At 42.4% G+C, this 55753-nt stretch overlaps 1 protein-coding gene and 1 long non-coding RNA gene across 12 annotated transcripts; both read right to left on the minus strand.

Moving 5' to 3' along the window:
* Positions 1-18694: 18694 nt before the first annotated feature.
* On the minus strand, positions 18695-23096 carry LOC134486354 (uncharacterized). Its single transcript, XR_010065162.1, has 2 exons — positions 22811-23096; positions 18695-18938 (listed from the first exon to the last, which is right to left on the minus strand). It is a non-coding gene; the product is annotated as an uncharacterized LOC134486354 (long non-coding RNA).
* Positions 23097-31431: 8335 nt separating this feature from the next.
* Positions 31432-50710, minus strand: C5l1 (complement C5 like 1). Of its 11 annotated transcripts, XM_017592129.3 has the most exons (10): positions 49675-49809; positions 47044-47239; positions 43569-43731; positions 38682-38752; positions 38246-38337; positions 35941-36023; positions 35592-35654; positions 35234-35296; positions 34688-34873; positions 31432-32002 (listed from the first exon to the last, which is right to left on the minus strand). In XM_017592129.3, exons 1-10 carry the CDS (start codon positions 49761-49763, stop codon positions 31989-31991), a joined length of 1020 nt encoding a protein of 339 aa, XP_017447618.2. In that variant the 5' UTR covers positions 49764-49809; the 3' UTR covers positions 31432-31988. The 11 variants fall into 11 exon arrangements, 9 of the variants coding, with proteins under 9 accessions (XP_017447618.2, XP_038962146.1, XP_017447616.1 ...); XM_039106218.2 differs by lacking the exons at positions 38682-38752; positions 43569-43731 and having other exon boundaries at positions 47044-47236; XM_017592127.3 differs by lacking the exons at positions 38682-38752; positions 43569-43731.
* Positions 50711-55753: the final 5043 nt, after the last annotated feature.

Raw genomic sequence — 55753 nt, forward strand, 5'->3', positions numbered from 1 at the left:
TTACCCAGAGTTTAGCACATAGCAAAGTAATGGAGAGAGGGTGCTGTATAGGCGAACTCTCCAAAGCAGACACCGTCTGGAAACTTTCACACACTTTCTTAAGAGATGGGCATAGGGATGTTCTTTGAGACATATTTGTAATTTCAAAAGTAAGGTTGCAACCCCAGAATAGGATGATGAGAAGTCACTAGAACATCCATGCAATGGGATGCAGTGTTGCATGGGCCATGTTTTGAAATGACACAAAAACCGTGATAACATTCATGTAAGCTTAAGAGCACACAAAGCCAACGCTGTTACCTGCCAGCATGTTGTTGGCAGTTATAAAGATACATGGTACAAATCCACTGCAAATGAGTTTATATTTCAGGGCCACATGGTAACTCAGGAATGATAAAGAAAACTACACGCTGGAGTCCAGACCCAGCGGGTCAAGGATCTGAGGAGGAAATGTGGACGTGTCAAGATGAAGATACCCGGACACCTTAGTGATGGAACAAGCTCTAATTCTCACATTTTATTGAAACTTTGTATCCCTTGCAAACTAGTCAAAACAAAAGTCTATGCAGAAAAAAAAATCACCTTATAGCCACAAGACACATATTTTCAATCACATGTGGGCTTCAGAGGAACTTTGTTAAAAATAAAAGGAGAGAATTAGAGCCTGCTAATTCCATAGGACATCTGTGGGTCTTCACGTCATGGACTGGACACTTCTTCCTCGGACTCCTTACCTGCTGGAGCAGCCAGACTCCTGCAACTGTTGTTTATGGTACTGGAAGTCACTGGAGTCATGGGTGAGGATGAAACATGGAACTGGGAAGAGATGGGAAATAATCCCCCGAGACAGAACCGAGTGTTAATGACAACAGTTGACATGGCCCTCATAAGAAACAAGGATCTCAACAGGTTAGAAGCTCTTAAAGAGGAAACACAAAAATCAACCACACAGGTGAAGGAATTGAACAAAACAATCCAGGATCTAAAAATAGAAATGGAAACAATAAAGAAAAAAAGAAACAATGTTCTCAAGTGGAAAGAGAAACAAAGGCACTGCCTACCCTCCCTCTGTCTCCCAGTGGCTTGCCAACTCCCCGGGTCTACTCTCAAAGTGCTGTTGACTTCCTAATGACTCGCCTCGCCCCCTAACCTCTTTGGTTGCATGGATGTATTCTTTGTCCTCACAGACTTACTTGTTGCTCCCTGTTAGTTTTTTTTGTTTTTCATTTTTTTTAATTAACTTAAGTATTTCTTATTTACATTTCGAGTGTTATTCCCTTTCTCGGTTTCTGGGCCTACATCCCTCTAACCCCTCCCCCACCCCTTCTTTATGGGTGTTCCCCTCCCCATCCTCCCCCCATTGCCGCCCTCCCCCCAACAATCACGTTCTCTGGGGGTTCAGTCTTAGCAGGACTCAGGGCTTCTCCTTCCACTGGTGCTCTTACTAGGATATTCAATGCTACCTATGAGGTCAGAGTCCAGGGTCAGTCCATAGTCTTTAGGTAGTGGCTTAGTCCCTGGAAGCTCAGGTTGCTTGGCATTGTTGTTCACAAGGGGCCTCGAGCCCCTTCAAGCTCTTCCAGTTCTTTCTCTGATTCCTTCAACGGGGTCCTGTTCTCAGTTCAGTGGTTTGCTGCTGGCATTCGCCTCTGTATTTGCTGTATTCTGGCTGTGTCTCTCAGGAGAGATCTACATCCGGCTCTTATCTGCCTGCACTTCTTTGCTTCAAACATCTTGTCTAATTGGGTGGCTGTATATGTATGGGCCACATGTGGGCCAGACTCTGAATGGGTGTTCCTTCTGTCTCTGTTTTAATCTTTGCCTCTCTATTCCCTGCCAAGGGTATTCTTGTTCCCCTTTTAAAGAAGGAGTGAAGCATTCACATTTTGATCATCTGTCTTGAGTTTCATGTGTTCTATGCATCTAGGGTAATTCAAGCATTTGGGCTAATAGCCACTTATCAATGAGTGCATACCATGTGTGTTTTTCTGTGATTGGGTTACCTCACTCAGGATGATATTTTCCAGTTCCAACCATTTGCCCTTGAATTTCATAAAGGCATTGTTTTTGATAGCTGAGTAATATTCCATTGTGTAGATGTACATTTTCTGTATCCATTCCTCTGTTGAAGGGCATCTGGGTTCTTTCCAGCTTCTGGCTATTATAAATAAGGCTGCTATGAACATAGTGGAGCACGTGTCTTTTTTATATTGAAGAGTTAAATTTCAAAAAGTTAGTCTCAAACAAAGTCCAGACATGCCTGAGAGAATTTGAGATAGGGCTCACTGGCCTGACTATCAGCTTCCAAGGACACTGGCCATCTGGAGCCACTCCCTCCCCTTCCTTCACTCCCTGAGGATGGGTCATCCCCCTGCTGCAGTGAGATGAGTTGCCCTGCCCACATTGCTGAGATGCTAGATTACACGTATGCTTTGTTGATGTAACTCCGTGCCAAAAGTAACTGTGCACCCTTTGTATTAGCCAATTATGTGAATCTACACGAAACCCCTGGTTTTCCCTATATAAGCTCCTGCCTAGAGAGGCTCGAGGCTTGACTCAATCTCCTGTGTGGGATATGTGTCAGCCTGAGATCTCGTAAATAAAACTGCCTCTTGCTGATTACATCAAGACCGGCTACTCGTGTTTCCTCGGGGTACCCCAACCCGTGACTGGAGCGAGAGTCTCCCCAAGTTTGGGGGTCTTTCATTGGGGGCTCGTCCGGGATAGGAGCATGACCCCCGGAGACTCGAGTGCCTCTTGGAGGTACGTTGGTGTGAGTGTTGAAAGCGGCCGCTGTGTATGTGTGTGTGTGTGTGTGTGTGTGTGTGTGTGTGTGTGTGTGTGTATGTTGTGTATTACGTACTGTATATTGTGCCATGGTCTAGGTTTAATTTGAGTGCACTCGGGTGGATGGGCTTCCCACCCCGAATTTGAGTGCACCCCGTTTTTGAGTGCACTCAGGCAGAAGGGCTTCCCGCCCCAGACAGATGCCTGTAAGTACACTTGGGTAGATGGGTTTCCTACCCTGTATTTAAGTGTGCTTGGGTGGAAGGGTTTCCCACCCTGGACAGACGCCCGTGAGTAGGTACTGGGTTCCTACTCCGAATAGCTGTTTTCTTTTTGTTCTCTTTTTTTAGATAGCGGAAGTGGGGACGCCCCAGCTCTGGGAGACGTCCCACGAGCCGACTTTTGTCAGGAGGACCCGGCAGGTGACAGTCAAAGAGATCAGACTGTGACTTGACTTCGGAGGTCGCGTTCGGCTGCCTATTTAAGTATAGGCACGGACAAGTGTGCTTAGATGTGTTAGTGTCTGTTGTCTGTATTCTGTTTCTGTGTTTGGTATCCCAGAAGCAGCTAAGGTTAAGCTGCAGTTTGGGCCAGGTACTGAAGGTACCAGGCATCTGTGGAAATTGGTTATAGGATGCTTTGTCTTGGTCTTGTTTGTCTGGTTTGTTTTCTGTGGTATTGTCCAATGTCTTTTTGGCTTTTGTTTCGTTTTTGGACTTGGCCTGACAACTGTGTTTGAAATCTTGGACTGACGACTGTGTTTGAAATCATGAAACTGTTTGCTTTGTTTGTCAAGGAGTTTTACTTGGTCCTCTTGGTGCTTAACTTAAAAGTTAAAAATAATTTGCTTGAGAGAAATTGTTTTCTGCCGGGGAGTTTTATCTTTCTCTCTTGAGCCTCCTCCCCAAGGAGAGCTGCCCCTCTCTTTACTCCCATTGTCCAGCCCAGCTGCTGTTAACCGTTGTGTATGAAGGACTCCAGGTTAGCGAGTGATCCGTCTGAAGCAGGCATTAACAAGAACCTGAAAGCTTTACCTTAGATCCTGAAGAAAAATTCTCCCTGTTGCTTAAACATTCACAGCTTCTAATGAAGGGACAGCACAGAGTAGGAAAATGTAGGGGCTAAGGGTGGCAAGCATGCAGGCCTGCTAGCAAGCTACAGGCTGCGCGTGGGCAGCAGCGCAGCTCTGGCCAAGTCAGCGTAAGAGGAGTTTCAAGGTAAGGAGGCCGGCTGGGGTTGACGCTTTGACAACAAAGATAGCGTAGAGTTAGTGGTTGTATTATGAGACTTTTGGCCCTGAAAAAAAAAATTCCAGTTGCTGCCTTCAGTGGCCAGACCTTCAACACTTGCTCACAGAAGGAGAGCGTTCATTAAGAGAAGTTCTTTAAGGGAGCCTGCCTTATCTGCTGGCCCTATTCCAAGAGAGGAGTTGATCTCCAACATTAAGTAACCTTCCCTGTTAGTCATCATTGACATGGAGAGTGCCTTTGATCCTATCCCCACAGCAGCCAGTTCCTGCCCCTGTGGTCAAAATGCCCCAGGTTGGGGGGCAGAGAAGCCCCTAAAATAGTTTCAAAGAATCTACAACAAACTGTGAAGAACTTTGTTTTGCCAGTCAAAATTTAGAATTCAGGCTTTGGCTGTGGACAAGGTCAGGATTAATGTTTTCTTTTCCATGGGCCTTTAACCCAGTGAGACAGCTTGGTGAAGGACTACTACTACAGTCCTGATAGCCCCAGGTGAACTGGTTACAATTCTTTTGTCAGCCACTTAGTATCTAACACCCAGGTTCTAACCCTCTCTCCATCCTTTTGTTATTAGTTCTTACTAGAAGCCTAGTGTCCTTCAGAGGCTGGGTTTATTGAGAGACAGAGCCACTGAGCTGGCACTGAAGGGAGGTACTTCTTAAGTAAAATCTAAGTCCAGAGAGATAGTCGATAACAGATCAGCTGCCTCTCTGCTTGCCTTTCTGTTTCACAGGAACAAAGCTTGTGCTTATTTCTACAACGGCCTTTTTGTCCAAGAAAGTCTCCTGGCTTAGCTGTGTGACTAAATGATGTTTGCCTTCTTCAGGAGACTTCTATTCTCAAGATTCTCTTGTTTTCTCACCATCCCATTTGAGATGCTTGTTAGTAACTGTTACAGGTCTTCTTGACCACCGAGGAAAGACAGAGTCCTGCTAGAGGCCAGAAAGAATGTTCCAGACATGGGCGGAAGGCCCTCACTTCTGCCTGTTGACTTGAACACCCCTGAAGGTAGGGAGTGCTCCGGGTCTGCTGCCAGGCTCCAAGGGTGGGTCTCCGAGGGGCTAGAAAACGCCCCACCAATTTGGCTAAAGTAAGAAAAAGATATAAAGAAAAAGTTACAGAAACTTGAAGGGTTAAGCTAAGAGAGAGTTGTTGTAAGTTGCAGAGAAAATAAGGTTGATATATGGTTCAGGGTCGGTGCACAAAAGTGGACAGCAACTAATAGCCGTAGAAGAAGATACAGACAGAGAGACTGAGGAAGAGAAAGAGGAAAGAAGGTAAAAAGAACAGGAAGCTAGGGAAGAAAAGAGACAAGAGAGCAACATATACTGGCCACAGTAGTTAGGGAACCTAGGAAGATAGTACCTGGCAACAGAAGAGAATTCCTGGCTAAAGATCAGTGTGCCTAATATGAAGAAAAAGGACACTGGGTCAGGGACTGCCCAAGAAAAAACAAGAGGGGCCACTGGAGAGCTTCTTGGTCCTAGAGTGCTGGCTATGTACAGAGATAGAAGGGAAGTGTGGATACAGGGACCCAATGCTCTGTGTTCCTATGCCCCCCCCCAGTGGGCCAATATCCAAAGACCTTGAGTGCAAGGGGCTACTGGCAACCAACAATACTTATGGACTGCCCGAAGAACAGTGGACCTTGGCATGGGCCGGGTTACCCACCCACTAGTTCATGGTCATCCCTGACTGCCCCTATCCCTTGCTCATGAGAAAATTGCTCTCCAAAATGGCTTGCGTGGGCTAAAATGGCTGGGTGAGGTCATGTGTATGCATATCTACAGACTGTGTATGTGGAGCTTAAGACCTGTCTCAGTGCACCAGTACCTGATGCTGGGAGATGTGTGTGTGGCTTAGTGCCGTTCTGCCTGGAACACATCATTCCTGCCAGCCGGGCTCTGACAATTATCACCCAATCCAGGACTTAAACTGTGATAGAGTGGCTGATGTTTTGCCTTTAAATGAAATGTCCCAGAGGATGGGATCACTGATCAGCTGACATGGACTAGATTCTCCACCTGTTGGGGGCAATCTGGTCACCTTGCTGCCCAATCCTGACCTGGAGCCACCACAGCACAAGTGTCAAGCACTGGCAGAAGCCCATGGGTGGAGGAAAGACCTCTGCGACTGGCTGATTGACCCCTGCTGAAAGCCAAGGACCTTGTCCACAGACGGGAACAGTTCTCTTCATGAAGGTCAGAGATAAGTGGGTGCTGCCATGGTGGACAACACAATGTCATCTGGGATGGCTGAACTTCTACCCCCCAGCACATCAGTGCTGCAGATGCCTTTACCATCTCTTGGATGCCCTGGTGAAGCCAACAACTGTGAGTACTATTCATTGCTCAGGATATCAGAAGGAAGAGATTCAGTGGCATGGGACAGTAACAAAGAAGATAAAGTGGCTCGGAAAATGGCTATACAGGAGCCTATCCTGGTTACAGGCCTACAAGAGACAGCCACTGGGAACTGGGATTGGACTAAGGGATGGCCTCACTTAAAATGTACAACAGAAGAAAAGGCCCAAATTGCTTAAACGAAAAAAAGAAAAAAAGAAAAAAAAAAGACAATGACACACTTGAGAGAAAACTATATTCCTCAGAGAAAGGTATGTCAGTAAGTAAATGCTTAGCAAGAAAACAGGACAAAGAGACCTAGAGAGTTTAGTAAAAAGTCGAAGTAAACTTCACTGAGAAAAAACCAGGAAAATATGATCACAAGTATCTCCTAGTGCTTGTAGATACCTTTTCAGGAATAGACAAAAACTTTCCTCACCAAACAAGAGACGGCCTCTACAATCATCAAGAAGATACTGGAAGAAATCTTTCCCCCGATTTGGAATGCCCAAGGTAATCTGGTCAGACAATGGCCCTACTTTCGTTGCCAAGGTAAGCCAGGGTGTGGCCAAGTATTTAGAAGTCGATTGGAAATTACATTCTATTTACAGACCTCAAAGTTCAGGACAGGTAGAGTAAATAAATAAAACTCTAAAAGAGACCCTGACCAAATTAAATTGACCATGGAGACTGGTGTAGACTGGATGGCCCTCCTTCCCTCTTGCTCTCTTCAGAGCAAGAAATACCCCTTCCAGATTCAGCTTTACCCCCTTTGAGATCTTATATGGGGCCTCAGATCCTCTGACTGTATTAGATGATGTTACTGAACCAACATGTCATAGTAATAATGATTTATGTGTCAGGCTAAAAGACCTACAGGTGATACAGAAAGAAATCTGCTCACAGCTGGCAGCAGCCTATGCCCCGGGGACCCCTGAGACATCTCACCAGTTCCAGGTTGGAGACAGTAGGTACATACAATGACACGGAGCCCAGATACTCGAGCCTCGCTAGAAAGGACCGTACCTGGTGCTGCTGACCACCCTGACAGCCGTCAATTCTCAGCCCTCACCAGCCATATACTAGCTGTTGGGGCTGAGAGCTGGGACCTAGAGGGACACTCAGATCTTCAAAAAGCTCCCTAGACTTACACATCAGATAAGTGACTGGGAGGTTGTTATAATGCTCACATGAGAAGTGTGCTTTAGAAACAAGAATTTCATGTTTGCCCTGGGTTCCATCGAGAAAAATATAGAGATAGGCTTGATTTCTATTACAAATGATGTAACATTACATATGTTAATACTCCTAACACTTCTTGGGACTGTGCCTCAGGGACCATAAGTTTAAAAGTTCTAAGATAGTAATGACCTTGGTGTATAGGTTTAGATAGTGTTCAGATTGGAATCCTAAAGACTTTTTAGCTGACCTCCAAGAATACCTAACCTCCCTCTCAGAGGTAGTCCTTCAAAATAGGAGATTAGACCTGATATTCCTTAAAGAAAGAGGGCTATGTGCTGCTTTGAGGGAAAAATGTTGTTTTTACCTCGATCACTCCGGGACCATTAAAGATTCTATGGCTAAACTTAGAGAGAGGTTGGACAAGAGACGACGAGAACGAGAAACCACTGATAATTGGTTTCAAAGCTGGTTCGATAGGTCCCCATGGCTTACCACCCTGCTGTCAGCCTTAGCTGGTCCCTTGATTATCCTCCTCCTTTTGCTCACTTTTGGGCCCTACATCATTAATCGCCTTTTAGCTTTTGTCAGGGAGCGGATTAGCGCTGTACACGTCCTCATGTTAAGACAACAGTACCAAGCTGTTATGCCAGATGAAACTGAGCTCTCCATGTAGTTCTAAGATTAGAACTACTCATAACAAGTAGAGGGGAATGAAGAGTTAAATTTCAAAAAGTTAGTCTCAAACAAAGTCCAGACATGCCTGAGAGAATTTGAGATAGGGCTCACTGGCCCGACTATCAGCTCCCAAGGACACTGGCCATCTGGAGCCACCCCCTCCCCTTCCTTCACTCCCTGAGGATGGGTCATCCCCCTGCTGCAGTGAGATGAGTTGCCCTGCCCACATTGCTGAGATGCTAGATTACACATATGCTTTGTTGATGTAACTCCGTGCCAAAAGTAACTGTGCACCCTTTGTATTAGCCAATTATGTGTATCTACACGAAACCCCTGGTTTTCCCTACATAAGCTCCTGCCTAGAGAGGCTCGAGGCTTGACTCAATCTCCTGTGTGGGATATGTGTCAGCCTGAGATCTCGTAAATAAAACTGCCTCTTGCTGATTACATCAAGACCGGCTACTCGTGTTTCCTCGGGGTACCCCAACCCGTGACTGGAGCAAGAGTCTCCCCAAGTTTGGGGGTCTTTCAATATGTTGGGGCATCTTTTGGGTATATGCCCAAGAGAGGTATAGCTGGATCCTCAGGCAGTTCAATGTCCAATTTTCTGAGGAACCTCCAGACTGATTTCCAGAATGGTTGTACCAGTCTGCAATCCCACCAACAATGGAGGAATGTTCCTCTTTCTCCACATCCTCGCCAGCATCTGTTGTCCCCTGAGTTTTTGATCTTAGCCATTCTCACTGGTGTGAGGTGAAATCTCAGGGTGGTTTTGATTTGCATTTCCCTTATGACTAAAGATGTTGAACATTTCTTTAGGTGTTTCTCCGCCATTTGGCATTCCTCAGCTGTGAATTCTTTGTTTAGCTCTGAGCCCCATTTTTTAATAGGGTTATTTGTCTCCCTGCGGTCTAACTTCTTGAGTTCTTTGTATATTTTGGATATAAGGCCTCTATCTGTTGTAGGATTGGTAAAGATCTTTTCCCAATCTGTTGGTTGCCGTTTTGTCCTAACCACAGTGTCCTTTTCCTTACAGAAGCTTTGCAGTTTTATGAGATCCCGTTTGTCGATTCTTGATCTTAGAGCATAAGCCATTGGTGTTTTGTTCAGGAAATTTTTTCCAGTGCCCATGTGTCCCAGATGCTTCCCTAGTTTTTCTTCTATTAGTTTGAGTGTATCTGGTTTGATGTGGAGGTCCTTGATCCACTTGGACTTAAGATTTGTACAGGGTGATAAGCATGGATCAATCTGCATTCTTCTACATGTTGACCTCCAGTTGAACCAGCACCATTTGCTGAAAATGCTATCTTTTTTCCATTTAGTGGTTTTGGCTCCTTTGTCAAAAATCAAGTGACCATAGGTGTGTGGGTTCATTTCTGGGTCTTCAATTCTGTTCCATTGGTCTATCTGTCTGTCTCTGTACCAATACCATGCAGTTTTTATCACTATTGCTCTGTAATACTGCTTGAGTTCAGGGACAGTGATTTCCCCTGAAGTCCTTTTATTGTTGAGAATAGTTTTAGCTATCCTGGGTCTTTTGTTATTCCAGATGAATTTGCAAATTGTTCTGTCTAACTCTTTGAAGAATTGGATTGGTATTTTGATGGGGATTGCATTGAATCTGTAGATCGCTTTTGGTAGAATGGCCATTTTTACTATATTAATCCTGCCAATCCATGAGCATGGGAGATCTTTCCATCTTCTGAGGTCTCCATCAATTTCTTTCTTCAGAGTCTTGAAGTTCTTATTGTACAGATCTTTTACTTGCTTGGTTAAAGTCACACCGAGGTACTTTATATTATTTGGGTCTATTATGAAGGGTGTCATTTCCCTAATTTCTTTCTCTGCTTGTTTCTCTTTTGTGTAGAGGAAGGCTACTGATTTATTTGAGTTAATTTTATACCCAGCCACTTTGCTGAAGTTGTTTATCAGCTTTAGTAGTTCTCTGGTGGAACTTTTGGGATCACTTAAATATACTATCATATCATCTGCAAATAGTGATATTTTGGCTTCTTCTTTTCCAATCTGTATCCCCTTGATCTCCTTTTGTTGTCTGATTGCTCTGTCTAGAACTTCAAGAACTATATTGAATAAGTAGGGAGAGAGTGGGCAGCCTTGTCTAGTCCCTGATTTTAGTGGGATTGCTTCAAGTTTCTCTCCATTTAGTTTAATGTTAGCAACTGGTTTGCTGGATATAGCTTTTACTATGTTTAGGTATGGGCCTTGAATTCCTATTCTTTCCAGGACTTTTATCATGAAACAGTGTTGAATTTTGTCAAATGCTTTCTCAGCATCTAATGAAATGATCATGTGGTTTTGTTCTTTCAGTTTGTTTATATAATGGATCACGTTGATGGTTTTCCATATATTAAACCATCCCTGCATGCCTGGGCTGAAGCCTACTTGATCATGGTGGATGATTGTTTTGATGTGCTCTTGGATTCGGTTTGCCAGAATTTTATTGAGTATTTTTGCGTCGATATTCATAAGGGAAATTGGTCTGAAGTTCTCTTTCTTTGTTGGGTCTTTGTGTGGTTTAGGTATAAGAGTAATTGTGGCTTCATAGAAGGAATTCGGTAGTGCTCCATCTGTTTCAATTTTGTGGAATAGTTTGGATAGTATTGGTATGAGGTCTTCTATGAAGGTCTGATAGAATTCTGCACTAAACCCGTCTGGACCTGGGCTCTTTTTGGTTGGGAGACCTATAATGACTGCTTCTATTTCCTTAGGAGTTATGGGGTTGTTTAACTGGTTTATCTGTTCCTGATTTAACTTCAGTACCTGGTATCTGTCTAGGAAATTGTCCATTTCCTGTAGATTTTCAAGTTTTGTTGAATATAGGCTTTTATAGTAAGATCTGACGATTTTTTGAATTTCCTCTGAATCTGTAGTTATGTCTCCCTTTTCATTTCTGATTTTGTTAATTTGGACACACTCTCTGTGTCCTCTTGTTAGTCTGGCTAAGGGTTTATCTGTCTTGTTGATTTTCTCAAAGAACCAACTTTTGGTTCTGTTGATTCTTTCTATGGTCCTTTTTGTTTCTACTTGGCTGATTTCAGCTCTGAGTTTGATTATTTCCTGCCTTCTACTCCTCCTGGGTGTATTTGCTTCTTTTTGTTCTAGAGCTTTTAGGTGTGCTGTCAAGCTGCTGACATATGCTCTCTCCTGTTTCTTTCTGCAGGCACTCAGAGCTATGAGTTTTCCTCTTACCACAGCTTTCATTGTGTCCTATAAGCTTGGGTATGTTGTACCTTCATTTTCATTAAATTCTAAGAAGTCTTTAATTTCTTTCTTTATTTCTTCCTTGCCCAGGTTATCATTGAGTAGAGCACTGTTCACCTTCCATGTATATGTGGGCGTTCTTCCCTTATTGTTTTAGGCCAGCTTTAGGCCGTGGTGGTCTGATAGCACGCATGGGATTATTTCTATCTTTTTGTACCTGTTGAGGCCCGTTTTTTGACCAATTATATGGTCAATTTTGGAGAAAGTACCATGAGGAGCTGAGAAGAATGTATAACCTTTTGCTTTAGGATAGAATGTTCTATAAATATCTGTTAAGTCCATTTGGTTCATAACTTCTCTTAGTCTGTCTATGTCTCTGTTTAATTTCTGTTTCCATGATCTGTCCATTGATGAGAGTGGGGTGTTGAAATCTCCTACTATTATTGTGTGAGGTGCAATGTGTGTTTTGATGTAAGGTTTCTTTTACGTATGTAGGTGCCCTTGTATTTGGGGCATAGATATTCAGGATTGAGAGTTAATCTTGGTGGATTTTTCCTTTGATGAATATGAAGTGTCCTTCCTTATCTTTTTTGATGACTTTTAGTTGATAATTGATTTTATTTGATATTAGAATGGCTACTCCAGCTTGCTTCTTCCGACCATTTGCTTGGAAAGTTGTTTTCCAGCCTTTCACTCTGAGGTAGTGTCTGTCTTTGTCTCTGAGGTGTGTTTCCTGTAGGCAGCAGAATGCAGGGTCCTCGTTGCGTATCCAGTTTTTTAATCTATGTCTTTTTTTGGGGAGTTGAGGCCATTGATGTTGAGAGATAGTAAGGAAAATGATTATTGCTTCCTGTTATATTCATATTTGGATGTGAGGTTATGTTTGTGTGCTTTTCTTCTCTTTGTTTTGTTGCCAAGACAATTAGTTTCTTGCTTTTTCTAGGGTGTAACTTAACTCCTTATGTTGGGCTTTACCATTTATTATCCTTTGTAGCGCTGGATTTGTAGAAAGATATTGTGTAAATTTGATTTTGTCATGGAATATCTTGGTTTCTCCATCTATGTTAATTGAGAGTTTTGCAGAATAGAGTAACCTGGGCTGGCATTTGTGCTCTCTTAGGGTCTGTATGACATCTGTCCAGGATCTTCTGGCTTTCATAGTCTCTGCCGAAAAGTCTGGTGTGATTCTGATAGGTCTGCCTTTATATGTTACTTGGCCTTTTTCCCTTACTGCTTTTAATATTCTTTCTTTATTTTGTGCATTTGGTGTTTTGACTATTATGTGATGGGAGGTGTTTCTTTTCTGGTCCAATCTATTTGGAGTTCTGTAGGCTTCTTGTATGCTTATGGGTATCTCTTTCTTTAGGTTAGGGAAGTTTTCTTCTATGATTTTGTTGAAGATATTTACTGGTCCTTTGAGCTGGGAGTCTTCACTCTCTTCTATACCTATTATCCTTAGGTTTGATCTTCTCATTGAGTCCTGGATTTCCTGTATGTTTTGGACCAGTAGCTTTTTCCGTTTTACATTATTTTTGACAGTTGAGTCGATGATTTCTATGGAATCTTCTGCTCCTGAGATTCTCTCTTCTATCTCTTGTATTCTGTTGGTGATGCTTGTATCTACGGCTCCTTGTCTATTCCTTTGGTTTTCTATATCCATGGTTGTTTCCATGTGTTCTTTCTTGATTGCTTCTATTTCCATTTTTAATTCCTTCAACTGTTTGATTGTGTTTTCCTGGAATTCTTTCAGGGATTTTTGTGATTCCTCTCTGTAGGCTTCTACTTGTTTATTTATGTTTTCCTGCATTTCTCTAAGGCAGTTCTTCATGTCTTTCTTGAAGTCCTCCAGCATCATGATCAAATATGATTTTGAAACTAGATCTTGCTTTTCTGGTGTGTTTGGATATTCTGTGTTTGCTTTGGTGGGAGAATTGGGCTCCGATGATGCCATGTAGTCTTGGTTTCTGTTGCTTGGGTTCCTGCGCTTGCCTCTCGCCATCAGATTATCTCTAGTGTTACTTTGTTCTGCTATTTCTGACCGTGGCTAGACTGTCCTATAAGCCTGTGTGTCAGGAGTGCTGTAGACCTGTTTTCCTGTTTTCTTTCAGCCAGTTATGGGAACAGAGTGTTCTGCTTTCAGGAGTGTAGTTTTTCCTATGTACAGGTCTTCAGTTGTTCCTGTGGGCCTGTGCCCTGAGTTCACCAGGCAGGTTGCTTGGAGCAGAAAAGTTGGTCTTACCTGTGGTCCCGAGGCTCAAGTTTGCTTGTAGGGTGTTGCTTATGAGCTCTCAGCGGGGGCAGCAACCAGGAGGACCGGCGCTGCCCACTCTGGGAGCCCCCATGCACCAGAGTCCCAGATGGCGTTTGGTGTTTTCCTCTGGAGTCAGAGATGTGGGCAGAGTGTAGTCTCTTCTGGTTTCCCAGGCGTGTCTCTCCCTGTTAGTTTTTTCATCTAATCGTACGGCTTGTTGCTTGTTCATTGAGTCGATGTAGAGGCCAGCCTCGGAGCTATCCCTTCTTGGACCCTACCTCCTACCTGTAGACTTGTGCTGCCTTTTCCCAGGTACCAGGCATGGGTCCATTTGACGGTGGCAAAACTAAAGGTGTGTGTGGCCTGTGACCTTAGTTCTAATTACACTGATTCTCCTGCATTGTTCATTCATGAACTGCCTGTTCTGGGAGGAGTCAGATGCCATGTCATGAGGACACACAAGAGCCCCAGGGAGGCTCCTCAGACAGCTCCGTTGATAAAGCAATACCCCCCAAAAAATGCCACAGGACTGGAGGATTTTCCTCCAAGCTAACCTTCTAATGCCTTGAGGTAAGATTTGATGGTCTCCCTTTAAGGCAGTAAGAAGTGATTCATTCCAACAAAAATATGAAAAGACATTGTTTTGCAATATTCCTTTTTTTTTTGCAAGGATATCTTCAAGAATATAGCTAACCTTTAAAACTAGCCTTCGTTCTGGAAAATTAGGAGTTGTATGGACTTTGTGTATCTGCAGCCAATTTCTAGAACTAGACCATGCTTCCTATAAATTACCAATGTTGACCTTTGACCTCCACCATTCTTTCGGCTCTGGCAGGTCTGCCATTAAGGAAAGACTGACAGCTCAGAAATGTCTTAGCAATTGTGGTGGTTTGTATAGGCTTGGCCCAGGGAGTGGCACTATTAGGAGGTGTGGACCTGTCGGGGTAGGTGTGGTCATGTTGGAGTAGGTGTGTCACTGAGGGCATGGGCTTTAAGACCCTTGTCCTAGCTGCTTGGAAACCAGTCTTCTGTTTGCCTTAGGAACAAGATGTAGAACTCTCAGCTCCTCATGCACCATGTCTGGGCACTGCCATGCTCCCGCCTTGATGATAATGGACTGAACCTCTGAACCTGTAAGCCAGCCCCAATTAAATGTTGTCCTTGTAAGAGTTGCCTTGGTCATGGTGTCTGTTCACAGCAGTGAAACCCTAAGACAGCAATGAAGACATAGAAGACAAGAGAGAATCCATGTCAGGCACACTGTGGACTAAATGGCTTATCAAAACCATAAAACAAAATTCATACTTATTTTTTTTTTGGTTCTTTTTTTCGGAGCTGGGGACCGAACCCAGGGCCTTGCGCTTCCTAGGCAAGCGCTCTACCACTGAGCTAAATCCCCAACCCCAAAATTCATACTTATAATTGCTTTTATATTTGTGCTGAAAATGTAACTCTTTTTACCAATAGTTTTCATTTCTCTTAATAAATAAATACGTAATGTTCATCACAGATATTGCATTGAGTCTATGTTTTATCATGATAGGATGTGAACATTTCTCTGATCGTCTTTAAACATTCTTTAAACATTATGTGTTCAGACATTTCAACACGTGTTGAAATAAAATTTAGTTCAACTACAAAGCAAAGTTACTAAATCTATGATATGTCATATATCGTGTATTTGTATTTTTATCTACTTCATTTAGACATTTCTGCTTCGTTACAATGACCCTAAATGAGAGATTGAGTCTCCACTTGACACTTCCCATGACTTATAAATGTGAGTTTGTTTCACAATCATCTGCGTGCTTACCTGAGATAGCCTGTCACGTGTTAATCCAAATATATAAACTGTATCCACAGACATTCATTTGTGCGGTGTACAAAGACACATTTTTCATATAAGAGACACGAGATAAATGAGATAAACAGTTAAGGCTGCGGAGTTCGGGAATTTAGGTTTTCAGATAACTTGCTCCTAATCGTATGTAGGGGTTCTGTCAGAATAGCTTTCAGTAGCCATGGTCATGGCAAACTTCTGTGTTTCTGGGAGCCTGAGTCACTACATTTGTGCAATGTCACAGGGTGCCTTAGGGACAGAGGTGACTACCCATTCAAACAGGGAAATTACACAGTAGTTTAATCAAATATGATTTTAATATTGTTTTACTCAGAATCAATGCAAATTATTGTTCCTTAAACAACAATGTTTTTTTTTTTTTTTTTTATTTCTCAGACTGCTCTTAGTTCCGGAGAAGGTAGGCTCACTTACAGAAGGCATTCTAGGGATGAGATTTCCAAGCAAATGAGCGACTACAATTGGCTGCACACTGGGAATGTTTAATAAGGTACCGTAGAAGTTCAAACCATGATCATTTTTCTGCCTTTCCAAGACTCCATTTTGAAACAAAACCCCAACCAGGAAGTTAGTCTTCTGGTGTCAGTGTTCCAGCGATAGGGTTGGTGAAGGAGTGGGAAACAGGGTGGTGAATCGCCTGGGAAAACCACAAGTCATTTAGAATACAAATTCTCACTACACAAACACACAGAGCAGCAGCAACCCTGGATGTTAGAGAAGGAAAAGAATTCAACTGCAGGGCCCTCCTCCAGTTCTGGGCTCTGAAAAATTACAACCTTTTAATTTTTAAATGCAAATGGAAGCTTACGTTTGTTCCCGTCCCCCAGATTATGCCTAAAATCTTTCTGGCCAGAGTGGGATCCCGTCAACACAACCTTTTTCCAGACTGCCCTCTTTTGGCATGAGCTCATCTTGAATTTGGTCGAATTTGTCCTCCAGTTAGTGATCAGCGACAGGTTGTGGGAACCCTAAGAAGGGTAGACTCCGTGTTCACACTGCAGCCTTTAACCCTCCACAGTTCACTCCGGAACCGCAGGCTGAGAACCTTGACTTGGACGTGTGAAGAGGAGAGAAGACACCCCACATGCTAGTTTCCAGAAAAGGTTTCAAGGCTGGTGCAACTAAGACATGTCAGAGGCTGCTCGAGGCTGCCCTTGCTGGTGCGGTGACTCCCACAGCATCTTTCGTCTTTCCTGGCCAGTGCGCTCAGCTTGCAGACACGGCTGGGGTCACCACTCCATGTAATCCAACTCAGCTGTGGAAGACCGCCCCTGGAAATGCACTTGAAATTACATCTCCCCTCTGGGTTTATTGTCCTATTGATACTTGAGTTGTTCTGAGGATATGACTGGCTCCCTTCCTTGCCCCGAGTGGGGCATCTGTGGTAACTTAATGCCCTGCGCCCCCAGGAGAGTAGTGTGAGGGTAAGCTTCACAGTCTCTTTTTTTTTTTTTTTTTTTTTCCCCGGAGCTGGGGACCGAACCCAGGGCCTTGCGCTTGCTAGGCAAGCGCGTGAGGGTAAGCTTCAAACAATCACTACTTAGCCTCTCCCGCTGTACGTGTTTTGCTAATCCCTAATGGGTTTCTCTTGGGAATGGATCCCTTCTTCAGGCTTCACTTCTAAAGAAGCAACCCAAACTTAAGGAATTTAATACAGACTGTCCCAGGTCTGGAGAAGGTGGTGTGGCTGCTCTGGAGATGATCTGGTTTGAACTGGGTCAGATGAGGCCTGTTCTAATCCTTCTTAGAGCAGATCGGAGATCCACCCATGGCCTAGAAATAAGCCATCTAGGCCAGGAAGCTGTGAGGATATCCCATCCTTAGGTTCCCTGCAGCCTGACTTAACTGTGTCTACAGACTCTACTCAAGTTCAAGTTTCCAAATGTATTAACAGTGTGGGTGGTAGAAGACTGCCTTCAGAGAGACATCTTGTCTTGCTTGTTTTCCTTCCTGACTCTTAAGTTCCAGGAGAATAGTTACAGGTCTAACATACATAATGGGAAACGAAACTGAAACTTCTCATAGTCCCTCAGAGGATTGCTGCTGGATGGCTGAGTCAGAACACACACTGGACGGCAGGCTTGAGGCAAGCCGCGTGTAGCCCAGAATTCTGTGCTAAGGAGTCTGGACTTCCTTCTCTGAGAATCAGGAAATGGAGCCAGACATTGACCCTTGCTGCCTCAATCCTGGAGACGCTACTTTCTTTTCAGGACCAACTTATCTTTCTTGATCTATCAAGATGCCAACCAGCCAGGGCAGGCTGTACGCGTGACTAGAGAAGTAGTCCTCTAAGGTAGAAAGCAAGCGAAATGTTACTTCGAACACTGACCCACAACAGTGACTTCTAAGTGTGCTTAACCCGTGGCGGCCTTGGGTTTTCAGTGGATGGAGTAGGGGGGTCTCGTGACACAAAGCAAATGGATGGAATTGTCTGAGCGGATGACCATTCTAACACAAGCAACACCTTGTTCCTTTGTGCATATCTGACCTGGGACGGGAGGACAATAATTAAACCACTATTCGATTTGTGAACTAAATCAAACAGGGTATTATTGTTGACCTGAACACAGGAAAAGTTCTAACCCACAGTTAAGAATGTGGGAAAGGATCTACATGACAGTTGGAAGAGCTGGTCACTCTGGCATCAGTCTAGTCCAGACAGGTTTCCGACCAATGGCGACAGGCCATACTGCCACCTCTCGTGAGAATGATGGTGGCCCTGCTTCAGCATAGGGGCGGTTGCTTTAGTAACGTTTTAGCGCCATTTCACAGGCATGTGGGCCACACAGCAGCTCTTCTCCAGCAGGTCTCAGACTCCCAGCCACAGAAAGACAATTTATGCTCATGAACTTAAATTGTTACCAAGGGAAAAAAAAAAAACAACCCTATGACAAACCCTATGGCTTAAAGTTCATCCTGTTACCAGAACCTGCGTGGCTTAGGCCCCAAGCTTTGACATTTCCAAACATAGCAGTTTTCAGAATCTGTTTTCCTAGTCTTAGACAGGAGGAACACAGCAACACAGGTGGGGTTAGGTGGATGTGGTTGGCCACGGCACAATACTGTTTCAGTCCCAGCCTTGAGTGCACAGACTTACAATGTGCTAGGCAAGTGCTCAACCAGAGAATCTCGCTTCAATTTTTATTTTTACTTTCAGACAGTCTTACTGGCGATGACTTAGGGATGCATAAATGGAAATGCTACCATAAATCTTAGAGAGTCCAGAGGGAACCTCGTCATCTGATACCGGGAGTGTCAGAATCTCCTGGGGATTTTAGTCTTGTTGTTTGAAAGCAGACTCCAGCGGAAACTTAGTAATAATTTGTTGCAGTGAAGACAAAACAAAGCGGGCAAGCCGTCAATTCCACAGCTGTCTAGAGGAGAGAGAGAAACTGTCATGCTGTTTCTGATAAGCAGGTGGCAGGCAGGCAGTGGTAGGGAGCCGGTTTTGAGTAAGGAAGCACAGGGCGCCAGGAAAAAGCATACTTAGGGTCTATCTGGCATCCAGAAGAAAAAATAGAAGAGAAGTAAAGAAGAAGAACTAAGGGGCTGGAGAGATGGCTCAGCGGTTAAGAGCACCCGACTGCTCTTCCAGAGGTTATTATGAGTTCAATTCCCAGCAACCACATGGTGGCTCACAACCATCTGTAAAGAGTTCCAATGCCCTCTTCTGGTGTATCTGAAGACAGCTACAGTGTACTTATATATAATAAATAAATAAATCTTTAAAAAAAAAAAAGAAGAACTAAGTGTTTCTGAAGTGGGAGTCAGAAGGGCAAACAGACCCAGGTAACCTCATGACCACTTGTCAGGACTGCATTTCGAGGTAGGGGTAGGGACAGGAATTCTGGGAAGGAAAGAACATCATTTTAAAGTGGATCCCATTTCCTAAGAATGTCCACTTAAGCCAAGGCCATAACCTGCCCAACTGGATTAACTCTTAAGGGAAGAGACATGACTCCATCTAGGAATAAAATCCATTCTTTACTATAACGCCAAGCTCCTCATGTCGGCCTTGAACTGTCTGTGTAGTCCAAGCGAACCTTGGACTTGTGATCCCCCTGCCTCAGCCTCCTGAGGGGTTAGGATTACAGGGTTACACTGCTGTGCCTAGCACCATAAGACTGATTTTTGAATTTTATCTTATGTCTATGAGCATCCTGTGTTTCCTACACATCTGTAAATGTAGTGCTCACAGGGGTCAGGGGACTGTGGGATCCCCTGGAACTGAAATTGTGAGCTGGCACATGGGGACTAGGAACCAAACCAAGGTCCTTTACAAGAGCAGTAGGTGCTTTTAGCCACTAAGCCATTTCTCCAGCCCCCACGGGAGTAATATTAATGTACAAGATAATAGATTTCATTGAGATTTTCATCTATAATTTGAATGCATCTTCTCCATTACTTCTCTTGTCAGAACTCCCTTTCCTGCAGATTCTTCCCAGACCATTCCCTTTTACCTTTATGTCTTTTTAATATCCCTGAATGTGTTGGTTTGAAGGAAAATGGCGCCCAACAGATTGTATATTTGAATGCTTGGTTCCAAGTTGGTGGAACTCTTTGGGAAGGATTAGGAGGTGTGGCCTTATTGGAAGGGGCATGTCATTAGGGGTGGGCCTTGAGGTTTCAAAAGTCCACACCCTTCCCAGTTTGTTCTCTTCCAATCTCTGGCTTGTGCTTGTGGATCAAATGTGAGTTCTCTGCTACTGCTCCAGTGCCATGCCTGCCTTCTGGCTGCCATGTGGGTCCAAGACTCTAACCCTCTGGAACTGTGATGCCCAGAGCAAGTGCTTTCTTTTATAAGTTGCCTTGGTCATGGTGTTTGTCATGGCAATATAAAAGTAACTAAGACACCGGGCTCAATATATTACAGAAAATATACATTCGTTTTTCTGAGACTTGCTTATTTCACTTTAATTGTGTATGTATGTGTATGTTTATCTGCATGTAGCTATGTACAGATGTGGGAATCTAGAATCTTAGAATCCAGAGAGGGCACAGATGCCCTGTAGCTTCCATGTAGGTAGAAACTTGGATCCTCTACAACTGATCACTCTTAACCACTGCGCTACCTCTCTAGCCCCAATTCTGTTTTTCTTTATGACTGAATAAAATTCCGTTTTAACCATATACCCCATTTTCTTTATCCTTCATCCAGCTCTGAGCTCTTAGTCTGCTCTCCTAAATCAACTGTTGGAAATACTTCTGTAATAAATTTGTAATAAATTCTGCAACAAATTTGGGTTTGCGATTATCTCTATCATACGTTGACTTGAATTTGGGGTGGGGGTCATATTCAGGATTGGTATGGATGATAAGGCAGTTCGGTTTTTAGTTTTTTGAGAAATTTTGATTCTGATTTCCTTTCCCCCCATGACCTCATCAGAATTTTTCATGATGATGGCCACTCTGACTGATGAAATGGAACCTCTACATGGTTTTGATTTATGCTTTCCTGATGGTTAAAGATGGCAACTATGTAGCCATTTCCTTCAGATTGAATCATTCTGGACATGAGTGGACAAGTCATAAGACTCAATAGCTAAGGAAACTCATGAGACTCAGGAAGCTCGTGAAACTAGGCTCAAGTTCCCAGACTCACTGGATCCCCTACTGGAGTTTTTCTTAGCAATATATATTTGCTAGAGGACAAGAGACTGATAATGGAGCTGCCTGGAGATTTGGCCAGAAATTCCAAGGATGTAGCTTTCCTGATTCTTTACCCACATTAGGGTGGGTCTTTATTCAGTTGCTCCAAAGTCATTCCATGTTCTTTATAACCCCAATGAACTCTGCAGTTTACCAAGTTAGACTTGAGTAGAATGGTTTCTACTCGAGAAACTGTCATGGATCTGTCATGGATATGGGTAAGTAGATATTTGTTCATGACTCTTCAGAAATTCACACAACGCTGATGAACATGTTTTCAAGTACTTCTTGGTATTTGTACTTCTTTTGAAAGCTGCATCCAGTTGGGCGGTGGTGGTGGTATACACCTTTATGTCATCCAGCACTCTGGAGACAGAGGCAGTCAGATCTCTGAGTTCAATGCCAGCCTGGACTACAGAGTGAGTGCCTCCCTCCCTGTCTTGAAAACACAAACACAAAGTAACGATGATGATGATGGTGGTGGTGATGATGATGGTGGTGGTGATGAGGGTGGTGGTGGTGATGGTGGTGGTGGTGATGATGATGATGGTGATGATGGTGGTGGTGATGATGGTGGTGGTGGTGATGGTGGTGGTGGTGATGGTGGTGGTGATGATGGTGGTGGTGGTGATGGTGGTGATGGTGATGATGGTGGTGGTGATGATGGTGGTGGTGGTGATGGTGGTGGTAGTGATGATGGTGGTAGTGATGATGATGGTGGTAGTGATGATGATGGTGGTGGTGATATAAAGTTGTATCTGACTCATTCCTTTATTGGTTGGATTGTTTGGCATTTAAGTTTTTAGCTCCTTATACACTCTGACTATGAATTACCTGGGAGATTAATGGATGACAAGGATTTTTTCCCCTCTCTATACAGTGCCCCTTCAGTCTACTGTTTAAGTTCCTGTACAATTTCTTTTTGGTGCATGTTTATGTGTGTGATGTATGTATGCATGGGGTGGCCTGTGCATGGAGTGTGGGGGTACACCTGCTTATGAACACACATGGGAGGACAGTAGGATGTTGGCTGCCTTCTCTTGTATTCTGCTTTTAGGGGAAGGCTCTCTGTGAACTGGAAGCTATTGGGATAATCCCTTGGGCCCTGTGTAAAGGTTGTCTTTGTATTTTCCAAATGTTGACTTCTGTGCAGGCAGAGTGCCAAGCACTGACTGGACTTTGGTATTGTTATTTTTATGAAGCATCTCCTGCCTCGGTGTTTTGTAAACATTCTTCTCCATCACCTTCTGATTGGCTTTAAAAAGAGTCGATGGGGCTGGAGAGATGGCTCAGTGGTTAAGAGCACTGACTATTCTTCCAGAGGTCCTGAGTTCAAATCCCAGCAACCACACGATGGCTCACAACCATCTGTAATGAGATCTGATGCCCTCTCCTGGTGTGTCTGAAGATAGCTACAGTGTACTCACACACATAAAATAAATAAATCTTTTTTTTTTTTCGGAGCTGGGGACCGAACCCAGGGCCTTGTGCTCTACCACTGAGCTAAATCCCCAACCCCATAAATCTTTTTTAAAAGAGTTGATGGGCAATAGCAGGAAATGAAAAGTGGGGCTCCAGGACAGAGACATGAACTCACAATCAGGAGGGTGAGACTTGCCAGCCAGCCACAGAGGAAGTCAGAAGTATGGCAGAAGTATGGGGACCGAATTCGAGGTAACAGGCAATATTGCAAGGATAGATTACTATCCCCACTGCTTCCTGCTTCCGCTTTGGATGCAGTAAGGCTTGATGCATATCAGATAAAGTGACTGCCTTTAACCTGAAGACAAAGATTGATAAGGGGTTATTAAGTTATACAAGCTAGTTGGGGACAAGGCTAAATAGTAAATCCTAAGCATTTATAAATAAATATGTCTCTGGGTCATTAATGGGAGGCTGGCAGGACCAGACAGTCTGGTAATAGGAAGCTTGACACTTCCACAAGGTTGGGTAGACCATGGGATCTGCCACACCTCCTAATGCTGGCATCCCAGAGGTGTGTAACACACCTGGCTTAAAAAAGGAAAAACCAAACAAAAAACAAACAAATAAGAGAGAGAGAGAGGGGAAGAAGAAGGAGGAGGAGGAGGAGGAGAAGGAGGAGGAGGAGGAAAGGAAGGAAGGGAGGAAGGAAGGAAGAAAGAAAGAAGGAAGGAAGGAAGGAAGGAAGGAAAGAAAGAAAGAAAGAAAGAAAGAAAGAAAGAAAGAAAGAAAAGAAAAGAAAGAAAAGAAAAGAAAGAAAGAAACCACCTAAACCTTGAGTGCTAGAGATTTAGACGTAGGTCCTCACGTTTACAAAGCGAGTGTTTTCGGCCCTGGAGTTACCTCCCAAGCCTGCTGTGCAGTCTTTTCATCTCTTGCCCATTTGTCAACGCTTGCTGTTGTTTTCTATTCAGAAAGTCCTTGCCCTATCTAGATCTCGGAGTGTTTCCCCTAGATTTTTCACTGGAGTTTCAAACGTTCAAGTCTGACTTATTTCTGTACCAGGCGTGAGATGGATCTAGCGTCACTCTTCTCCGCGGCATACTGCTTTCCCCATAGCGATTGTCAAAGAGGCCATCTTCTGCTGCACATCGGTTGGAGCCTCCGTCTAAAACCAGATGGCTGTAGCTTCATGTGTTCATTTCTGTGTCCGCTATTTGATAGATCTGTACATCTGGTTTTGTGCCACTATCACGCTATTTGTGTCTGCTACTCTGTCTATAAATAAAGATAAAGCCTTAGGATCTCTGCAAAAGAGATGTGAGCTCCACGCGCTGGGTTTGTTGTGTCTAATTGTCTCCTTTAGCCCCACTGCTTCCTGCTTCCTGCTTCCGCTTTGGATGCAGTATGGCTTGACGCATGTCAGATAAAGTGACCGCCTTTAACCTGGAGACAAAGATTGATAAGGGGAGACTGAGTGCCTTAGACTTGGGAATGAGAATGAGATTAAAGAGAACAGTTTTAAAGAAGGACGCTATCTCTTAAAGGAGAGGAGAGAAGAAGGAAAGGCATAGTGGTTGGGGTTTAAATCTCGGCTCGCGTCCAGACAGACCACACCAAGCTAACATGGTTCCACGTGGAAAGGTTTAATGAGAGAAGAAGAGTAGAAGAGGAGAGGAATTAGCGGGGAGGGGAATGGGGAGAAAAAGGGACCGGGACAAAGGGGAAGAGGGCAAGAGGGCAAGAGAGCAAGAAGAGAAAAGCAAAGAGCAAGGAGGGAGAGGAGGGGGCAAGCAGCCCCCTTTATAGCCAGGCACAGCTGGCTGTTGCCAGGCAACTGTGGGGCGGAGCTTACCTGGCTGTTGCCAGGTAGTTCTGGGGGTGGAGCTTAGTCAGAATACCAACAATAGGAATGTTGGGATAGGCATAACAACGTGGGGGATTCGTGTTGGATAATTTGAGCTTCTTAGTATGAAGCACGACCTTCCACTGAGGGTCACCAGAGAGTGTGACTCTAGGAGACTTACAGTGGTCAAGTACAGTATACCAGGGACTGTGCAGAATGACACCATCCCACCAAAGGGCCTGCTGTTTTCTGATGGATCACAACAGCCCGTGGCGCGTATATGTGTGTGTTGTACTTTATGCCACCCAATATATAAAGTATTCACTCATTTGTTTCCAACTAACATGTAGAGAATTTGAGGAAACGTGAATCAAAATTGTGGTATTTTTATTGCTTTAGTCCAGAAGGGAAGCTTGAGGAAGTGGAAAAGTCATTAAAATTATATGAATTCAGCTTATTATGCAACAAAAGTCAGGTAACTATTTCTTTAAATAGTTTAGCAGGGCCTTCCTTATCACAGAGGCACATTGATGCTACCCATTTTACTGAAACACTTAAAACAGCATATGCATTGACAGGTTAGCATTTTACATAAGATCGCATTGCCCTTATGTTTTGGGATTATTATGTGTGAAATCATACCTACCATTACTAGAAAGCAAAAGCATTTTAGAACATCAGATTTTATTTTAATAGTATTTTAGCAGGAGCTTTTTCCAGACACTGTCTACAATGCATTGCTTCATTCCACAAAGAATTTTAATACTAAAGAAATTCAACTCAGCCAGGCAGTGGTGGCACATGCCTTTAATCCCAGTACCCAGGAGGCAGAGGTAGGTAGACCTCTTGAGTTTGAAGCCAGACTTCCAGAGCGAGTTCCAGGACAGCCGGGGTTACACAGAAAAGAGAGAGAGAGAGAGAGAGAGAGAGAGAGAGAGAGAGAGAGAGAGAGAGATAGTACATAAACAAAAAACAGAAAGAAGGTCAACTCAATTGATTGCATTTATTTTCATGTTCTTGCTGCTACAAGAAATATGCTTTCAATGTTGGTTCTAATTCAATTCAAAATGTGCATTCTTTGAGAACTAAACGCAGCAAAGCAGACAATGGGCAACACTACACACAGGAAACACAGTATAATAAGACAGAGGATGGGGGACACTGCATGCAGAAAACACATCATAATAAAAATGGCACAGGAATTAAATCTTGAATGTATTTATCGGTGCCAGGGATTAAATTGAGGGCTTTGGTCAGCTAAGTACCTTTTCTTACCACCATCCCACCAAATCCTGAAAATGTTGCTATCTATGCACACTTCAGGCTCTATTTATTCAATTATTATGGCAAGTAAAAAAAAACTAACAGATGAAGTCCCCCAAAAGCAAAAATTAAGTGAAAAAATAAATAAGTTTGACCTAAAATGAAAGTTATATGAAAAGATGATAGAAATAATTCATTGCAGAGAAAATAAAAATGAAAATGGGGAAGGAGAAAAACGAGTTGCCTAGGATAAAAAATATTGGCCAAGGGGTATAAATCGATAGCTAAGATGCAAATGCTGAGGGACAAATGTATCAATGAAAGTTTCTCAGCATGGGTAGTAATATTTTATTGATTCAAGTATTTTGATTACAATGCATAGTTATGTGCAAACACAGCATCATTTCAGAGGCTCCCACACTCTGTGGGCACAACGGATCGCTCCTGAAGATGTAATGTAGTTCCAGACGTCTGGGCAGCATGGTAGCCCACGGGAGTGTGTGCTGTTGTGTCCACAGCTCTCCCAGGTTGGATGTCAGTGTTCTTGGTGGCAGTGAGAGTCCTGTTGGCACAGCAATCAAGCTGTTCTGGTGAATTTATTTTTACAACGTATTCCCTTTCGAGACCAGTTGATTAATTATGGTGATGAAGTGACCTCCATACAGCCAAGGCTATTTACTGTAAAGTGACAATGGAAGACTGTTGTTGTAAAAATATAAAAATAAAAAAGTATAGTTGTCTTTTACCTCGCTTGGTCCGCACCGCAGTGCCCCAAGATATCTGCTAGATATCTTGGCGGAAACACAGCTCAGCCGCACACTTTCCTACACTCAAACCCTCACATAAAAGAACACACAACACAGTAATCTTAGATCCAATTGGTAAGATATAATTGCCCACTTAAACATACAAAGCCCAGTACCATCCATCCCTTGAGAACATTAATAACAACCTGGAAATACACAGAGCAGAATCTTAACATCACCAGCCATGGCTTCTCCCCTCTTTCCGTCTCCCTTTCTCCTCCTCTCTCCCTTAGTCTCCTCCTCTTCCTTCAAACTTCTATCCCTCCCATCCTTCCTTCTCCTCCAATGACAGGCCTCCTTCTATCCTGTACCTGCCTCACCTGTGACATCATCCTACAGAAGACCTCACAGCTGTGTGAACTAAATTCAATTTTGCCCACTAGTTTCCAGCAAAAGGGAAGACACAGAAAATACTTGTAATCTTCAGGTACTCTGTTGGTGGTGGTGGGATGTGATGGAGTCTGCGACTGCATGGCCAAAAGCTGCTTACTTTTGGCAATTTAACTCTTTCTTTAATTCTTTGCTATTCTATAGCCAAAAGTCACTGGATTCTGGCAATTTAACTCCTACTGATAACAGCAGGGGATAAAAAAAGGGTTAGTTAGTTACCTGGGCTCTTTTCTGTCTAGCTCAAGGGCCCCTCACTGGTCAGGCAAGAGGCTCAATCAGAAGATGTGCACACACACACACACACACACACACACACACACACACACACACACTGACCTGGCCCAACCATCTGTCTCATCACAAGTGCACTTGCATACTTATATACATATACATATACCCACATACATATGTATGGACATACATATAGACAGACACACACACACACACACACACACACACACACACACACACACACACACACACATACACATGGTGTATGGAGCAGAGCCCCAAAAGCCATACTTTGTTTCTTCTCTCTGGTAATTTATACCTTCTTGGACGAAAGTTCTTTATAAAATTGCTTTTCAGTCGGTCCCCAGCTCCGAAAAAAAGAACCAAAAAAAAAAAAATTGCTTTTCAGATAAAATGTTTTGTAAAAGGGGAATTACGGAAGGTTGTTGACAGTAAGTTCAAAGCAGTGTTTCATTTCATAAGCTCATTACAAGTTCAAAGCAACAGTTTCACATGGCCTTGCTATCTCATTCCTGATTAAGTTTCCTCAAAGTTATACTTGAATAACTTTGTTACAAAGTTGTTTGAATAGCAAAGTTACAGTGTCAGATGTGAGAAGTTGAGTAAAAGGATTTTACAGCAGAGCGACTTTTTTATTATAATGACCATCATGTAACAACACATGCTCTTTGTATTTATGAGCAATGAATTTATTTCATTTATTTATAAATAATATATTTGTCATTTATGTATATTAATAATTTTATTCATTAGTAATTTGTTAATAATTAATAAACAATTTACTGATTATGTTTTCTTATCTATATTAATATTTAAGATATTATAATTATATATGATATATAATTAATTATATGACTATAAAATTAATTATACATTAGAGTTTAAAGTTATATATTATATATTACTATATATTATATATAGTTATATAGTGACCTACTTATATTATTATTATATATCGTATATTGTATCTGTTTATTATATCATACGTTGTATATCATACCATATATCATATATTATACATAGAAGAGTTAGGGAAGGATTGAAGGAACTGAAGAGGATGGCAATCTTCCCATAAGAAGACCAACAGTGTTAACTAACCTGAACCTCTGAGAGTTCCCAAAGACTAAACCACCAACCAAAGAACATACAACATACATCAGCTTGTCTGAGGCCTCCAGCACACATATATCAGAGGATGCATGTAATACCGTACAGACTTGATGCCCCAAGTAAAGGAAATGTCATGGGGGTGTGGGGAAGCTCTCAGAAGCAAAGTGGAGGGGGAACTGGGAGGAGGGGCAACATTTGGGATATAAATAAAATAATTAATTTAAAAATAAAGAAATATGTATTATGTATATATTGTAGATAACATATGTGTATAATATATATTATATAACATAATATAATGCATATTATATATGACATGTTATATATCATATTACATATTAAATGCATTGTAATAATAATAGAATGTATGATATATTATAATATAATGTGTTATAATGTATAATGTACAATTATACATTATATTATAATATTACAATAAATTATATAAATTATACATTTTATATTATATATTATACATTATACTACCATATTATATAATATGCTATAATATCTAAATATATATTTATATTTTTATAATATGTTATACTTAATAATATATGTGTGACATATGTGATTACTATATAATAATATAGATATAATATATTTTAATATGATTGTATATAATTATATAATATAATACTTTCTAGAATAATATAGATATTATATACTATGAAATAATATAATGATATAATATAACATATTATATTAAATATATAATTGTACATAATATAATTAATTATTAATATAACAATTATACAATACTATATAATATAATTAAGATATTATAATTAAGATTAATATTAATTAATAATATAAATATAATGTTTATAATTAATATATATTGTAATGATTATTATAAAATTATATAGTATTATATAATTGTTATATTATACATTATCTATTATATATTGATTATATAAACATAACATATGAATATAATGCATTATATATAATGTAATTATAATTACATATCATATCCTTGATATTATGCATAATATTCTATTGATATTATAAAAAACTACAGATATTATAAGTACATTTATAAATATGATAGATTAGGATAAGTATATAATGTATAATAGATGATTATAATAAGTAAATTTATTGATAATATTAATAATAAATTCAGATAACTAATACTTTACTAATAAAAATTATGCATATTAGTAAATCATTTATTAATTTCTTCTGGCTTATTTACAATTAGATATTCAATATTCGTTTCCCAAGATATTCAAAATTCACTCGTGGAATTTTTATTAAAGTTGAGAGAAATCATGCTACCTTTAAAGAACACTAGTCAGAATCAGTTGGCCTAAGCTTTCTTTTATGACCCTAAGTAAAATATTTAATAATAATAAAAGGAGGATGTAGGGAGCCGTATTGGATTTGGGCCTGGCCGCTTTGTGACTGTATGGCCACAGTTACTCAGCCCTAAGATGACTGCCATAAAGTCTTGAGATGTAGAACTAGAGTTTCATAAAGGTTACTCATTGTCAGAGCCCGAATGTGCAGAACTAGAGTTTCATAAAGGTTGCTCATTGTCAGAGTCGATGTGCAGGGCCGGACGTGCCTGAGGGAGAGCCAGACATAGGACTTGCCAAACCAGCTATCAGCCCCAAGGACACTGACCATCCGTAGCCACGCCCTCCCCTTCCTTCACCCCCCTGAGTGAGATGAGTCACCCTACCTGCCTGCCGAGCTGCTGGAGAGCACGTACTCCTTGCTGATGTAATTTCGCGCCGAAAGTAACTGTGCACCTTTTGAATTGACCAATCATATGCAACCTCGTGAATGCCCCTAACCTCCCCTATATAAACCCCCGAGTTTGGAAGCTCGGGGTCGATTCCTCTGTCTCCTGTGTGGGATACGTATCGACCCGGGATCCCGCTAATAAAGCTACCTCTTGCTGTTACATCAAGATGGCTACTCGTGATTCCTGAGGGCACCCCACCCCGCGATCGGAGCGAGAGACGCGGTTCCCCGTTTTGGGGTACGCTCTTTCAGAGATTGTTGGACAAAAGCCTCTCCCATGAATTTAAGGCACAAGAAGATAACAATCACGGAATGCTTTCAGCCCGAACAAGACCCTTCTGGGTCTCTTGCAGGGTTTGACCCCTGCTGAGCCCTGCTGAGGCATGTGGAAGCCTTTTGTTCCTAACAAAAGAGCTGTCTGGCCTGGTACACACACCTGGGTGGTGGTCAATTCGTTTCTGACTTTTGTCTTCTCGGTCTTTGTCTTTGAGATTTAGGCTGGTCTTCCTGGATATTTCCCTAGTTTATTCAGGTCACCACGTAGTTGGTCTTTTGTTACCGAAGTCTCGAGCCAGGGTTTCCACTGTGCTTCCCAGATATTTTCTACCTGGTCTACTTGGGGTATATATTTTGGTGAATAAAATTACAGGAGGCCCTTCCTCTTCTGTCTTGACACGAATAACCTGTGTGTGTGTGTTTCTTTAATCCCGCAGACTTTCGCTCGATTCTCGGTACCGTGTGAGTGCAGGCATGGGGCACCGACAGGAGGAATCCCTAATTCCTTGAAAATGCCTTTTTAAGTCAGAGAAAATCTGTAGTTGGGAGACACTCGGTCAGTACAGTGCTTGCTGTGCAAGCATAAGGGCCTGAGTGCTTTCCTAACGGTCACGTGAGTGCAGCACTGCATTCCCAGCACGGGAGAGGCTGGGGAGACGTAAGATCCCTGGGTCACTGTCCCTGGTCGCCTAGCCAAATCAGGGAGCTCCTTGTTCAATGAGAGATCCTGTCAAAAAAAATGGAGTGGGGAAGGATTGAGGAAGAACCCCAACATGGACCTCTTGCCTCCACATGTGGACTCCATCTCTGTAAATATGTGCACTCACCTATGTGAACACATACATCTGCCACATGCACATATATATGTGTACATACATACATATATATATACATACATACATACATACATACATACATACATACATACATACAAAGTAATTAAAGAAAATAAATCCTCTGCTGGGCTATTACTTGGCTCCAATGAAAAGTTTAAAAAAAGAAAGTCAACATGCATTAAAATTTGAAACAGCAAATAAATACAAGATTAGACTTAAGCCTCACCTACAGAGGCCAATAAAATGTTTGTTCAATGCCATATTGTTTTTAATCAAATTTGTTTATTCACTTTATATCCCAACCACAACCTTCCTCTCCTCCCAGTACCTCCTCATGCAGTCTTCCCCCCATTCCACCCTCCCCTTCTCCTTTGTGAAGCAGGATCCCCACTCTGGGTGTTACCCCACACACGTCAAGTCCTGCAGGGCGAGGTGCATCCTCTCCCACTGAGGCCAGACAAGGCGGACCATTTAGGGGGATAGGATCCACAGGCAGACAGGTGACAGATTCAGGGACAGCTTCTCCAGTTAGTTGTTGGGGGACCCGCATAAAGACCAAGCTGTTCGTACGTTACACATGTGCTGGGGGCCTAGGTCCAGCCCGTGCTTGTTCTTTGGTTGGTGGCTCAGGCTCTGGGAACCCCCAAGGGTCCAGGTTAGATGACTCTGTTGGTCTTCCTGTGGAGTCCCTGTCCTCTTCAGGTCCCTCAGTGCTTCTCCCAATTCTTCCATAAGACTCCTCAAGCTCCACCTAATGTTTGGCTGTGGGTCTCTGCCTCTCTTTCCATTGGCTGCTGGGTGGAGTCACTCAGAGGACAATTACGCTCTGTTGTCTGCAATCATAACGGAGTATCATTAATAGTGTTAATTTGGGGCAGTCATTCATTGGCTGTACCCTCTGTCTCTGCTCTACCTTTGTCCTGCAGGTCTTGTAGGCAGACACAGTTTGGGTCGAAGGTTCTGTGCGTGGGTGGGTTGCTGTCTTTATCCCTCCACTGGGAGTCCTGCCTGGCTAGAGGAAGTGTCCACTTCAGGAACCATAATCCTCCCCACTAGGAGTCTCAGCTAGAGTTGCCCCCATGTGCCCCCTGGTCAATGTCAACTTCTTAATTATGCTCATGGGTTTTAATTTAAGAGCATCTGACACCTGTTACCTCGTTTGCTGAAGTCACTTTGAGGCCCCTGAAGTCTAATGGATGATAGGAAGAGGTTACTGTGAATCCAGAGTGTGTTCCAAATATTTCCTAAAAATAGTTGATCAATAGGTGCTATTCCTGTCAGCTGAATCATCCAGTAACTATTTATTATTTCCAATTTCATAAAACAGTGTCACCTGGTTTGCTAGTATTGATACTGGCACCGTTAAGGGTTATGCCCACCCAGCTGGGAGAAAAGGCTTAGTTGTTTTAGCCGTTTGGCGTGTTGTTTCTCAGGCTTTCAAAACTCCCCTCAGACAAACTTAAGAACTGTACTTGGAATATGTGTGTCTACATAGTCTGAGAGCCTTAAAGGTATCAATTACGGTTCAGTTACCTGGAAATTTACCTAAGTCGTTTTTTATAACAATTCGTGTTTGCTCTGTTCCACCTATAGACACACAGTAGGTCAGAGCAGAATAGGTTACATAGATATACCACCGGCTTCAGCAGTTCCCAACCTCGGTCTCCTCACCGGTGCTTCTGAGATCATACTTTACACAGCAGGTTATGTGAAAGGTCAGAAACGAAGTGCTCTATGGAAAACACTTACTATTTCCCATACTCCAAATGCTTATACGCACCCTTTCCTTCTCACTTTAAAGATTCACTTTATTTCAATCATGCCTATGTTTGGGTGTCTGTGCGTGGGTATGTACACATGAGCAGGCCTCTCAGTGGCCAAAAGAGGGTTTACTCTGATGGAGTCGTAGGCAGTTGTGAGCCAGAGGGTCAAGGGTTCTGCTGTGCGATTTTGTCACCCGGTAATGTCAGGAGCTATCTCAGACAGTCTCACCAACATGAGGGCTGACCACATGTGGGCTGAACACGGACACAGCAGTGGACCGGCTACAGTGGAGGGGCTAGAAAGACCACGAGGCCTCAACTCTACACAAAGGGGAATGCTGTAGCAGGAGCAACAGTCTTCTCCAGGGCAGAACATACCAATTGGCTAGTCAATGCCAAATGATCAGCTCTGGAAACATACATTCAAGTATACAAACTAAGCAGGTTATAATTAGGAGTATATATGCATATATGTATATATATGTATATGCACACACACATACATGAATGCAATAACAATGAATTTGGAAGAGAGCAAAGGGATATACGGGCAGTTTGGGAGAAGGCAGAGGAAAGGGGAAATGATGTGATTAGATTATATATCATATAACATTATGCAATATATAGTATTATATAATATATGCATACAGAATATATAACATAGACATAATATACATATACACATACATACAATATATACATATACAATAGGTACAGAATGTACATGTAATATATAACATTGTATAACATTATATATTACAAATAAAAGAAATAATTAAAAAATAACTGAGAGCAAAATCAGAACTGTGTCGCTCCCCTTGTTTGTTTTCTCAAAGGCAGTGTATAAATGAGAATCGTTAAAGTTTTGGGAACATTAAGAAAGTTCCTTAATTTTGAAACATCTAGTAAGGCTGACACAGAAAGAAGATTTCAGCTTCTAGTGACGGTGACAGAATCATCTCCTTTTGTCATCTGGAGGCCCAACCCGAGACACTTAACCTCAGGTTCTTGTCTGAGACTCTGGATAAACACTCTTCTGAGTTTCTGCATAATGAGCTGCCTATGGTTTCATGGAGCCTTGGCTCTGGACTAGTGTTCTCTGCTGGGTGCTGCGGTGTTTCCAGTTCCCAAGAAAACAAGACTTTTCTTCTGAGCGTTACAAGTTATCTGCCTTTCAACTCTCAGATGCAACTAGGGCATGAAAACTGCTTTTCTTCCTACAGGGTTGCAAACTCCTCCAGCTCCTTCAGTCCCTCCCCTAACTCCTCCATTGGGGTCCCTGCGCTCAGTCCACTGGTTGGCTAGAACACCCCATAGGAAGAACAACAATATCAATCAACCAGACCCCCCCCCCCAAAGCTCCCAGGGACTAATCCGCCAACCAAAGAGTACACATGGAGGGACCCATGGCTCCAGCAGCATATGTAGCAGAGGATGGCCTTGTCTGGCATCAATGGAAGGGGAGCCCCTTGGTCCTGTGGAGGCTCGATGACCCAGTGTAGGGAATGCTAGGGCATTGAGGTGGGAGTGGGTGGGTGGGTGGGGGAGCACCCTCATAGAAACATGGGGGATGGGGGAGGGGCTAGGGGTTTTGTGGAGGGGAAACTGGGAAGGGAGATAGCATTTGAAATGTAAATAAATAAAATAACCAATAAAAAAATAATTTAGAGATAGCCAGGGAGCCGGGGGAGAAAACTGCTTTTCTTAGAAATTACCCATGTTTGGCAAGGTTCTGATAGAAAATGTTGTACTTACGGAGACTTGACATGTGGATATGCTTAAAGGTCATCTGGTGTGCTATTTCACAGCAGAGACTGAAGGCTTTGACACAGTTTGGGCCTATAGTCACATGGGCAGCTCGCTGCACACAGGTCTCATGCTCATTGTATCTGGCCCCATCGTAACAGCATTTCTTTATCACTGGATGCTTGTATTTAGAAGCTGAAATGGTGGCAGCACACGTGTCCTTATCACCAATATGCATGGCATCTCGGGCTTGAGAGTCTTATGGCTATTTTCTCTGCCACCAAAGGACTCCCTCCCCAAATATATTTGTGGAAAACAAGTCTTTCAGATTAGTTTTAGGCGTCAAAGTAATAGAGAACTGTTTCATTTTAAGATTATGGCCAATAAAACCTTGAATTCCCTTTCATGAATGTTTTTGAGGGGTGAATTAATCCCTGCCATCTGCCCTTTTCCCACCCACTGCATTTTAATTGGGGAAACCCCATGTCTTATTTTCCCTGGTCCTCAAATGCTGTAATCGCTGAGGTTTACGGCCTCACTGAGCTTGTACGGTACCTTGTTCATTTATTTTCTGCACCAAACAATCGCTTGTCTGGTGACACGTGACATGTGCTTTATCTGTGAGGGATAGAATGAATGGGGGAGGAGCGTTTAGGGTTACAGTGTTGCTATATCGCTTAAAAATTCATCTTGTCCCCCCAGGATCAACTCTCAACACTGATCAACTTAGAGTTAATCATCTGTCTACGTAACTACTTCACCCATCTGTAATTGCTTGTTTTTCCTCAAGCCATAAGCCTAGAGAGGTCACAGGAAGCCAGGCTACCCTGAGGACTGTACCACATCTGTGACCAAGAACATGGATCTACAAAGGCTGGCTGGCTTCCTCGGGGCCACCTGAGCGTCAGAGTACCTTGCTTTTCCATCTTCTGTTGCAGATCGGTTGTGGGCATGACAGCCATTTTGAAAGCTTTCTCTGTGAGGGAGAGAAGGGAGTAGGGGAAGATATCAAATCTTCCTAAAACAGTCCCTTGACAGTATTCTATTCTACATTTCGATGACCCTCAAACAACCTGTAACGACCTGTAACAACCATTAACTGCCCAGCCTTCTACCCAACCAGCACTTCCCCTCGCCCCAGCAGGGTGCACCATCTGCACCTGGGGGTGGTTTGTAAACCTACATTACTAAAAGGATTGTTTGTGTGTGTGTGTGGGGGGGGGCTAACTCTCTAGAAATAAGTTGGAATGGCCAAGGATTACCATGTCCTTGAACTTCAAAGTGTGTAGTTCCAGTTGTTGAAGCGTCTTCTCTATAGTTAGCCTTAATAGTCCACCTACCAAGTCTGTGAAAGCCAAATGTTTGAAATCACAGAGGGTACCGGGTAGTTTTAGTTAACAAGAGTCTATCTAATAGTTTCTACTTAGGAAGGTGGGAATATATGTACATGGTTGCAGGCGTGTTTGCGCCCATGCGTGCACATGTGTACACGTATACACACATACACACACACACACACTCACACACACACACATACACACCCTAAGTAAAAGTTTGGAGGAAAGACTTTTAAAATAATAAATAGACATAACTGAACATTTCAAAGATAACAGAGGTTGCTTAGCAACAGTCTTTCATCTTGTACTCTTTTCATACCTATTTTATTTTGATACAGAAATTTTGTTTTGAGAGCTGATGACAATTCAGAATTTACTTAATCCAAGAACATATAAGTTAAATTCACAATATAGTAAAAAAAAAAAAAAAAACCTGATAATAATGTCTCCAGAAAGATGGCAGGTCAGTGATGAAATTGACACCTCATATGAACAAAATTCTATCTGGAAGCCAAGCACGGCTTGTTTAAAGAGTAAAGTAATTCGGCCAGCAAATTTCAACCAGAACTATTTAGTGAGCATTTCACGAAGATCAGATACACAGAAGACGGAAGACCACAGACTTTCAGAGGAAACTCAAGGGTGTCACACGGTTTTCCCCAGCATGTTTGTCAAACATGTTACAGCCTCTCACTTGGGAAAGGAGAGGAATGCTACCTCATCAGCAGTTCAACAAGAGTTTAACCAAGTCCTTATAATGTCCAGTTATTGAGGTAAAATAAACAACGCAGACCTTGCCCTTAGGGAGTTTACAGTCTAGTGTTAGTGGGGGAGGAACAGGGGTAAGGGGAGAGAGAGAGAGAGAGAGAGAGACAGAGAGACAGAGAGACAGAGAGAGAGACAGAGACAGAGAGACAGAGAGACAGAGACAGAGACAGAGAGATAGAGACACACAGAGACAGAGATAAAAAGAACATACACAAGATTCAGAGGTCGAGAGTAAAGGGGATATTACATCACATCCAGGGATGGATCTGTGTAAAGTATTGATTCCCCATATACTGAGGAAGAGAACTGTGAGAAACAGTGTAAGAGACAGTGCATTTTGTGCAAAGAGGACAACAGGTACCAAGCTGCTAAAGCAGGAGAGTGTAGTCATGATGGGTTCCAATAATCCGCTATGAGACGACTGGCATGAGGAGATATCTAGGAAGTAAGAGTAGTAATTTATATAACAAACCTAATTCTGCAGTAGGGAATCTGTGGGAGTTAAGAAAATTCTATAATTTTAAATTGTCCAGATTATTTTAATCTCCCAACCTCAGTCCACGTGTGTAGGAAAAATGTTCTCAAAATGAACTCAATAGAAAGTCCCCTAGAGAGGCTAGAAAAGTGAGTGTAAGGCGGGGCGGTTCTGCTGTAAGTTTATGCCATGTATTTCTTGCTGCCCTGGCCTTAGACATCTTGTTCTGCGTTCCTTGAGAGCAGAGATCGTGCGTGCTTAATTTCTATTTGGGATCTTGCTCTCTTATTGTGGTTTACACACCAGGGGTGCTCATTAAACATGTATTTCATCAGTTCCTGTTTTAAATCCAAAAGTCACACACACACACACACACACACACACACACACACACACACACACACACACGTTTCTTAAACCAAATCTCTGTACCATCTAGGAAAGGTGCTCTTCTGCTAGGCTGTAACCAACCCCCCACTGGCCTATAGACATAAGCTCTGTTAGGTTCCTTTAGAGGCAGCTCTTGGTGGTTTTGTTGGAAAATCAAAAAGCATTATGCAAAGATTCTTTTTTCTGTTGTCTTTCACTGTTGTCTCTATGAAAAGAACAAATGGGAAAATTTGGGAACTATGTATGTATGTATGTATGTATGTATGTATGTATGTATGCATATATGTGTGTGTGTCCATTTATTGAAATAAGGTTTTGCTATGCTTCCCTAACTGGCTGGTAAAACATTCAAGCGATCCTCTTCCTTCAGTGTCCTGGGTAGCTGAGACTTCTGGTATGCTGGCGCTGTGCTCTAGTATCTGGGATTCGTTTTTGTTTTGTCAAGAATTGGCCTAACTTCTACAATACTCAGGGAGGTTTCCCGTGTTCGCGTCTGTGCTGTCCTTTGTCGGCAGTAGGTGGCACCACTGAATTACCTCCGCCTGTCAACACAAGTTCAGGCGTGTTTGTCAGAAAATAACAACCGCTTTTACATACTTAGGATTAGAAGGGATCTTGAAGTCAGGAAAAGAGGCAATTCCCGTGCCATTTCTTCCCCCTATTATGCCAACTTCGGATCCTTCGGGGTCCTTTGGGGAAACAAAACCAAACCAGACAACATGAAAATCCACCCCTGCCTTAGTTTATTTTTTGTTGTTATAAAAGAGTATCTGGTGCCAGGTAAGCTTTAAAGAACACAGACTTATTTTAGCCCACGATTCTGGAAGCTGGGGTTGAAAGAAGCCCACACTGGACAGGAGAGCCATGTGGCTTCAATGCTGGATGGAAACACAGAACTGCAGGCAAGCATTTATGAAGAGTTAGTTCTTAGGGCAGGCAGCCCTCCAAGAGAGTGCTGTCTCCTGAGAACTGCTCTTCTCAGTCCGTACATCTGTGAGGAAAGTGTCCCGAGTGATCGAGAAGAAGTAAATACTATGAAAGTCAAGACTGTTGTTCTGGTGACAGGCTCTAGGTCATCATCCACTGAGTAGACGGCAACCTTCACTGCAGGAATAAGTGACATCTTGTTAAACGAGGACTCATCTAATTTTTGAAACAAACACCCTCAGGGTGAAAATGATCTAAAATACACTGGATGGCATTCTCAAGGGTTCATAAAGCAATATATGTTTTTAGACACATCTTTAATGAGCTAAATCTCGTTAAAAGCTATATAACCTATAGATAAAAACATTTAAAGGAAAATGTTTGGTAAACATATACATTACTAAAGGTTCCTTCCTTTTAAAGCAAATCCTTATGAGTTACTTCTCCTGAATAAGATAGTTTACTGCATGAAAAATACGTATGTAAAACCTCCTGAGAACATGTATATGGTAGAAAATGACGTGCATCTGCAATTAGGCCACCATTTATCAGAGTTTCATAATATCAAAAGAATGAGATCTCCTGTGGGTTATATGAAAGCATCCAATACTACCTTACCTCAGGGTTGAAGAGTTTAAAGGGAAATTGGGAGTTTGGTTCAGATAGCATGCACCCTCCCAACTATGAAAACTAACAGGGCTCCAAATTAGTTCTTCCTGCAAAATTACCATGATCGTGTGACTGTGTTTCATTTGTGCACTAGGTCCTATGATTGCTCCCTCCTCTTTAAAAGAACGGTAGCAGCATCTCAGAACTGCTAGTCTCCTTGACCACACTAGGCAAGCATTCTGTCACAGAAGGCACATCACTAAGCCTTCGTTTACTTGCTACGTAGCCCAGGTTAGCCTGTGCTTTACAACCCTCCTACATCTGCCGTCCATGTTCTGACCTTAGAGCCACACCCCAATACCCTACCAGGACTTCTCCTTTTTAAATTTAGTATGTGTATCAAAGCTTATTTGTTTTTTAAATTTGCTTGCTTATTTTTGCATTTTAAAAGTAGGTTCACAGGGGTTGGGGATTTAGCTCAGTGGTAGAGCGCTTGCCTAGCAAGCACAAGGCCCTGGGTTCAGTCCCCAGCTCCGAAAAAAAGAAAAAAGAAAAAAAAAAGGTTCACAGGAAAAAAGCATTAGTGGAATGTTGACATATTTTTTTTATCTCGGACAGTATAGTTTTTAATCTCTACAAGTTTGAATTTGAGTCCTTAACATATCTTCTTTGTCTTTGTTTATTGTGTTCAATATTTTCTTAACATTCTGATTTTGGGGGAATTACAAGCATGAATAGTATAATTGCACCATTTCTACCCCTTCCTATTATTATACTTACACACACACACACACACACACACACACACACACACACACACACACTATCCAAAACCACTTTTTGTCTTAATCTTTCTTGGACAGAAGGCTGTCTCTGCAGGAGACCTGTAGCTCTTTGTGCTCATGGGTAAGCACTTGGGAAACCAGGAATGTTAAACACACAGGGTTGTCTTCCAAGGGAGAGCCTTTATAACCTGTTTTCCACTCAGAAGGCTGGGAGTAGAGGTGCTTAACAGCTTGGTGACTTCTGTGTGGACAGGACACAAAAGGCTCTAGACTTTTTCACAAGTCTAGTTGTTTACCACATTGCATTGGAACTCACTGAATACAATTCTTTTTTTTTTTTTGTATTTATTTATTATATATGAGTACACTGTAGCTGTGTTCAGACACACCAGAAGAGGGTATCAGATCTCATTACAGATGGTTGTGAGCCACCATGTGGTTGCTGGGATTTGAACTCAGGACCTCTGGAAGAGCAGTCAGTGCTCTTAACCACTGAGCCATCTCTCCAGCCCCGAATACAATTCTTTAATACAAGAATGCTCATTTGGAGGGCTGGTAAGTGTTCCTCCACAAAGTTAGCAGAACACGTTTATGGTTAGTGTTGTCAACTTGGGAGAGTCTCATCAGCCATTGACTGACTGCTGTAGCTCTTCGTCTAGGATTGAGGCCTTTTAAAATTTCCCTCATCTATATTGGCATATCAGCTGCTCAGAGATTACATGACCATGGGATGCCCAGTCCCAAATGGCACATCTAAAACACAACACCCTACCTACAATTCAGGGTACAGTGTGGACCAGAAGGCAGAATGTCTCAGAAATCTCAATAATGTGGTTGCCTAAACTACAAAGCTACATGGTGGAATTTCTAACTCAGCTCTTTGGGGACACAGTGACACAATTTCATTCTTCAAGGGTTCTCAAACTATTTCACAGCCAAGTCTTCACACACACACACACACACACACACACACACACACACACACACACACACACACAAATAGAAATAGTATCATAAGCCCAACGCTGTTTCCACTCTTTGCCAGCACTTGGTAAACTCTACCAAGAAGCATCAATGAAACTTTACCAAGGTAACAAAGTAAAATTTATGATCAGTTAAGTCCCCTACATCCTGTCCTCTCCTTCCTTCCATGTTATCTATCTCAAATGTCCCCTCCTGACTGGGGACAAATCCACCTTCCCCGTCTAGTTATTAGGAAAGAACTGTTAGCAGCATGTGGACAAAGCTAAGATCACAGGTCCTGAATTTCCAAACTGTGGTCTCCTCTCAGTGCTGGCTTCCTCTGTTCAGGGTTAGCTTGACCTTTAAATTTTAGCTGATTAGTAAACATGGGAACATTGTCTCCACCAGGGTACTCCAGATACAAAGAAACAGTTTCCACTTGACTCAGCACAAAAGAAGGAACATGTTTACACTGCCCTCATTATTTCAATGCCAGTTATTTGCAGTTTCTAACCTGGCATTAGGAATCGCTAGAATGATTCCTAATCTCTCTCCTCATTCCTTCTCAAGCCTGTGGCTCTTCTACCACACATCACTGCTCACAGTGTCCATGTTTATTACATCTGCCTACATGTTTTTGAGAGAACAAGAGAGGGCTGAACAAGTCAAGCCTCAGAGATGGAGTGCTTGCCTGGGATATAGGAGGCCCTGGGTGACAGAGTGTGTGAAGATGTGAGTGGGGTGGGGTGGAGGGTGGCCGGGCAAGCTCTAAGTACAGGGTCCTGCAGGGATCTGTCTGTTTTTTTTTCTTTTTTTCCGAGCGGGGAACCGAACCCAGGGCCTTGCGCTTGCTAGGCAAGCGCTCTACCACTGAGCTAAATCCCCAACCCCAGGGATCTGTCTGTAAGATGGCTCCTACGGGAGGCAAAGAAAGGGATAAGAGTGTTCTAAGCAGAAGTAACAGCACATTTCACCACTTCCATATGGATGAGAAAACGGTAGGAAAAGCAGTTGAGCTGAGGTCAGTTTGACTTGAGTCCACAGTTAGGGGTCAGGTGGGCATAGTAGATAAGGGAGCTGAGGAAGAGGTCAGGACATAGGCTTACAGAACGGAAGAACTCTCAAGAATATTCTAAGGCCCTTTATTTAAGGAAGCCTTAGAGACTTGAGTCTTTTTTTTAAGTAATTTATTAATTTTATTTTATGTGCATTACTGTTTTGCCTACATGCATGTCTATGAGAAGGTGTCAGATCCCGTGGAACTGGAGTTACAGACAGTTGTGGGCTGCCATGTGGGTGCTGGGAATTGAACCCTGGTCCTTTGGAAGACCATGCTCTTAAGCCATCTCTCCAGCCCCAAGACTTAAGTCTTTATTCTAAGATGCTTAAGCTTTAATCCTTCACGTATCTTCACATTACATGCATCAATAGGATAAAGGACTTTAGAATATTCTTATGGGCAGAAGTTATGGTCTCATACACCAAATTGTCTTGTTGGGGTCAGAGCAGTGATTCTGGCAATGACACTCTGGCTAAGCTGGTGGCAACATCCTCACCCTTTCTAGGTCTTTCCTTGCTCAGCCAGTGTAGCCTGTGCTCTTGCTGAGTGGTGTGGTGGCTGTCATACAGCCCCAGTCTACCTCTCTACTGACATCATCAGCGTCCACCAAAATTAGGAGATAGCTACTATGTACAAAGTTAAAAGACAGAACAAAGCAAAACAGGGCAGTTCTGCCTGCCATTGTTGGTCCTTCACACAGAGTGCCACCAATGAAGCATCCTAGGTTCCTCCAGTTGCATGCGGACCTTGCATAAATCCATCTCTAACTGTGGATTCGAAGCTAGTGATGACAAGTGGCGGATGAAAAAAAGCAGAATATTTTATAAACAATGTTGACATTTTTCTATGTCTTATTTTCGGTTCTGTGGGTGGAAAGAACTCAGTCATGAAGTTCATGACTTCTGCTGCTCCCCCTCTAACAGAAACAGTGAAAATATGAGACCATGCTTGACGGATCCTTTCTTAGGTGGGTAAACATAGAGAATCAGCATCTAGACACTCCTAAGATGTACTTTAATCCCTGCGAAACACAGAGCTCTCTTCTTTTAGATTTCTTTTTTCTAACATGACTGGCTACTGAATCTGAGAATTTTCCTTTAAAGATTTGCTTATTTTATTATATATGAGTACACTATAGCTGTCTTCAGACACACCAGAATAGGTCATCAGATCCCATCACAGATGGTTGTGAGCCACCATGTGGTTGCTGGGAATTGAACTCAGGACCTCTGGAAGATCAGTCAATGAGCTTAACACTGAGCCATCTCTCCAGCCCCCAAGAATGTTTTATAAACAAGATTTTAAGTGCATCTATTTCCCAGTGCCAAAGTTGTATTTGCAATTATGTCTTCTGTATTTTTGATAAACATTTTTTTAAATAGGGCAGATTAAATGATCATTAATTTTGTGATTTACTTAGAAGTTCCTCTATAAGTTAAAAATGAAAATGTTATTGGAGAGTATAAACATCCTGGGATTTGAGTTTCTCTTAAGTTGAAATTGTTTCCACTCAATTCCAGATGTTACACATATTTCTGTCAATTTTCTCCCCTGAAGCAAGCATCATACACCCTACCAGGCTGTTCTGGAGTGTACACAGGCTTGTCAGTGTGAACAAAGAGAGAGCTGTTGTCATAGACGATTGGCATTATTTCTAATTTTGAAAAATGCTTTGACACGACTTCCGAATACACATTTGAGAACCAGTTTTGTTCTTCAGACAACTCTTGGGCCTGAATCTGTAAGACAAGAACAAAATCCACCAATGAGAAAGTGTGACTGTAAAGTGTGCTGACCTATGATGATGATGATGATGATGATGATGATGATGATGATGATGATGATAATAAAATGTAATAGTAATAAAAATTCTAATCTCATTAAGACCAAAGCTGAGCTTGAGTATTGAGTATTGAGTGTTGGAAAGCTGGAGAGATGGCAGTACTTAGAAGCACCGGTTGATCTTCCAGGAGACAAAGGTTCAGTTCCCAGCACACACATGGTAACACAAACCACCCTGACTCCAGTTTCAGGCAATCCTATGCCCTCTTCTGGCCTCTGTGGGTACTACACACAATGGCACCCAAAAATACATGCTGGCAAAATACCTGTATACTTGAAATAAAAAATTAACAACAATGAGCCAGGTGTGACGCAGTGCATCATCAATCCAAGAACTCAGGAGGCAGAGGCAGGTGGATCTCTGTGAGTTTTAGACCAGCCTGGTCTACGGCGTGAGTTCCAGGACAACCAGGGCTACCTATAGGCTTCTGGATGTCTTGTTTCTCCGTTCCCCCTGTATAATATCCTGGTCAGTGGCGTGGACACTCGACATTACCCTACTGGCTTCCGCAACCACAGTCCAGATACGTGCATTCCATGCGATCACCTCACCACCTTTATATGCCATGCTTTGGGGATTGAATACATGACCGTAAATAATCCAGTATTCTTACGATAATTTAGGGTTTGGAAACGTGGTAAATACTGCAATCAACTGCTATGTGATTATTACAAAAATTTGAAACAGTAAAAATCTATAGATTTTTTTTGCACTGGAATGTATTATAAAAAAATGAACTACAGCTTCTATCACGATGTTGGCTTGGTGTTTGCCTGGGATGCCTAACCGTCAGAGCGGGGTGTGTCTCTGACTCTTTTCTTTGCTCTTGGGACCCCTTTCCTCCCACTGGGTTCCTCTCCCAGCTTTGGTATCTGAGGGCTTGCATTGAGTCTCATTGTATCGTGTTATACCATGTTCCGTGGATGTTCCTAAGAAGCCTACATTTCTCTGAAGGGAAACGAAGGAGGCGTGGATCTGGAGGAGAGAGAGGTGGGAAGGGATGGGAAGAAAGGAGGCAGGGAAAAATGGCAGGCATGTCCTGTTGCTGTGCTGTCCAATATGGCAGCCAGTTGTCACACATGGCTACTCTAGCATATATAACATGGCCAATGCCATTGAGGAATTGGAGTATTACATCAGGGGCATTTAATTGATTTTAATCTGAAGGCAAATGTGGCTAGTGGCCTCTACGCCTCATAATAGAGTGTCTAGAGAAAGTAATAGTTGGGGGGGTGAACTTTACATTTTTATAGATCTAGTAATTGGAACGTTTTTTTTGCACTTACTCTCAACAGCATTAATGGAAAAATTCCTATGCCTGGTTAGAATTTATTTCAAGCAACGTTTCTCAACTATGAGTCATAGTTTATATTATACGCACCTCACACACACCCCACACATCCTCAAACATATATATATATATATATATATATGATTTTCAAAGATTAAAATATATGGAAGATTCACTGCATTAACATTCTTTTATTTACAATGAAATGAAAAATCATTTTGAATTTGAACTATATACATATTATATATATTTAAATTAAGCAGAAGTCTACTCCTATGATTATTAGATATTAAAAACTAGAACAAGGACTAGAGGGGTGGCTCAGTGGTTAGGAGTGCTTACTGCTCTTGTGTAGGACCTGAGGTTTTCTTTCCCAGTTTCCACATTAGACGGCTCCCAACCACCTGTGACTCCTGTTTCCAGGGGATCTGACTGACCTTTCTAGCATATAGGACCAGCATGTACATGGTGCACACAAACTCATGCAGGCACACATGCAAACAGACAAATAAAGAAAACAATTTAACTTGAAGATTTTTAAAAATCAAAATAAAACCATGAGAACTTAAAATATTAGAAAAATTGGTACTAGCTTTAGGGCCTTTATAGCAATTTCGCTGTTGCTGTCCTTATGAGTCTCACTGTGGAGAAACATCAGTTTCGGTGGAGCCACAAAGCCTCTTCTAAAGCTGACATCCTCCCATTTTTACGGTTTTCTGTTATCAGAATGTTTAATAAGACGGGTTGCAAGTACTTTTCCAAACAAATGTATTAAAATGACTCTTCATTGCCCTGGGATTTGAACCCAGGGCCTTGGGTATGCCAGGCGAGTGCTCAACCACTGAGCTATATCCTCTGCCTGGAAATGATGTAATGAAAGAAAATGTCATTTGCTTAAACTTGCTGTTTCTCTCATGACTGCCAGTGAGAGCTGTTCCCTGCAGAACAATCATTTCACTGGGGGGCTGCAGCCGTAGCTCAGTGCTAGAGCTCTGACCTAACCTGAGACCCGGGTCCCACGCACAGTGCCCCATTATCACTAGAAAGGGGAAGGAAGTCATGCATTGTTTAAAGAAAAAAGGAAAACATGATTTTATTAGTTTGGGACACAATGCATGCGACTACTACTGAAGTTTGGGCAAATGCTTAAAGTAGGCATGTTTGTTTCTTTCCTGTTTTAGTGATAACTTTGTAGACAAAACTATTTTTAAATCATCTCCAAATGTTTCCACATCAATACAATTTTATTTTTTAATCAAAACTGTTTAACATTTGGATGTGTTACTTGAAAAGGAAACAAAAGTCTGTTTAGAATAGCCTTTAAGTCAGGGCCTGTGGAGATGGCTCAGTGGCTAAGAGCACTCCCTGCTCTTGCACTAGGGTTCTGTTCCAAGCACCTACATCTCCAGGGCCAGGAGATCTGACCCTTTCTGATCTTTGTTGACACCTGAATGCACATGGTGCACATAAACTCATGGAGGCACATCCACATAAATAGATAGATAGATAGATAGATAGATAGATAGATAGATAGATAGATCTGTTTAAAAAAGGAATTTGGGCAGGGGCTGAAGGACTCAGGGGTTAAGGACCCAGGTTCAATTCCCAAGATCTACATGGCAGCTTATAACAGTCTATAACTCCAGTTCCAGAACATCTGACAACTTCATACAAACATACATGCAGGCAAACCACTAATGCACATAAAATAAAAATAAATAAATCATTCAATGAATATATGAAAAAGGAATTTCGATAAACTCATATTGTTATCAGGGATAGTCATGTAATAATCACACAATGGTAGATAGACTGATACAAATGATCAGATCTCTATGCTATCAATATTCAAAATTATAAATACTTTACCAAAAAGAATTTTATATTTATATTTTCAAAAGAAGGACAAATACTTACTGTTAAGATAGCAGAGTTTTGGAATTTATTTTCTGGTGATAATTCAACAGTGCCCGAAGAGTAATTAACATTTTTATTAGGATAGCTTTTCACAGAGATGGTTGTGTCAAATGCCTCGGTGTAGCCATAGGCTTGGACTGTAACATTTTCAGGAGCTCCAACTCGGAAGACAATTGGGGTTGAAATGATATATCTGCTGAAACAGGAAAAGGCTTAGTAGCTTCGGCAACTGTGGTGGTTTGAATAAACTTGATCCACAGGGAGTGGCACTATTAGGAGGTGTGGCCTTGATGGAGTGGGTGTGGCCTTGTGGAGGAAGTGTGTCACTGTTGAGCTGGGCTAGTAAGCTTCTTCCTAGCTGCCTGGGGATACCAGTCTTGTCTTGTCTGCCTTTGGAACAAGATGTAAACTTCTCAGCCTCTCGAGCACCATGTCTGCCTGGATGCTGCTAATTTTCCTTCCATGATGATAATGGGCTGAACCTCTGAACATGTAAGCCAGCCCCAATTCAATGCTGTCCTTTTAAGAGATGCCTTGGTCATGGTGTCTGTTCACAGCAGTGAAACCCTAAGAGAGGGACATATTCTTGTACCCCTTGTTCATAGTCATCTCACTGTAGATACATTTTCTAATAGTCACGATTGGAAAACCACACTCATTTTGTGATCTACGACAAATTCAGCATATTTTCTGAGAAGGAATAACTTGAAACTAAGTCCTGAAAAACAGAGCAGGGAATCTTCTGGTTTGCAGTGGGTCATTGTTCTACACCACCTGAAGAGGACTATATAAGACCATAAAGCATTAACGTTTCATATGCTGACATAAAAATAAAAACACACAAAAACAAGGCTGACTAGAACATGTAAGTGGGGTCATTGTCCTTCAATGAAGAAAAATATGAAATGGGCACTGGTCATTGAACACCAGCTCTGTCTTCCAGTGGCTGAGTGAGGTTACCCCGTTAGCCTGTTCTGTCACCTTTTTCTGTGGTGAGCTAAATAAGAGCATGTCTACAAAGCATTAGCAGGCTACTTCTCGAGATGGGTAAAGGTACATCTACACTACAGATGAGCCAGGGGTCTATCTGCAAACCAATGAACAGAGTACTGGTGTGAGCTAATCTGCAGTAGTTCATCACGTGACCAAGTCTTTAACTCTTTCACTGCCTACAGAAAGTCAGGGACATCCCAGGCACGACTGATTCCTAAGCTACATGTGAGCAAAAGCAATTCGATCAAGGCCAGATGGTTTATAAGTAAATGGGGCAGGGTTTTACTCCAGTTTCTATGTTTATAATTAGGGTCAAGGTTATAAGCCTACATTGACTCTTCAGTTTCCTTTTGCATGGAATTTATACCAAAACGAAACAAAACAAAACTATTTGAAGGCCAGCTTTGAAACACATTTTCTGTTGTTGCTTTCATGGAGAGAGTTTCTCTGCCTAGTAATGAGACCGGCTAAGATACAAGAGATCCTCTAGCCTCTGCCTCCAAAGTGCTGGGATCAAAGGCATGTGCCACCACACCCAACCATGCCTGGTTTTGAAACACAAAATTTTAAATTGTACAGTTTTCTTAATTATCTTATGAGGTGGGAACTTATTAAGAAAACAATAACAATAATAAATCACGATAGCATCTAATCTGAATAGTAAAAACTGAAGAGAAACTATGCAGAAGAGAAGTATGTATTAACCCCAGAGGACTCAGACAACAGAGTCATTTAAGAGCCCCAACAGATAGGGGTGCGCCCATCACCCAACCTGAGAATTATTGCAGGCAAGCGCCAATATTACAATATTTTCAAGCTATACTGTTATATTTCAACTTATAACTTAAAAAGATGAAAGCTTGTCACACCGTCAGTGCCGTCCACATAGGAAGTGTCCAACAGTTATTGAACGAAACAATGTATCCACAAATGATTGATTCCCACACTGTTCATGATAGCTCTGTCACTGTTTCCTAAAAATCGAGGCGCTGCCTTCCAGTAAGAGCCAACTGACTCCATAGAAAGAATTAAGAATATTTCTCTGCATGAAACATGGGAACCAAGGTTCTGACCTGAGTTTCCTAGATACTGCTTGTTTGCTTGTTTGTTTTTGAAGTGAGAAAGAAGACATAAAGTTAGACGGGGAGCATGTAGGAGGAATTGGGGAAGGTAAAACATTATGATCAAAAGGTTTTTTAAAATTTTTTGAATGTCAAATAAACTTTAAAAAAAAAACAAAAACAAAAACAAAAACAAAAACAAAAACAAAAAAACTGATCCCCAAGTAACTGTGGCATAACTGTATCAAAAAACACAAAGAAACTAAGAACCAAAGATAAATGAACAAAAGGAAAAAAAACCCCACAGTGTGTGTGTGTGTGTGTGTGTGTGTGTGTGTGTGTGTGTGTAGCCTTTACTTAAGTTTTTGTTGGCTAGTACTGTAATTGCTCTCTCCTCCTTACAGGCAGTCACTCACTGACTCTAACTAGGCAGGACTTTCTCATTCAGATGAGCTTGCACACCGGGCGTCTCAAAGGAGCCAAAATGGTCAGATTCTCACAGTCTGAGGATAGAACGCACTTATCGGTCATCACAGCTTGCACACGCCATACATCAAAGATGCTTTGCTTTACTTACGTTTGTTCCTGTTCCCAACTTGGCTCAAGGAAGATCAAAAACAGAAGTGTTCCCCAAAAGCCCAGGGCTTGAAACGGTACCAAAACCATAATATGTCACTTCTTCGAAGTTACTTTCCGTTTAAGTAAAGTGAACATGAAGTTTGGGGATCAACTAGGTCATGTTAATTATTAACACAAGGAAAGGGGATCGCTACATAAAGACAACTGAAATCAGAACAGAAACAGCCATTTCAAGCCTGGGAACACAGGCAGAAGGTATTGTGTAGCAATTTGCACCAGGGCACTTACTTTAATTAGTGCGAAATAAGGACTCAACCAAGGGAGCCTGGCCCTTTGAAGACAGGCTCGGCCTAGAGTGCCTTTGGCTTTCTCTCCTGGTCATTTGCTCTGATGCTCTGGCCTTGTTCAGCACACCTGTGACAAATACCTGAGACAATTTAAAAGAGAAGATAATTATTTTACTCATGGTGTCTGAGGTCTCAGCCCATGACAAGTTGTCCTCATTGCTTCTGGCCCAGACATCGTGAGTCATACAGAACAGTGAGCAGCATGCATGGGAGCATCCTCACCTCAGAGCACCCTCACCTCGTAACTGACAGGAGAGCCGATGACGGGCAAGGATCAGACACAAGATACCTTTCGAAGGCATGTCTCTGGTCATCTACTTCTATAAATAAGTCCATCTCTTAAGTCCTTACCACCTTCCAATAAGGCCATCAAATTATGACCCCATAATGGAATCACCCGTTGATAGGTCAGAGCACTGAGGATCCAGCTGCTCCCATGAAGCCTCATCTGTAGCGGGTTTTTGCTACTTTGTAGACTCTTCTTTTTCCCACCCTTTATTCCGCCCCCATTCCTGGTCCCACCCACTAACACTACATAGAAGAGGTACAAGGAGTGAGGGGAGAGAGCAACTAGAATTTCTTTCCTTTAGTTTCTTCTTTGACCATGGCTACTCACAGAATGCAACTAACCTCCCTAAAGGACCAGCAGCCGCCCACGTATCTCTTGGGATCCTTGCATTTATGTATCTCTGGAAATTTCCCAGAATTCCAAATGTCACACAATTGCTGATACTATCTGCAGCTGGCAAAAACATGCTTCTAGTAGAGAGTGATGCAAAATGATAGTCCGATGCTGTGGACAGCCTGAAGCAGCCCCGAATCCCCACATCTGGGATTAAAATGAAAACACATTCTTATATTTCTGTGTTTTTATAGAAACCAGAATTCCAAACTTGTTGCTACACACATCAGCTGGCAAAGAAGCCTTTAACATGTAAGCGTTAGATTTGATGCTGCAGCTTCAAACTTTATGTCTTAGTTTGGGTTTTACTGCTGTGAACAGACACCATGACCAAGGCAACTCTTACACAGGCAAACTTAATTGGGCTGCTTTACAGGTTCTGAGGTTCAGCCCATTATCTTCATGACGGGAAGCATGATAGCATCCAGGCAGATGTGGGACTGGAAGAGCCAATAGTTCTACACCTTGATCCAAAGGCAGACAGGAGAAGACTGATTTCCAGGCAACTAGGAGGAGGGTCTCAAAGCCCACCCCCAGAGTGACACACTTCCTTTACCAAGGCTCCACCTCTTATAAGTTCACACCTCCTAATAGTGCCACTTCCCAGAGATCAAACATATTCAAACTACCACACCTTAATAATACCTGATGGCTTCTACTTGCTTCTGATGTTGACGGAAACCTACCTGTATTTATTTTCATGCCAACATGATTTGAGGATGGGTCTGAATCGGACAAGGCTGCCAAGGCAATCCCTCTTAGAGAACACCCGAGTGATGGCATCCTTGGTCTTGGACGCCTATATACAGTCTATGAATAATCCGACATCTTTCAGAGAGGGACAAGGAATGCTTGCTCAGTCTGCCAGCCCAGAGAAGGGACAATGCGCTGACCATGTCACCTTGAGGATGCTGGCACTACACTCTAAGTCACCCAAAAGTTTAGTATTTAGCAGGAAATGCACACACTCCCACATCCACACACTGGGAATTGGCACTCATTCAGATGCAACGTGCTTTGTTTAAAAAAAAAACCGCACACCTTTCAGTGGGACATACACAGCTTTCATGTAAGAACCAGAGGCAGACTCCTGCAGCAACCGACTCTAGTCATTCATACATGAATAAAATCACGGGCAAATGTATTTGTAAGTCAATGTCTATGTGAATAAAATTTTACCTTTAAGATTTTTTTCAATTAAGTTTATTTTCATAACGTTTTATATTCAGGAGAAATAGTTTTAGTTATAGACTTCTTTATTATCATTCTCTCTATCTCCCTAGACGTTCGCTATTTGCAGGAAAACAAATGTCTCTAAATGTATTTACAGAAACTGCCATGGCTTGTCAATGCTGTGTCAGCACTATTTAGTTTGCATTCCTAAGGTCCTGTTTACCAACCATTTTAAAACGCATTTCTAAAAATGTATTCCTTAGGAATTTATACATGTAAATAATGTGTAGTTCAACTATTTTTATACCACACTCCTCCCTTCCAGTCCCCCCAACAGGTCCCCTATTCTCTACTGCATGTCCCTATTTTTTATGTATTACATATGCATTACATATATCATGCTGGGTCTAATTTGTGCTGTCCATATATGGCTGGGTATGGGACTATTCACCAAAGCCTGGTCAACCTATCAGGGGCCACACCAGTTAAAAAGCTGGATTCTTCCCTGGCAGCCACCAAGGCACCCAGCTAAAGGATAAAGGAAGAAAAAGCAGGACTTGATGTGCAAATTTCTCCGAAGGCGTCTCTTAACACGCGTCCCCGAAGTAATGTAAACCGAGAAACTTTGTCTTGACCGCCCAGCGCATTCTCTCATAAAAACGTCTGTAAAAGGGTTCCGCTGGGTTGTGAAAGATGAATCTAATTTTTTTTTCCTATTCTTTTTTCGGAGCTGGGGATTGAACCCAGGGCCTTGTGCTTGCTAGGCAAGCGCTCTACCACTGAGCTAAATCCCCAACCCTGATGAATTTAAACAGAGGGATTTTGCCATCATTTGGGCAAAAGTCAAACCGGGTAAGTTAAAAAACACAACGTGAGGCTTCCTTCAAAGGTGTCTGTGATGTGCTGGTCTCAAGCTGTTAGCCACGGAGGGATCATTTACACCGCTGGTTATGTGTTCATGTTTGTACGTGGACCCACATTATCACTAGGAGTGAAGCAAACTCAGGGGCAAACACTGGGAGCCCAAACGGGTCCTCAGGTCAAGTTTCACACTGTTCCCAGTGCTTGTGTAACTTAGTACACAGACCTTTAGCATTCTCAAATGTTGCAACTTACAAAGTTCTTTCTTTCAATCTGTGACAAATAGAAGAAAAACAGCTTAGCAGCTAATGTTAATGTTTCTGGACATCAGCACTCCTACAGGGTAGCTGAATGATTGATGGGTGGGGTTTTTGCTATGGTCAACTATCCTGGGCACAGCAGCTTGCTGGGCAAACCTGGCCTCCACCCACTAGATGTCAGTAGAACCTTTGGAGCAATAAAATCACCTATACTGTGATTTCTCTACGGATGACAACCAAATTCACATCTCCGTTATAGGCCTCACTTTCCAACGTTGGAGTGCGGTGACCTATTCTCTATCCACATTCATTAAGTGGTCATATCCAACTGAATGCATTTGAGCAGGATACTGTTGGACCCAAAGGACCACCACCAAAGATCCGCTCGTCCCCAAAGACCACCAGAGCCGAGATCCGATGCAATCAGCAAGAGGTTTATTAATTTCGGCGTGTTGGGGTTCCTCAGCCTTCAAGCGGGAGAAGGCGGCGAAGAACCCCGTTCTACAGATACATGCTACTTTTAAGCACAAGAACCACAAAAGCCACAGGAATGGGGATGGGTACATCGAGGCACGCAAGGATTGGTTGGAACCATTTGCCCTTTAACTTTATTGGTCCACGTCATGGTCACATTGTCCTTTGTGCCTGGAGCAATGCTGTGGTTTTGGGTGGTAGAAAGTCCCTTCCAGTCCTGTCGGTCATGTGACTACCACGAGGACAGGGTGTAACTAGGTCATAAAACCACAAATGGGTGGTGGAGGTATAACTGGTGGAATTTCCCGGCAGGTGAATTTTTCTTAGGGGAGGGGTGTAGCTTGTGGAATTTTCCTTTGGTTCCACAATACATTAATACTAACAACCCTTCACTTGATTTCCTGGGCTTTTCTCTTAAACACCGCAATCGTGTAGGTTGATGTCTATATGCAGGTGAGGGCTGGTACAAGTTAGGTCAAGGCCCATGATTGGACAGTGAAAAGTTAGGCGGGAACAAAGTTTTTATAAGGCGGGAAAGAAGAGGAAAGAGAGAAGAACCAAGATGGAGGCAAGAAGGAGGACCCAGATCCGTGTAGCCCTAAATGGTCATAGGTAGTTATGAGTATTTGAGGGATGGATTTCTATAGGTCAACTTATCTTATTTAGGTGGGCGGTTTATATCTTTATCAATTGGTTGTGAGTTTATTGTGTGGATGTATTGTGAATTGAGACCTTAACGTATAAATCTGATTGCTAAATTACAGCTTGTGGAGTCTTGATTTTAACAGGTTGTTGGGAATTTATACCATGACTATTAGGGGGCGATGCTGGGAATGTAAACAGAGCATCGGCTGAGAGCTAGAGTGGGGTCACAGAGCCTCGGGGACCAGCTGCTGTTGGGACTTCTGGAATCCTGATTTTACCGGGTTGCTGGGACCAGAGAGTTCCCGGCTAGACAGTCGGGGGAGGGCGGCTAGCAATGGGGATGGCGAGACTGCCAGGGCTAGAGGATAGCTAGAGGTAACATGGCGTGGTGCCACACTAGAACTGGCCCCTGCTGGGTTAATTGGGGGAAGATAGTAAAAGCAGTCTCTGAAATTTGATCTTTCATAAATGGCGGCAGGCGAGCTGATATTTGTGTTTAGAATCAGATCATTTTCTCAAATCTACATTCTCAAGCACCTAAGACAGGATTTATATTTACCATGGAAAACCTTTTTTTTTGTAAACTATACCTTACTCCATGAGACTTGGGGGTTAAAAGCATAAATGAGCGAGTCAGACAAAAATCCCAGCGTGGATGGGGAAGTCAGAGTCTCAAGCCTAGCTGAAGAGGAGCCGGCAACCAATGGATGCTAGGAGACTCAACTTTCCTCATGGGCGAGGCCCCCGAGAGGCTACCCATGCTCCAGGAGGCAACCGTATGCCCACACACATACCGACAGCACTTGATCAACTCAGTGGGATGCAGGAAAAAACAAAACAAGACGTTAATTTTGAAAGGAAAAGTGTGATAGGGAACAGGGCAGGAAATGGGGAAGGAGAGAAGAGGTTGTGTTTGGTCAACTACATAGCTGGGTGGTGGCGCACCCCTTTAAACCCAGCACTCAGGAGGCAGAGACAAGCGGATCTCTGTGAGTTTCAGGCTAGACTCGTCTACATAGCTAGTTCCGGGACAGCTAGGGCTACACAAAGAAACCCTGTCTCAAAAAAAAAAAAAAAGGATAGATAGATAGATAGATAGATAGATAGATAGACAGACAAAATGCCCTAAATGAACGTATTAAATCTCCAACCAACAGAACAACCTTTTTTTTTTTTTTTTTTTTGGTTCTCTTTTTCGGAGCTGGGGACCGAACCCAGGGCCTTGCGCTTCCTAGGCAAGCGCTCTACCACTGAGCTAAATCCCCAACCCCACAACCTTTATTTCAAAATACAGCCATAATTCAGAAAATTTTTAAAGTCACACTAGGAAGTCACAGTAATGGCAATAGTAGAAGCTGGGCATCTGTCTGCCTGACAAGTTCCTCCAATTCTCTTTTAAAGGAGATGCATGCAGTGATTGGTGTGGACTATGAAATAGGATCGAGTGAGAACAGCCTCAAAAGCCTTGCTAGGGTTTGGACAAAAGATCTAGAGAGAACTACATGCATCACTGTGCCCCTGCCCATCTTCCAACCCCGGAGAAAAGTCCCAGCCATGTGGCCTTCACACCTTCCCAGCTAATACTGATATTGTCATTTAGATGTAAACCAAACCAAACCAACCAACCAAACAAGT

The sequence above is a fragment of the Rattus norvegicus genome, chromosome 3 (genome assembly GCF_036323735.1).
Source record: "Rattus norvegicus strain BN/NHsdMcwi chromosome 3, GRCr8, whole genome shotgun sequence".
Classification (NCBI taxonomy): Eukaryota; Metazoa; Chordata; class Mammalia; order Rodentia; family Muridae; genus Rattus; species Rattus norvegicus.

Coding starts and splice junctions, on each gene's coding strand:
- C5l1 (XM_017592129.3), bottom strand. CDS start 49,763: ATGGTTTTGGTACCGTTTCAAGCCCTGGGCTTTTGGGGAACACTTCTG. Junction 38,753..43,568: donor GTACACTCCAGAACAGCCTG/GTAGGGTGTATG, acceptor TTATTCCTGCAG/TGAAGGTTGCCGTCTACTCA. Junction 36,024..38,245: donor AAGATCCCTTCTAATCCTAA/GTATGTAAAAGC, acceptor TGGCTTTCACAG/ACTTGGTAGGTGGACTATTA.